This window comes from Vombatus ursinus, unplaced genomic scaffold (genome assembly GCF_900497805.2).
Source record: "Vombatus ursinus unplaced genomic scaffold, bare-nosed wombat genome assembly UNPS02014810.1, whole genome shotgun sequence".
Lineage (NCBI taxonomy): Eukaryota > Metazoa > Chordata > Mammalia > Diprotodontia > Vombatidae > Vombatus > Vombatus ursinus.
Genome location: NW_020954588.1, coordinates 33,427,227 through 33,480,560, shown reverse-complemented (window position 1 = coordinate 33,480,560; position 53,334 = coordinate 33,427,227). Strand labels below are relative to the sequence as shown.

The window sequence follows — 53,334 nt, the reverse complement described above, 5'->3', positions numbered from 1 at the left end:
TATATATATATATATATATATATATATATATATATATATATATATACACACACACACATATATGTATGTATGTATGTATGTATGTACGTATTTGACTGGCTACTAATGTAGATCATGCTATATGCAATCATGCTTCTAGTTGGCCAGATTTTGACACTCAATACCCAGAACATAAACTGGCACATGGTAGGTACTTAAATAAACGATTCTTTAAATAAAATGAATCCTTCAAAAATAATTTCCTATGGGTTTTCATGTTAGTCTATATAGTTGCTTTTTCTGCTAATTATGGTGTTTTTGCCAGTGACCACCAGAATCTTTCTAAAATCCTCCTACTGAGCTAACATTTTACCTCTCCTTTAAATCTTACCCCGATAAACCAGGGAGTATCCTAAGGATGATGACTGAATCTTGAGATCTCGCCATATGGGGATCAGTTGAAAGAAATGAGAATATTTAGGTTGATGAAGATCTTGGGAGACATGTTAGTTGTCTTCAACTGTTTGAAGAATTAAAACATGGGAGAAGAAATTCCTCTTCTTAGAATTAAAACTCACTAAAAATTGGAATGAACCAAATCAAGCAATAGACTCTGCCCTTACCCTCAAGAAGCAATGTAGTAAAGTCAGGAAAAATGGGGTTTTGGAGTCAAGAAGGAAAATCTAGGTTCAGGTTCTACTTCTGTGACTTATTACCTGTATGAAATATGCCAAGTCACTTAAATTATCTGGGCCTCAGTTTCCTCATTTGTAGAATGAGAGGATTGAACCAGACAGCTTTTAAGGTCTTTCCAGCTTTAGATATACGATCCTATAATCTTCAAGTTAACATTGCATGATATACCAAGTATTTTGCAGAGGAAATTCTTGCTCAGGCAGTAACTGGACTAGACAGACATTGGCATTAAATGAGTCCATAAGTTTTTGATCTTCCCATCCTCCACAGCATTAGCAAGGCCTTGAAATAACTGTGATGTTGAAGTCTCAAATCAATCTCACCAGCCCCTTTACTAATTTCCCTGAGACTTTTGCTTATTTATCTCCACCACTCATCTCTGGCAGTCTAATCTTCAAGCCCGGACACTGGGCTTAGAGCCTAGCCCAATTCCAAAGTAGTAGGGTGTGGGTAAATTGCCAACCCAACCTTCGTGTTTCTAGGTGACTTGGGAATGGAATGTGTATTATTTTGGATGGCTGAAAGTATGATTTCTTAGGCTACATACAATGTAATCTATGTGAAACATGACTTCCAGTGTCCTTTTCTTCTTTTTCTAAATTTTTTTGGGGGGGAGGAGGGGGAGAAGGAAGGGGAAAATAGCAGTCTGAAAATGTGATTTCACTTTTGTAGGGAATTCCTTTTGTCAAAGCAGATGGGATCCTATTCTGCAAATTATAACCTCAGAAAGTTGTCTGGGGGCACCAATGGGGTAAGTAATTTTCCCAGGCTCTTAAGCCGATATGTGTCAGAAGATAGTGCTTGAACTCAGGTCTATCTAACTCTTGCTTCCAAAGCACAAAATTTATCCAAAATAAAGTCAATGTCATTTGGGGGGGGTGGAGCACACCAATAATTAGGGAAGGGGTGATCATTTTACTCTCTTTGAACACTGCCAAGACTATGGGTTATTTTTCTTAACTGATTTAATATTCTAGGGAATATGGGAAAAGTATATCTACACACACACACACTCCCATAGTCACTGAAATTTTCCTATGCTGTTCTGAGTTCATAACTCTAATAGCTCAGAGAATAAACTGAGTAGTTCAAAAGGATGTTATATGAGTTGAGAAGTCCTTGTAATCCAAACAATGGTATCAGCCCTCTTGGGCAATGCTCAACCCCTCATGGAAAATTAATGCAAGCTAAAGTTCATGAAATCGATTTTAATTTAAATTAATTTAGCAAGTAACTGGTATCAAATATTTACAATGCATATATTTGTAAAAATGATTGTGAGGCCAAAAGTTTATAATTGTATCTGGAACACATCAGCTGCCTGGAGCACTTTCTATGCCAAATTTAAAAGACCAGAACACACGATCAGCCTAGTGTTCGTTTTTTTTTTGGGGGGGGTTTTTTTTTTTTTGGAAGCTGTAATTTCTTAAGCAGCATTGCCTTCTAGGCTAACACAGATTTAGGAGCTAGGCATTATTATGTCTTTCTCTTTGATAATAACTTGGATAGGTCATTGGGTCTTTGGATTCCTTAGCGCCTCTGTACTCTCATCTGCGATAAGAGTAATGGATTGTAAACTTATCATCCAAATGTCTGAAAGTCTAAGTGGAATTTGAAGCATGAGCAGAAATTCTTCATTTTGTTATGAGACATTTGGATTCAATCAAAGGATCACACTTGAGGACCGAGAGGGCCACATGTGGCCTCGAGGCCACAGGGTTCCCACCCCTGATTGAGGTATTGACCAAAAATAACCATGGAAACAACACATATTTGAAATTGTCTTTAATTTCTCCCCATATATTTTCAAAAAGAGAAAGAACATGTGGCAGTATAGATTTAAACAGAAAGTGAGGTCAATCTTCTCTCACCCTGTCTCTTACACAAAGTCAACAGTGTAATTCTGCCTTCTCTAAATCCCAGAAATATTACTGTAAAGAAAAAGATAGCATACTAGCAGAAATATGTAAACAAAGTGAATGACCCTCCATTTAAGAACAGATGGACAAATTTTGGCATATGAGTGTAATAGAAAACTGTAATACCAAAAGAAATCAGGACATTAGAGAAACCAAGGAAGGCTGATATGAATTCATACAGATTAAAAGGAAGTGGAACCAGAGAGCAACATAGACAGCAAAACCCAAGAAACATGGTATGTTGTTACTAGATCTGGAAGAAGGAAGCTCTGGAGTTCAAATCAATCCTGCTTCAGACAATTTCTAAAGTTACGCAAATGCCCTACAAAAAAAAAAATCTTTGCAAGGCAACTGAACCGTGATTAATAATAATAAACAATCTAAGCTCAGGGGAAAAAGATGCTCAAACACACTTTGCCCTTGCTAGAGAGGGATTGGGGACAACAAGCATGGAATACTCGGCCATTTTGTTGGTTAAATTTATTTAATTTTTTTTTCTTTTGTACAAAAATATGGAATGAAGAAGTTTTAAAAAAACAGCAGTCTTCAATAAAATAAATATATATATATGTACAGAAGTAGCTGTATGTGTGTTTGTGTGTGTGTGTGTGTGTGTGTGTGTGCATATGCAGCTCAATACAGTACATAAGAGAGACACAAATGTTTCTATAAACTCCAATGAGAGAAAGATCAGTTGGCACTATAGGCAATGGATCATGAAAGACTTTGTTAAAGAATTGACATTTGGGCTGGTTGTCTAAGACAGGGGTGGGGAACCTGTGGCCATGAGGCCACATGGGGCCTTGTAGGTCCTTGGGTGTGGCTTTTTGACTGAGTCCAAATTTTATAGAACAAATCTTTTTATTAAGGGGATTTGTGCTGTAAAGTTTGGATTCAGTCGAAGGGCTGCACTTGAGGACCTAGAGGGCCACATGTGGCCTTGAGGCTGCAGATTCTCCACCCTGATCTAGGACTTAAGCAGAGAGGGCAATCTAGGCATAGTGCCTGTGATAGGAAAAGACAGCAGCAGCAGCAGCAGCAGCAGCAGCAGCACTATATTGGGTGGTCTACCTAATTCATAGCTATGCCAAGTGATTTTCTTCTAGGCATTAATGTACAAAGGACTCCTGGAGAGTTTTGATGAAACAACCCTCTCTTAATGTTGTTGGGTGACATGGACTTAAATTCAGAGGATAGAGTTTAGCCCTTTCCCTCAACCCTTGCTTAGGTTCTCCTGACCCAAAACACTTTAGGTGAGAAAACCAAGACACACGTAGGAGAAATGGCTTGTTCAACTCATGCAAGTTGTTAATAGTGGAGCTTGATTTAAGATCAAGTGATCTGACCTCTTTCCACCACCTTCTGCTCCCCCTCCAAGAAGCCTTGTGCCAAGAACAACTGGGTTCAGGTCTTACCTTTAACACATAATGGCAGTGGACAAGATATTTTACCTGTCGGCAACATGATAATCCAATCCAATGCAATAAATATTCATTAAGGAACTTCTATGTGTCAGATACTGTACTAAGTGCCTGGGGATACAATTAATAAAAAAAAAAAAAAGATACCCCATCCTCAAGAAGCTTATAGTCTTAAGTGAGAGACAACACACTAAAAAAAAAAAAAAAAAGACAACAGGAAAAGGAGTGGGGGGGGAGACACCAGGGAGCACTAGGTACTAGTACTAGGTGCTTGGGCATCTTTTTCCTTGGAGTTGAGATCAGGAAGAACAACAGATGAAAAGTATACTGAGAGTCTAGTTTCTGTCCTTTATAGAGGAAGCTGAGGAAGGTGGTTTTAGTCAAGGGCTGGTGATGAGTTTAGAAGTAATGAGATTATCCTGGGGGGTGCATTTTGTTCTGTTGAGATGAAACTAGGCAGAGCTTCAGATGCAAAGTGATGTGAGATAAATTGTCCAGGTCATGACCTCTACTGGTAGAAGGAGCTAATTCCCTCCAGAATTTCATATGTCAATGAAAGCACAAATTTAGTCACTATTCCTGGCCCAGTGTAACCCCCCCAATCTAGTGTTCTTCCCAGCACACTTAACTTCCATCAATTATTTCCCTCTCTATTTTATTTCATTAAATTACATTTTGTTAAAGAAATTTAGCAGAGAACTAGAATTAGAAAATAATTACCCCTCTCTCTTAAAAAAAAATAATTAATTGTCCTCAAAACAATAAATGCCTAGACAAACACAGATTGCAAGGACTTTTTGAATGACCTCAGATAGATTTCTCTTGCCAAGAAATGGGTTTCTCAAACAAAGTAAATTCTAAACTTGGAATAACATTTCACAGTCTAATCTTGGGGAGAGGGGGTGTTCCATACCTACTAATACCAGTTATGAAATTGAAGCTGAGATATAGCAAATTGCTGCTTATGTGACCCTGAGAAAAGAACACCCATTCTCCTTTACTTCATACTTTACATACTTAGAGATTGAAGGGACCTTGGAGGTTCTCTACATTCTTTATTTTGCCTGAGGTGAAATGGAAGCCCAGGGAAGTAAATTGTTTTGTCTAAGGTCATGGAGGTAGCAATACGGAGGCCCAAACCTAGGCTCTCCAACTCCAAATCCACTGTTTTTCTAAGGCCTTAGACTCACACATAGTCAGGAGGACTATAACAGAGGTGAAGAAAACTACCATGATACTTATTTTATCTAATTGCATAGAATTATACATTTAAAATTAAATTAAAAAATACCCAATTGGTAGTGAATTTCTACACATAATAGCAAGGGTAGAAGGGAATAAGTATTTCTAGTGTACCTACTATGTGCCAGGTACTGTACTAAGTGTTTTGTAAATAATTTTTCATTGGATCTTCACAACAGCCCTGTGAGACAGGTGTTGTTATTATCCCCTGGGCTGAAACTGCTGAATAGGGCAGCAGTTGAAACCTCTCTGGCCTAACATAAAGTAGATGAAAAGCTTCCTTTCTTGTTAGACCATACTGTTAAATTGTTAAATTAAATTACATTCAGCAAACACTTATTAAGTGGTTATTCTGCCAGGTACCATGCTAGGTGCTAGGTATATATAACAAAAATGAAAAAGTCTCTCTACCCATGGTGCTTACAATTAATTATCAAACACCCTGTGGACAAATAAGTAAATACAAAATGTATTCAAAGCAATTGTTTGGAGAAAAGGTATAGATTTAATATAAAAAGCAGTTCAGTAACAATAAATCAGACATACCATAGGGCACAATGGAAAAGTAGGAAAGAATGGGATGAGGACATTGGAGGGGTGGGGATGATGTAGACAAAGAAGAGAAATTGAGAAACTATGATTTAATAAGCTTGAGTTTAGGCAGTCCACGAGTCAGAATGTGAATAGAGAGCATATGAGCATGTCCCGCCGAGCGGCAAAGGTAAGGTTTATTTGATTATTAATCTCTGAGAATGCACTGGAAACTTGCGATGGTTGGGTTGGGTGTCCACACGAGGAAGGGCAGATGCCCACATTCCTCTGTCTAGTCCAGCTATGCCCGGCTATCAGAAGCTCCTGGACTCATTCCAGTGTTGAATAAATTAACTGCCCCAGGAGCAGGTAGATGCTCAGAAGGGCTTTTGCTGTCCATTCAAATCAAATCCTTTCCAGTGAGGCATTTGATAACATCAACCAGTTGGGAACTCTTTTACATTGTAATAAGGCAGAAAAAAACTCACTGCATGTTGAGCTGGCTTTCTGGAAGCAACAACAATACAAAAAAAAAAAAAAAAACAAACTTATTTATATGGGAAATATGGAAAATATAGATTAAAAATGTTACCAAATCATTTTAAATACATGTGATTGCTATCATTTCTTTTTGCATTGTATGTATTTCCCATTGTATCACTCCCCTTCCCCTTCTAGAGAACAATCTTTTATAATAACAAATTTTCTAAAGGGCATAAGAAAGTTTATCAAAATTAACCAACATATTGAAAGAAAAATCTGATGTTACATGCAGTATTCCCTAGCCATAGCCCTCCAAAGAAGTGGGGAGGAAGGTTATTTTACTATCCCCTTTTTGAGTCCAATCTGATTCATAATAACTTCATAGCCTTCAGTTTTTGATGTTTTGTGATCGCTATTTAAATTGTTGTATTCATTGCGCATGTTGGTATCAATGTTCTGTTTAGGTTATGTTGCACTGATTTGAGAACATTTGTCTACACTTCTCCATATTTATTATATTCTTCATTTCTTATGAGGAAATCAACCAGTCACATTCAAGTACCAAAATTTATTTGTTCATTCCCTAGTTTGTGAATATCTACTTTCCTTTCAGCTCTTTATCAGTACCAAAAGGTTAGATAGATAGATGATAAAGTTATAATTATAGCTTAGAAAAGGGCCTTTTTTTTTTAAATCATAGACCACCTTGAGATATATACCTAGTAGAAGATACTCTGGATCAAAGGCTGTGTAGACATTGAAGTTACGTGATCTGGTTAATTCCAAATTATTTTCCAAAATGCTTGTATTAATTATTAGCTCCACTCTTTTATTCACAGATATGGATATATACAAACACATATGTGTATTTATATATGTTGTGCTAAAAATGATTTTTCTTGGTAATCTGTGTCTTAGAGACTCAGAGCTCCACCCCTGCCAGGCTTCTGACCAAAGTTCTTCAGAAAGATATCTCTGATAATGAGATTGCATTGAATCTTATTTTGGTCAAACTACAACCCAAGCCTGAATTGATTTTATCCCACTCAGGTTCCGGTGGAGATAGACTTTCAAGACTGAGGGTGGTATTTCTTTTGATTTCGAGTGACATGGCCCAAGTGGACTGTGATCTAAAGCATGTACTCAAGACCCCATTTTAATATAACCTACCTCTTAGTATATGGATCAAAAATGGCTGATTGGCATCCCTTAGGAACACCTACTCTTCAAAGGGCATATAAGGTTGTACCCCAAAATCCCAAACCAAGACAGTTTTGAACTGGACTTCTTAGAGGGTCCCAGTTTTGGGCTGAACTCCCATGCAATTCATGTCAAGCCACCTTGAGAGAAATTAAACCGTAGACACATGTATCTCAATTTTGTTTGTCTCTTAGAGCAGACTGTTTCAAATTGGGGTTTGTGGGGTTCATGGGGTTTGGAGTTCACAGTAGATATACACATGCTTAGATATTCAAGAACCGTAGGTATAATTTCCTTGGTCCAGGAAATGCTCAATTAGGAAAGTCTCTCTACCAATGTGGATCGGAATCTGTAAAATTATTGATAATCTTAGAGAATTGTTAAGGCCCCAGAGAGAAGTGATTTGACCATGGACACATAACTTACTTGAGGCCAGATTCAACACAGATCTCCTTGACTTTAAGTTTGGAAATCTGTCAAGCACAACATGCTTCTGGGTGGTTGAACTCTGTCAAAAAGACCTTAGTTTGCTTTGTACAAACTCAAGCCCTCACGAGCACCTGGGCAAAGGATCTCATGCTTCAACCTCAGTTCCTTATCTATATGTTGTTTAGTTATTTCAGTCCTGTATCTCTATGATGCTATTTAGAGTTTTCTTGGGAAAGATACTAGAGTGGTTTGCCATTTTCTTCTCCAGATCATTTTACAGATAAAGAAACTGAGGGTAATTTGGATAAGTGACTTGTCCAGGGTCACACAGCTAGTAAATGTCTGATACCAGATTTGAACTTTGGTCTTCCTGACACCAGGCCCGGCATTTTATCCACTGGCCCACCTAGCTGTCCCTCCTTACCTGTATAACTGGGTAAATAAATGCACCTATTTCAAAGGGTTGTGGAGAGGATGAGATGAGATTTCATACACTCATAACCATTTACACACATTTCAATGATATATATATATGTATATATATATATACACATATATATATATACACATACACATTTGTAGATTTCTTTTCCTGAGCTAAAGAAATCATCATAAAAACTCCTTTCAATGGAGGAAAATGATAAAATAATAGGATTTCTTATAATGCTTAAACATGTTAATTCATAACTAGAAACTACACAAATTTGAAAGTTGGCATTAAAAGCATTAGAAAAAGAATCTTAAGCTTAGAGAATATTCAAAGGCATTAAACTTATTTCTGAGACTCTGCAGATGATTCAACACTCAGTTGCTAGCTTTTCTGTCTGAAGTAAGCAGATGACTTAGTTTCTGACATGATTCCTAAGAACTAGGAATTGTCAAGTAGTAAATAAGCTGGCGTCAGCCACTAAAGTACAGTGGATAAAGAGCGGGCCATGAGGTGAAGAAGACCTGGGCTCCAGTGTCACCTCTAACTCTTAAAGTTTATGTGACCATGGGGAAGTTAATTAACCTCTCAGTGCCCTTCGACAACTTTTTAAGAAGAGATACTACTTACTAGCTGTGTGACCCTGGGCAAGTCACTTAACCCCAATTGCCTAAAAAAAAAAAAAAAAAGAGAGAGAGAGATACTAATAGGCATATCTTTTCATTAAGAGTTCCCTTCACCAATTAAATCACTGATCTTGTCAAACATGTACAAATCCTATTGTATTAAATCCACACTCAAAGAATCTGTTATTTAGTTAATTAGCCTAAGGAAGTCCTAATGTGAGAACTTTCTCCCTTCCCCCCATTTATTTCTTAATTGATTTGTGTCTGAGACACAAAGAGTTGGTGCCCTGCCCAGTTTCTCAGCCAGTATCAGAAGACAGAATAGTATTTCAACCCAACACTTTATTCACTGCATCTTTTAAATATGTTGCTGTCATTTTTCAGTCATGTCCAGCTTTCCATCACCCCATGGACCACAGCACACCAGGCCCTTCTATCCTCCATTACTTCATGGGGTATTTGTGAGGATATGCAAAAGTAACACATACAAATGAGTCTGCAAAACATAAAACACTCTAGAAACGCTAGCTATTATGTTCTAACTTTTACATTGTGATTTAACTTACAGCCGTACATAGAATACCTCCCTGTCTGATTTCTTACCTAGCCTTATTCACAGAATGAGCATTGCCTCAGTCAAACTGAGACCTGGAAAAGACCTCAGCTTAGAAAGGCCAAGGTCTCCCATAGTATCCGGGGTCTCTCCTCTTGTCCTGACTTAGATCTTGCTACTGAATCTAGATGGATCAACAACAATATTGTGGCTTACAAAGCACTCTCCTCACAGAAACCTCTATGTGGCAGGTGGTGCAAATAGGATTCATCCAATTTCATAGATGAGGAAAACGAAGCCAAGAGAAATGAATTGACTTGGACAGGACTAAACAATAAGCTTTCTCCAACTCTGATGTGTGACTAGACTATTTCTTCCTTTTTCTTTTTTCCCTCTCACTATGCACTTTTCTTCCTTTAAGGATAACATCACTCCCCAAGAGTTTAATTATCACTTCTGTCCAGAAGACTTTGGTAAGTCTGACTCCCTGTTTCCCCTAAATTCTAATACCACAGCTCTAACTTCCTGCATTATACCTTATATATCTGATATCTTTATACTTCTTGCTCTGGACACAAGGATGAAATTTAAAATGCCATTGCTTCTATAAAGGGCCCGACAATTTCTTACCCTGTGGATCCACTCACCGTGGCTGTGAGATCCAGAATAAAATTCCCTTCCAGGGTGAACACTTTATAAAATGTTCTGTTTCTCTCACTTCCTCATCTAGCTAGTCAGTAAGTTGCTTGAAAGTAGGGGCTGCCTCACTTTTGTACTTGTACCCTCATTTCCTAGCATAGTATGACACATAGTAGGTACGTGATAATTTTTTTTCATTCATCTTGTTCATATCTTGCTTAGTGGACCAAAACATCTTGAAAGCAAGAAGGCGAGTTTGCTTGTTTTTTTTTTTGTTTGTTTGTTTTGTTTTGATTTGTTTTTATATATTATTATGCACCTAGAATTTAATATAATGCTTTGCACCTAGTAGACATGTAATGTTTCACAAATTGAGTATTTATTTAAGATATCGGCACCATCCTCAACTCCTTATTTGTACTCATTCCATATATTCAATCTGTTGCAAATATTTTTTTTTCTAACACAATCTATCTCTTATACATTCACTTCTTCCTGCACACTAGCCATGATTTTCCAGGTTCTCATCACCTTAAATCTAGAATACTGCAATTGTTTTCTGCTTGATCTTCCCACCTAAGTCTCTCGCTACTCCAATCTATCCTCCATTCAGCTACCAATGTGATTTTCCTAAAAGGAAATTTTGAAACTTTTCTCTTGCCCTACCTGATCCCCTCACTCAGTAAACATCATGGCTCCCTATTGCCTTCCTCAATCAAAGATAAAAATCATCTGACATTTAAAGCCTTTCACAACCTGGACCTTTCATAAGTTTCCACTCTTCTTACTCTGTATCCCTTTCCATGCATTTTAAGATTCAACTATACTGACCTATTGTTGCCCTCCAACCATACTCCTATGTCCACATTTGTACCTTTCCACAGGCTATGCCCCAAGCCTAGCATTTTATTAGCCCTTCCCAGTGCCCACCCCCCCAATTTTCTCTGGTATCCTTCAAGACTCAACTCAAATATCACCTCTTAAGATAATTCCAGGTTCCCTCCATTGCTAGGGACTTCTCTTTAAGATTTCCTTTCAGTTACACTATGTCTTACATATACCAAATGGGCTATTTTATTTGTTTGTTTTTGCCTTTTGTCTCCCTAGTTATAATTGTAGTTACTTGAAAGAGGGGAATGTGGATTTTTTAGGTACTTAAGCTACCAATCCACTATATGGGGGCTTTAGCCCCTTATCTTCAAAAGAACAGGCTTCGACTAAAAGACCTCTATGATCCTATCCCAGCTCTAATTCTAGTATTATTTAATCTTCTCACTTATAAAGTTCCTTAAACCTTTAAAATTATTTAGTTCTTACTGTTTAAGATTTCATATTTTACAACACTATTCGAAGTACCAATGAGAACACAAAATGTTGGGGAGAAAAAGTCAGACCTCAAGATACTTTTGATCAGGTGTTGACTTTGTTGTTTCAGAGAAGGAAACAGATACTGAGTTTCCTCTAGTAGTTATGGAAATATACTGTGAGTCTGAAAAGAAAACCTAGAACACTGTAAATAACCATAATAGCTGATTTTACAGAACTAATTAGGATTTACAATGCATTTTATAGCTGGAATACACCTAGTATTCCCCTAGAGCAATTCCAATGGCCAAGAGTGATTGAGAAAAATCATGCAAGATATATCACAGAAGGGAGAATATCAAATGCATGAGAAACAATCATGCATATTATTATTGAAAAAAATGAGAAAATATCTATAATTTAAGTCTTCAGTCCACTTTCTATCCTCTACATCACCCATTTCAAAAGTATGATTACTCTAGATCTACAAAAGGTTCAAGAGATGTTCAATAGAAGACCGTGTCTTTACAATGACATCATTAATTGAAAGATATACAGAATAAAAAAAAAACCCATTGTGATTATTTTGATTTTCTTGTTGTTGAAAGTTTTAATATCACCCCTGTAGGTAAATCCCCTGATGGGGAACCTCTTCTAATGTATTCAAGTTTGTACCTTCTCTCCAATTTGTACCCTTAGTGAAGCGTCTAGAGCACCAAATGTTTAAGTCAATTACCCAGATTTAAATGGCAAATCAAAATGGTTTCTTAAAGGCTATCTTCTAACAAGATACTTCCCTTTTTGTCCTATGTCATATGTAAGTATTTGAATTATAATTATACCCATTTTCCAGACAAGGAAACTGAGGATTAGCCATGACTGATATAATTAACCCATTGTAACAGTAATACGATACCAAAGTCATGATTTAAACTCACATCTGATTCCAAGTCCATTGCTGTTTCCACTAGGATGCCTCTCAGTTGTTGTTTTTTTTTGTTTGTTTGTTTTTTTTACCTAAGTTTGACATAGATCTTCCCTTTTATTAGCACTGGGAATTTCTGGACTGAAAATTTGAAAATTTTTCTTGGATTTTCCTATCAAGACATATGTGGTCTGTGCATTTTCTACATATGTTTGACAGAGTTTTGCTGTGCCTGTGATGTGTTACTGTGAATCTTTTAGTTTTTCATGGATACTTTCATCTAATGATAAGACTGTCAATCTATTGCCCATTGTGATTCTACATGGCCAGCCCTTATCCTCCCTATTTATTTATACCTTTGATTAGTAGAAAGAATGATGACAGATAAAGACAGATACATAGATACATAGATACATCAGGTACTATGCCAATAAGCACTGTGAATTAAAATAAAATAAAAAATACAGTATTTAGTTTGATGGAACTTACATTATGATAGCAGAAAACAATACATAGAAAGGAGTTGGGGCTAGGGCGAGGAGAATCTCCAAGGCGAAAAGGATGCTACCACAGAAGTGGAAAAGTCTGGAGAGTCAGGAGTAGAGTTGGAAGAGAAGACAACATGGATGCTCTGAGCCCTCCTTAAAATGGTAGCTCTGGGCAGAAATTCATCAGTTGGAAAAGGAGGGTGGTTAAGTGGGAGAGGTATCTCCAGAGTGAACAGGCTGCTGGAAAATTGATCTAGATTCACAGAAATAACGTTCAAATCTCACTTTGTCTACTTGCTACCTGTGTGGACTTGGGGCAGTTAAATTCTATGAGTCTTAATTTTTATCTTAGTTAAGCTCTTTTTTTGGTTTATTTTATTTTAAAATACATAGAGTTTAACAATGTGTCGAGCTCTGTCTTTAAAATCAAACAAACAAGAACTAAATTAAGTTACTTTCTACTTCCACATGGGTCCTTGATTATTATGTTTTCCTTTGGGTCAATGGCCCTTGATAGAAGAAAAAAAAGTTCATCCATACCTGCACAGAAAAACAAAACAGCAACAAAAAACGGCATTATAACCTTTCACAAGAGCCCCAGTTCCCTTACACATATTGCTTTCTGTAATGCCAAGTATTTTGCTCTTAGGGGAATGAGTTTAACCTTCATTTTTTTACATGCTTTCTGAAAAGAGATAAGTTAACATTACCCTGTGAGAGTGAAAAAAAACAAAAAACAATCTCTACCATTTGCTTTAAAACTTGTGAACCTAACTTTAAAAATCTCTACATTTATGCTACATGAGTAAACATTCTCTGGGAATGGAGATGCAAGAAGTGCTTCCAGTCTGCCACTCACATGCCCAAAGCAAGTGACTTATTAATGATGGGCTGGGAATAGAGAAGAAACCATCCCTCTCAAGGGAATTAGCATTTTCCCCCATGTAAAACATTAGACACAGTCTAGTCTAACTAGAGTTACATAAGGCTGCCAAATTGGGCTGAATTGTAATTCCAGTAGAGAAAGAGGAAGGGAAATAAAAGTTGTGCAGAGAAGACTGATTCTCCTGAAAAAAAATCTAGATCCGAGGACTGGAGGACTGTCAGTCAGTACAGGCCACCTTTGAAACAACCAGTCCACACAGGTGCCTGGGTCAGAAGGTATTTGACTAAATCAGATCCCATGTCTTAATTGGCCTGAGGTCATCTCATTGGACGGATAATGACCCTAACTGCACTGGATTGAAGCAAGGTCAGACAAGAATAGATGATGAAATGTGGGCAGGAAGATGACCCATCTTTTTCCACTAATTTAGCTGAATTTATTTTCTTTTTAGAGTCATGGACACAGGACAATTGGAATTTGAATCCAGTTTTCTGACTCCAAATCCAAGTGAGTATTATGTTCCAGATGGAAAGGTTGTAAAGACGAAAAAGAATAGAGTCTTTGACCTCAAAGAGGTTACATTCTTTTGGGCAGAAACAATATGTGATAAGTAATCACAAACATACACAAAACAAATGTGAAATACCTATTAGGGGAAAGAGGAGACACTAAGTAATGAAGGAAGTGATCAGGATGGCTTTCTGGTAGGAAGTGAGCTGAGTGTTGAAGGAAGGTAGGGATTCTAGGAGAGGGCAATGAGGAGGGAGTACATTCCAGGCACAGGGGACAGTTGGGTAAAGCAATTAAACTTTTTCTTAAATTTTTTCCCCTTGGATGCCTTTTCCATTTCAGCAGTGTTAGTTGGCGTTTCGTGGTCTGAAGGCATGTGCAGTGCAAAGTGCACATGCTTTGTGTTCAGAACCAAGGGCATCAGTGAAGCATGCAACAATGGCAGATGCTGCCAGAAACACCACACATTCATTACATATTTGATTTTTAATTAATTTTTGGTTGTGCATTCAAAAACCTTTTACTGTTGCCAGATTTTTCAGAACCCCACATGGGGTCACAACCCAAGGTTTAAGATGCTCTGATGTAAAGATAGAAAGATAGGAGATGTCTCATCTTTGAAGAGAAATAGCAAATAAGCCTGTTTGGCCATCAAGTGGAAGAAAAAAAGGAGGATGATTGTGAAACAAATCAGAAAACAAGTCTTAAAGGTAGAATGTAAAGGGCTTTAAATAGGAGACAGATGTTTCTATTTGATTCTATAGATAATAGAAAACCAATATCAAAATAGCTCAAGGCCAGGTTTTCTCACAGAAAGAAAAGAATGGATAACTTCTAGGTATTATTTAAAGGACATTTAAAGAGATCCTTCCGCTTTCACCAACATCTTTTTGTCACTGACCCCACTCTGCTGTGATGCCTGAAATGCCAAGGTTAACTCATTGCTTTGGCAGCTAGGTGACACAATAGGTCAAGTATTGGATCTGGAGTTGAAAAGACATGAGTTCCACTCTGACCTCAGACACTTACTAGCCATATGACACTTGGCAAGTCACTTAACCTTTGTCTTCCTCATTTTCCCCATCTGTAAAATGAGGATTAATAATATCACCTACCTCCCAGAGTTGTGAAGACAAAAGGAGATAATATTTGAATGCTTTACAAACTTCGAAGTGCTGTACAACATTTATACAGTATTATATAGTATTATGGCATTGACAGCAACTATCATCAATGCTTTAGAAAGAAGGGGTATATGGACATTCTCTTACAAAAAAATCAGGACTGTGAAGGAACAGAACATGGAATGCATAGGCTTCAATGAGGGGAAAAAAGGAGGTAAATCAAAGATTTGCTAATTGGAAGGGTTTGGTTAATTTCCAACATAGAGCTGGGGGGAGGGGAGGAATAAAAGAGTTTAGAAGAGAAATAGAAAAACTTTCTCTAGATGTTGCCTACAGTCAGCCAATCATGCAGAAAATTAAATATAGGAAATAAAAGATTCCTCCTTTGCTTTGGTTGTAATATGGAGAGAAAATAACTAGTCAATTTAATAATAAAACATTTAAGAATGTTTGCATTTTATCTCCCGCTAATAGAATATAATTTTGAGAGTAGGGACCATTTTGTTTTCTTGTATTTGTATTCCTAATTCCTAGTGTAGTGTCTGACAACAGTGAATACTAAATAAATGCTTTCACTCATAAAAATAACAACAACAACTACATACCTGCTACATACCAGGCCCTTAACTAAGTGCTTTATAATTATTAACTCGTTTGATCTTCACAACAACCCTGGGAGGCAGGTACCATTATTATCATCTCTATTTTACAGGTTAGGAAACTAAGGCAGGCAGAGGTTAAGTGACTTGCCGAGGGTCACATAGCTAATAAATGTCTGGAGTCAAATTTGAACTCAGGTCTTCCTGACTACAGGCCTTGAGCTCTCTTTGCTATGCTGCCAAGCTGCCTATCATATTGAAAACATATTCCTTCCATGAAATTAGAAGATGCTTACTCCTTTGAAGGAAAGCTATAGCAAATCTGTATGGCATACTAGCAGAGACCTCACCTTACCAGCTAAGGTTTCCATATGCAAATCTATGGTTTATTCAGCAGCAATGTATGCCTATAAGAGCTGGACTATAAGGAAAGCCAAACACCACAGAATGCTTTCAATGTGTAGTGTTGGAGGAGACTTTTCAGAGTTCAAGGGACAGCAAGGAGATCAAATTACTTAATAAGTAAAGAAATTATTTCAGGTATTCAATGGAAGGTCAAATACTGAAACTGAAGCTTAAATACTTTCACCACATAATGAGAAGACAGGACTCTTTGGAGAAGACCCTGATGTTGGGAAAGATTGAAGGCAAAAGGAAAAAGAGATGGCAGAGGATAAGATGGATGGATAATGTCATGGAAACAGTGAATGTAAGTTTGGACAGACTTTGGGAAATAGTGGAAGATAGAAGGGCCTGGTATGCTATGGAAGACTTAGACAAGACTGAATGACTGAACAACAATAATAACAACTCCAAAGATTTTTTTCTTTGATTTTGGAAGGTATTTTTCATGGTCTTATATGCATAGTATGTGATAGTAAACTACACTTATCTAATTACAGTAATAGTAGTTACAGACACATAATTATGGTAAACTATACTTATACTAACTAAATTATGCTTAAAGTATCACTTTAACCGTACCCCCCCTCCAATCAAGGGGTCTATGGATAAATCATGGGATCTACTTCCTTGAATGGAAACATATTTTATAACTATTTTCAGTAACCTTTGACTGAAATTTAGCATCTCTTTACTGAAAGCTATTTTTTGGAGAAAGTGTCTCATAGGCTTTTCCCAACTACCAAAGGGGTCCATGAAATCCAAAAGATGAAGATACCCTGCTTTAAATGAGCTCAAGACATGAATTGTTTTTAAAAATGAAATGAAAATGATCATCAGCATATAAAAAAGTAATTTTCCACATTGTCGTAAGAATGTTTGCATTTCAATGAAAAGAATTCTGAACTTCACCTCACACACGTGAAGTTGGCAAAAATGATCCACACCAGAAATAGTCCGTGTTGGAGGGGCTGTAGGAAGACAGACATGCTAATGCACCGTAGGTGTAGCTGGGAAGGAAGACAACTCATCTGGAAAACAATTTGACATTATTCAAAGGAAAAAATAGCACAAAGTGAGTTGTATGCTATGATCCAGTTACATGGCGCATACATACACTCTAGAGGTCAAAAGTAGAAAAAAAGGTCCCATCTCCAACCAAACATTGAAAGCAGCACTTTTCAATAGTAGCAAAAAGCTGGAATCAAACAGGTACTTCTTCTTTGCAGAATGATTGATCAAACTCTGGTCTATGAATGTAATCTATTACTTCCATAAGAAACCAGGAACAGGAAGTAATCCTAAAGGTGTGAGATTATATGAATTGTTGCAAAGCAAAGGAAGAAAAATTCAGAGAATAATCCACATAATGACTACAATAATATAAGTGAATTTAAAAAATAAACATCTATTAAGTATTTACCACATGCCAGGCCCTATGTTAAGTGTTGGGGATGCAAAAACCATCCAAAAGAGAGTCTCTATCCTCAAGAAGCTGACATTATGATAAAAGAAGATATCACATGTAAGAGAGTGATGGTCGGGGAGGTCTCAGATGTCACTGGAATTTTGAATAGATCCATGAGGCAATGGAGGGCCACATGGAAAGAGGATATTCAGCTCAACTTCAACAATCAAAACCGGTTCCTGATGACTGGCAAATAAACTCATTTCCTTCCTCTCTTTGGAGGTGTGGTGGATTGTAAATTATTACGTATGAGATCAGTTGTAGTCGCCAAATTGCTCAGTTTTGTTTAACTGTGAATCTTCTTTTTTGGAGAAAACCGTTGGAAGGGATGCACTGAGAAGGAATTTTGGCACAAAAATTAGAAAAAAATACTAAAATCTCTTTTACAAGATCATATGATAAACTTTATAAAAAATAAAATAAACCTTTAACCTTTTGCAGCAGTGTATTTATTGTCCAGGAAAAGAAACCAAAGACTCAGCAAATAATGTCACTTCTCAGCTTGAACTATAACCTTGATACTATTCTTTGTGAACACAAAGACCAATTTTTAGCAAAAGAAATAGTACATTTGCTAATGGTAATTCAAGAAATCAGTTAGTATCAAGGTCATAGAACAAGAACTCACTGATGATGTTTTTGTTTTTTTCTAATTTCCTCTACCTCCCTATTTTTTAAGCTAATTGCAAAAAAGATGACACAGTTTGACAAGTGATTCTGGTGGTAGTATATTTCTTTTAGGATAGTCCAGAACATTATGGGTATAGAGTGTCAATAAAGATTACCATGGGCATAAATAAGATAATAAATGTAAAGTTAGGAGATGTCATTAGGGGTCATCTATTCCAACCCTCTCATTTTACAGAAAAAGGAAATTGAGTGCCTATTATTTACCAGGTGCTGTGTTAAGCATTTTTTACAAATGTTATCTCATTTGTCTCTCACAACCTCCCTGCAATGTATATGCTATTATTATTACTACCATTTTGCAATTGAGGAAACTAAGACAAACAGAGGCTAAGTGACTTGCCCAGAGTCACATAGCTATTAATTGACTGAGGCTGAATTTGAACTCAGATCTTCCTGACTCCAGGACCAATATTCTATCCACTGTGCCAACAATTTCCTCTAGTCGATACAATAAACCTGGCTTAATTTGCTTCTTTTGACACCTGATCCACTGTATTAGGGCATTCGACCTAATTGAGACCTCATTGACTCAAAGCAAATATTCACAGTGCACTATGGAATATATCCAAAGAATCCAGGCCTACAAAAAGTAGCCTGAAAGATAGGATCCAAGAAGGATTTGATCAGAACTTGAGCAAGAACAAGTCTCTCAGTGAGAGTAAAGGAAGACAGAATCAGTGTGATCCATGCTCAAAAAAAATCTGGAAGACTTGTCCCTCTGATTGGCTGGTTCTGTCCAGTACCTCCATTTTAAGGAGGAAGCCCAGGACAACCCTGTCTTCATTCCTCTCCAGACTGATCTCCTGACTCTCCCAGACTACCTTCACCTCCACTCCACCACCACCTTTTCAACTCCATCTCTTTTTTAAATAATTAATTAATTTATTTATTTTTAGTTTTTAACATTCATTTCTATAAGATTTTGAGTTTTAAATTTTCTCCCCTTCCCTTTTCCTCCCCTCCCAAGACAGCATGCAATCTGATATACTAATACATTTATATATTAATATACCAATACACTTATATTAAGCACTATTAATATATTAATATACTAATAGTTATACTAATACACTTATATTTTCCCATTAGTCCTGATGTAAAGAAGAGTTAGAACTAATGGGAGGAACCATGAGAATGCAGCAATAAACAAAACAATAAAAGAAAAGGAGAGCAAATAGCGTGCTTCCATCTGCATTCAGACACCATAGTTCTATCTCTGGATGTGGATAGCTTTTTCCATTGTGGGTCTTTTGGAGTTGTCTTAGATCCTTGCGTTGCTGAGAAGTCAGTCACAGCACAATGTGTCTGTTACTGTGTGTAACGTTCTTCGGGTTCTGCTCATTTCACTCAGCATCAGTTCATATAAGTCTTTCCAGGTCTTTCTGAAATCCACCTGCTCATCATTTCCTATAGCACAATAGTGTTCCATTAAGTCAACTCCATCTTAATATTGCCCCCCCCCCCATTAGAATGTAAGTCCTTTAAAGACAGGGACTATTTTTCTTTCTACTTATATTTGTGTTCCCAATGTTTAGTATAGTGCTGACCACATAGTAAACGCTTGTTAACTAACTTAAATTGTTACTAGAACTTATCTTTCCTCTGTATACTTATAGGGTGACATGAACATGAACTACATAGATTTGGGAAAGCACAGATGGGTCACAGTCTGGGCCAGTGGAGGAAATACATGCATCCATGGATTCATCCGTGGGGACATAACAGAGTATTGTTCTTATATGTAACCATCCTTTCATCCACTAAATTCATTTAAAGGTAAATTCTGAGTTTACTACTTCATTTCTGCTTTTTTAGTCCCCAGCAGTACCTGGACAGTCGCTTGAACAAATGTTTATTGAATTGATGTTGTGTCTATAATTGAAAAGAGTTGAAAATTAGATACGATGTTCTGGATTCTTATGCTTCAGTTCTAGGATCTGGAATGTACTCATTCCGTTCTTAAAATTCCCCAGCCCTTCTACTAATTGGGAGGTTTAACAAGTTGACCTTTCTGACCAAGAATGGCTAACACTACCTCTGCTGGTGAAATTCCAAACTTAGCTAATGCAATAACTTGCATAGTTACTTGACAATACCTGTCAAGCTCACGCTCAAAGACTCATCAAGTTGGTAGGATGAGTTCATACTCAGCTGGCAGAATCTTCTAGACAATTGCCTATGTCCACTTCTACACCATGTTGAAACATTAGAGTAAGAGTTTATTGGGAGAAAAACTGACATGCTTTAAATGAGAAAACAATGCAATTTCAACTTCACCATTTATGTAATACTTACTATGAGGCTATTTATTGAACTCACAATTGCATTGTTGGGCCAGATGTCCAAACAGTGTTTGACTTTTACTCCCAGGAGCCCCTCCCAGTGAATTCCTCACTAACAATTAGCCAGACATAATTAGTTTCTTTAGCAAGGATATTTACTAAGGTGGAAGGTTTAAGAAAAGATTTTACAAATATATTATCGAACTTTAGGCACACTTTCCAAAAATAATAATAATAATAATAATACACAGAGTCCAGGGAAATAGGACAATTACACTGATATTTCAATTTTAGTGAGGCATGCACATAGCTAGGGGTTAAATCCACAAATCCTGCTTGCTAGAAGTTCTATCTTGAGTCTATATCATTCTTCTTTAGTGCAAGCGTTCACATTCACTGAGCTGCCTACTGACTCAACCAGGGGGAAATCTAAGTGTCTCTGAGCTTACGTTTGTACCCAGGGTTTCTCTCTCTGCTTCTGACTGGATGTTCTACCTACAACTGGTTGAGGCTCTTTAATAGCATATTCATGGAGAGAGGGAAAGGGAGGGAATATTTATTCTAGATTTATTCCAGGCAGCTAGATAGCTCTGTGGACAGAGTGCTAGGCTTGGAGTCAGGAAGACCTTGGTTCAAATATGGCCTCAGACACTTACTAGCTGTGTGACCCTGGCCAAGTCACTTCAGGTCTATTTGCCTTAATCCACTGGAAAAGGAAATGGCAAACTACTCCATATCTCAGCCAAGAAAACCCAGCATAAGAGTATGGTCCATGGGATCACATAGAGTCAACCCCAAATGAACAGCGACAAAATTCACTCCTCCTCCTCCCTGCAAAGTTCTGCCTCAATAAGTCTCTGAGAAGCCCAGGGTCCTTCAGCATTTGATTGCCATGCTACTGAACACAACTTTGCGAAGCAGATTTATTTTAATAATATGGCAAGGTAGGGTTTGACTCGTTCAATGAATCACAAGTTGTTTCCTTTGTGGCATCATTTCCCTTCATTCAACAGTCAATGCAGGATAATCCACTCAAATTGATTAAAGACTTATTTACAACCAGGGCACACTTTTGATTGGTTGACTGATCCGAACTACAAGTCTTGTCTTCTATGATTCATCGGGGTGGCTCTACAACTCCATCCTCAGCACTTCTACAGAGGCTTTCTGGCTCCCTCTATTTGGAAATGGGATGCCCCTGCCCTCAAAGTGTAAATAGCTTTTATACTTATCATATGAGTTCACTCAAAAGAGTATTGCCCCAGCAGCTAGAAAGTCTGGGTTCAGATTCTGCCTTGGCTGCTTAGTAACTGTGTCCTTGGGCAAGTCAGCAATAGCTTCTATTTGCTTAATGAGGACATTGGGCTAGAAGATGTGGCTTCTGAGATTCTTTCCACATCTATGATCTATGTAACATTTTGTATTATGGTTCATCCTCCTACTTGCTATCCCCATGAGCGTAGATAGCAAGCAACAAGTTGATGGATGGGGATTTTGTTTTATCTAAATTCTGAATATATTAGCCAGAGCCTGGGAGAGAGTAGTATACATAACCAATTCTTAATCATCTAATAATTTTAGCATAATTAGTCACAGGAATATAATATTGACACTTCATAGTTTGAGGTCACAAAATGTTAAAGCTGAAAACAGCTTGGTTATGCGACATTTTCACTGGGCACCATTGGAAACTGGGATGAACAACCCTGAGTTTTCCAATCAGGTTCATGGGATGACATATCAGGGAATAAAAGGAGTTCAGGACTTTGAGAATTCCTAAAAATTTCACTATGAATGGTAGAACAGCTTTTGAAACACAGATATGGAAATAAATAGCAAGATTATATTTAAGGATTGTGTAGGGAACTGATAACCCATAATAATCATATGTTGCTTTGTATTACATTAAAAAAAAAAATTCCTCACAGACAACTTGGGGAATACGTGGTGTGACTATCTTCATTCCCGCCCCCCGCCAAGCCAATGAAGTTAAGTGATTTGCTCAGGGTCACACAGCTAGTAAGTATCAAGTGTCTGAGGCTAGATTTGAACTCAGGTCCTCCTGACTCCAGGGCTGGTGCTCTACCCACTGTGCCACCTAGCTGCCCTGACTGTCTCCATTTTATAGATGAGGAAATTGAAGGCTTGAGAAGGCAATTGACATGGCCATGGTCACAAAGCAGGTGATGCGGAAAAGATTCATATTCAGGTCTCCCGATTCCAAGACTTACAGGATGTGCATTTGCTTATGATCCCTTTCATTGAGAAGAAAATGAGATGTATATATTCAAAGAGCATTGGGAATCAAGAGAACTGTTTTAGTCTCAACTTTTCTAGCAAAAAGCTCTCTGTTAGCTTGACTAAGGCCATGGACCTCCCAGATCCTTAGTTGTTTTTTTCTTGGTTTTTAACTGAAGTGACTTGATCTGAAGAAGGTTGAAATTCTTAAGGTAAAAGAAGCAACTTCTCATTGTACCAAGGAAATTGAAACCCAGAAAAGCTAAGTGACTTCTCCAGAGTCCCATGGGAAATAAGATCAGAAGGGGAATTTGGCCTATAAATCTAACACTCTTCCTACTCCGACATAACACCTCTGCCAATTTCATTGAAAACCGAGGACTTTGAGGAATGTGCATGCTATTTCATTTCTTTGCCATTTCTATTTCTGCAATTCATCAAAAGGCTGCCAATTGCATTGTTGTGCATATATACACTATTAAGGCAGAGCATAACAGCTCTGTGACGTAGCAGAAAGCTATGATCTGGAATGGACCCAGAAATATAAGCCACCTGATTATTTCAAGGCTAATTCGTTGATTATGAATCTTTCAGCCCTTAATTATTTATCAAGGACACTAAATTCAGAGAAGGAAAGCATCATAGAGGTCATCGAGTATAATCACTTTGATTTTACAAATGAGGAAACTGAGGCCCAAAAAGTTTTAAGAGACTCACTGAAAGTCATACAAGAAATAAGTAGCAAAACTGTGATTTAAATTCAGATCCTATTCTTCCAAAGCTAGTGCCATTTGAATTGTACTACACTACCAATCTTAGGCCATCTAGATTGCTGTGAAAGACAAACACAAGGTTTCTTGTTGGACCCACTTTCAGTTTAGAAGAATCCCTGCTTTCTTCTAGCATAACCTAAGGGTCATCTCCTTGTCACAATAGGCATTAGAATGGACTTTATTTTATTTACATTTTTATCAGTCAGTTTACACAGGTCTAAAATAAATGGTGGCTGGTAGGAATTGAACCAACTTTTGTATCTGAATTTAGATGTGGTAGGGGTAAAGGGGGGGGTGGAGAAATTGGGGTGAAAAAGACCTAGAAAGCTTCCAACAGTGGGATTCTCAGAAAACCAAACAGAAGAGACAGAATTGGATTTCTTGGGCCATTACAACTCCAGTATTGGTTAAGATTTACTGTCTAATTTTTCTTTCTGGGTTGGCAAGATGCCGAGGCAACAGAAGATGAACATCTTGTTTTTCATTTTTAAAAAACAACTGGCTGTTCAGTGGCAATGGAGAGGGGAGAATAAATCAAGGATCATCCTCCAAAATCATGGGCCTGTGTTTGAAGTAAGGAAAATTATGTTTCTCTTCTTGTAGAGTCTCCTCTTTCTTTGGGACACCCACATACAATCGTCTATACTACTTAATAGAATGAAGAGGGCATGTTACTGGCGCAGCTTGGATTTGTATAGGCTAGGTATTTATATTCACGTTATCAGCTTCTGTCTGTTGGAGGGGGACCTGATACCCAACCCGAGGTCATGGCCATATCTACTGACATCTGTGGGCCTAGAAAAAAAAGACTAGGAATCGCACCCCACCCCCCAACTCCAGGGCCACTATTTCTAGAGTCATACCAGCCCTTGAGTTACTTCTCGAGGGTCCACACTATTTTATTATATTATCTATTACTCTAATTTTAATCTTTAGTTGAAACCACACGAATATCATATCAGTGCAGGATGGTATAGCAAAAAGAAAGAGATTGTTTACCCTCTTAAAAACCTCAGAGGCCAAAAAACTCAAATTCATATTGGTTCTTTTGGCTGTCTTACATGGTTTTAGGTGACAGACAAATTTTAAATCTCTCATCAAAGTAATTCATTAAAAAAAAGCATGCAAACAAACAAACAAACAAAAAACCACTGTCTACAGTTTCTTTCAATTGGGGAAAGTGAGACTCAGAGAGCTTAATTGATTAGCTCAGTGTTAAGCACATATTAAATAACAAAGCTAAGTTCTTTGACTTCAAATCCAATTTTCTTTCCACTGTGACATGATGTTCCACCCAAACTAGCAATGGTTATACATTTTAAGAGAGTAATTAGCATTGCCAATAGACTTAAATGAAAAAAAAAAAAGATTTTTAGTTGCAAAGCTTGTTATTGCTGAAGGATCCTGAAGAGATTATATAATTTTATGCAGATTCTGTTTTTTTTTTTTGATGGCAATATTCCGTTGTTAAGGAAAGACTGGCTACTTTTTGAAGTAAAGTTACAAAATCATACATTAAGTGAGAGGGATCGTTCGTAAGTTAAGAATTATATGCCTTCATTTTCTTAAAAAAAAAATCACATTCTAGACGATCTCTGGACAATAGCTTTTGAGAGAAATCAAGAGCTCACAGTCTAACAAATGTTTGTAAGAGGAATAATAAATGTCCTTCTGAATGGTAGCAAGAAATAGGAAAGGACAGAAAGGACAGAAGATGTAGAAAGATCCTGGAACAATAATAAGGTAACAGACAATAGATGTCCTCTGGACATAAAGAAAAGGAAATATTTATAGTAGTGAATCTTATAACAGTAAAGTGGTAACAAATTACTTAATTCGTACTTAGGTTTTCACATTTTGATACTTATTCTAACTAGAATACAAGGTTGTTTATATATAGAAAGTAAAAGTTGACATAAGTTTCTGTTTTGTTTTGTTTTAATAAAGAATTTCATGTTGGGGGGAGGGGTTAGTGAGGTTTGAAAATATCCTTCCTTAAGTCTTCCTTATTGCTGTAACAACATGCTTTGGGACTGAAAGGACGTGAACAAAAAGCTTCTCCCACTTATAAAGAAATACTGCCATCTAGTGGTAACTATCCAAAGTGTGAGTATGGTGGCTCCATTAGTTAACCCCAGTAGAAGTTTTATCCCTGTGCCTAAGGTTACCCCACCTTACCTCCACCTTCCATGTCCTCTGCCAACCAGTGATTAGGGCATGGGAATAAATATTTAACAATTGGATCGCTGAAAATGTATATATAATCCCATGTTACGTATTATATAACAGACACACATATAACTATTTACATATGTATAAATACACACTCATACATGCATATTCAAACGTCTGTGAATGTATATGTGATATACTTTTAAGTTTAATTGGAGTTATTAGAAATTCCTCCATCACTTTCTTAAGATTAGACAATCAATAAAATATATCAAGCCTTGATTTTTTGCTGATTTCAGAAATGCAAATGCTCACATTAAAAATTTAACAATCAACTCTCCAGAGTAATTTCAAACTGGTTAAGTAGCAACCTTGACTTCCTTCAAATAAGTTCACTAATTTTTTTTTGTAAGGAAATACAATGGAGATCATTCTTTCTCATGTTCAGCTCATTAAGGCAACATTGAGTAAAATAACAAAATTAGTTCCTCTTTAAGTGAATAAAAAATCGGCAGCTATCAATGAGTATACCTTGAGATCAAATTACTATTGATAAAATAATACTGTATTTCCTAGATCTAGGAACTCTCATGTTACTCCCAAGTTTGTTTAGCACTCATTGGAGTCTTTGTGAGAGGACTGATAAACCAAATGAATGTCCTTAATGATGCCACCTTCATTGCCATATGGCTCTTGGGATTGGTGATGATGTTGATTGTGATGGTATTTATAAGAATGACGTTTCTATTTGTTGTTTTTGTTCAGTCATTTCAGTCATATCTGACTCTCTGTGACCCCATTTGGGGTTTTCTTGGCAAAGATAGCACAGTGATTTGCCTCTTCCTTCTCCAGCTCATTTTACGCCAGAGGAAACAGGCATACAGGGTTAAGTGACTCTTCCAGAGTCACACAGCTAGTGTCTGAGGCCAGATTTGAATTCAAGAAGATAAGTCTTCCTGACTGTAGGCTTGGCACTCCATCCACTGTGCCACTTAGCTATTGAAAGTATGCAAAACACTTCACATTGATTTTGTGTGTGTGTGTATGTGTGTGTTGCTGTTATTTTGTCATTTTCAGTCATGTCCAATTCTTTGTGACCCCTTAAACAGGTATTAAGTGACTTGCCCAGGGTCACATAGATAGTAAGTGTCTGTTTTTTGTTTTGTTTATTTACTCCTCGCAATAATCCTCTCGGACAGCTACTGTAGGTATTAGTATTTCCATTTTAGAGATCAGGAAAAGGATATTCAGCAAGATGAAGTAAATTACCCAAGGTCATAAAGCTCACGAGCATTCAAGGCAGAATTCAAACCCCAGTCTTTCTGATTCTACATCTCCCCATGTTTTCCACTATTTTGAATGACTTCCCATGTGAACAGGACGATATACAACTATTGTAAGGCACAGATTCCTACCTATAGTTTAAAACTGAACTGAAACCAAAACTTTAATTCAAATTGTACCTTGGAGATATTCTAATTTTATTCTCTCATCTATATATATAAGGAAAATAAAAGCCAAAATGGGTCACTGACCTAATTAAGGAATATAGCCTTTTTTTTATTATTCCTGGTCCAGTCTTCTTTCCAATAAATAACATTTACTTCATTCCATGTGATCCTTATCCTCAGATAGCTTATCATCATGTAAGGCAAGTCTTGATTACTTTTTCATTCTTTGTAGATTTGTAGTGGAATTGTCCTGTATATCTAAGTCTTCAAGTTTCAGAGGTCTAAAATTTAAAATTCATGTTCCTTAGAAGAAAGGATTATTTCATTTTTTGTACATGCATGTTCAGTACATAGCTTAGTACCTGGCACATAGTAAGTAAATATATATATTATATGCACACACATATATATGTATACATGTATACATATGTATGTATGCATGTACATGTGTATATGATTGCATGTTCATATGTATGCATATATACACACACACGTTGCTTGATGTGTAGGAAAAAACAAACTAGCTATCTAGAGTGAATGAAACAAGATCTTAAGCATAATGATAATTAAGAACTCAAGAAAAACAGAAAACAAAAGGCAGAAGGATTTTCCAAAGATAAAAGATTTAAGTCTCAGTTACCCTGATATCGTATATCAGATTGTGATCTATACATAATTTACAACCTTTGAAAATACCCTGAGGCTCAGAGGGTTCAAGTGACTTGCCTAAGGTCACACAGTTAATAAGAGTAAGGGTCAAGATTTGAAACTAAGTATTTTGGGCTCCAAATCTAGCACTCCATCCTTTGTTCCCCATTGCCTCTTAAACCTTAAAGAGGACTAGTTGAGGGAGGAAGGGAGAAGGGATAAAGGAATGAACTACGTGAGGAAAGAATGATCACTAACAATTTGTAGATATGCTGAATTATGTGCCATTTAATTCCAGTAATCTCTGACTCTCAATCAAGAGCTGTTAATTTTAAAGTTAATAGGATACCAAGTGAAACATTCATAAATGTATTTTTTTGGCTCCAAGGCAAAATCTTTGAAGGTTTTTTTTTATTTTTGATGAATTATAATCAGGTGAAAAATGAAGCTTGGATTTGGTGTAGGTTAACAGAATTGGACTTAAACACCATAGCTATTTCCCTAGGATGTTTCTATAATGAACGCTTTGATGGATTTTTAATAATGTTTATGCAATCACCTCTGTTTAACTTGAGGAAGGGGATATAGTCTTTTTTCAGTTATTATTTAATGAAATTCTAAATGCATTGTAAACATTGCTGACATTTGATGGAAATGGAGACGGATAATAGGAGGTATTTTGACCTAGGACAAAGAAGACTGGGCAGAAGAGTCAGAAGAGTTTTGCACATCAAACCAACAAGCATCAAGCATTTGTCGATGCCTGCAATGTACTAGGAATTGTTATTTATTATCTTTGCTACTATTCAAGTCATATAACTTCTCCGAGACTCAGTTTCCTTATCTATAAAATAAGATGACTGATACACTTGTGAGGAAATACTTTCTAAATTGCAAAACTCCACATAAATGTAAGATATGATTGGTATAGAATTGGTTGCCTGATATTGACTCATTGCCATACTGTCACAACTTGCAAGTATCCAGACTAGAGAATAGAGCCTTTCCTACCTCAAAGGCATGAGGAAGAAAAATAGAGAAATGTGGCAAGCATGATCTTTTATCGTCATCCTCATTCTCTAGGGTTCAGTTAGTCAGACAACTGATATTTCTTAAGTTTCTACCTAGCACCACACCACACTTTGAGGATATAAAGAAAGGCAAAAACAGTCTCTCTGCCTTCAAAGACCTTACATTCTAATGTGATGGACAACATGTGAACATAAAAGATATAGACACACTTAAAGGAAGCTAATTTCAGAGAAAAGTCAGCAGCTGCTGGAAGGACCAGGAAAGGCTTTGAGCAGATGACAAAATCGAAGCTGAGTTTCACAGGACACTAGGGACATATGGGATTGATTAGGTAGAACACTAAGGGACAACATTCATCTTATCTATTCTTTTGACATTCATCAAATAGTTACTATGTGCATAACGTTGGCCCCATGTGACTACTTTCTAATACAATGGGACTTGACTGAAAAATAGATCATGTCATGGGAATCATACCTTACGATTCTCAACATATTTATCTTTACCTTCAGGTAGTGCATGGTTAGGGCCATTGGCTTTTTCTCCGATGTTCCAGTAATTGTATATTGAGACATGCAAAGTGTTTACGCAAAACTTTAAGAGGCATAGTTGTCATTTTTTTAAATCCTCATTTGGAACATTAATAAATATGGTCTCTACCTTCAAGGAGCTGAAAATCTAATTGAAGATATGAGAAAGAAGAGACAAGGCATACAAACGTTTGAAATGTTTAGCATTTGTCAATGACTTGGATAAACACATGGATGGTGTGATCATTGATTTTACAGATGTCACAAACCTGGATGGAATAGCTAACATACTGACTGAGAAAGTCAGCATCCAAAAAGATCTTGACAGTCTAGGGCATGAGACTGAATATAATAAAATGAAATTCAATACAGGTAAGTGCAAAGTCTTGTATTTGGGTACAACACAAGTATTAGAAAGAAAAGGCAAGGTTAAACTGTAGTCATTCTGAAAAAAGATCTGGGAGTTTTAGTATACTGCAAGTTCAATATGAATGAATGAACAGTGCAAAATGGTAGACAAAAAAAAAGGTAATGCATTCTTGGACTGCATTAATAGGGGGCATAGCTAAGAGGAAGAAAAAGGGGGTAAATCCCACTGCTCTATGCCCTCATCAAACCTTATCTGAGTTATTTTGCTCAGTTTGGAGTGGCTCAATTTAAAAATGATATTGTTAAAATGGAGAGTGTCCACTGGAGGGCAACTAGGCTGGTGAAAGGTCTTGAGTTCATGTCATAGGAGAATTGGTTGATGGAACTGGGCATGTTTAGCATGGAAAAGAGATGACCCACGGAAGAATACGGTGGCTATCTTCAAGTAATTATGGAGCTATCATATGAGGGAGGGATCTGAATTATTATCTTCTACCTTAGAGAGCCAAACCAAGAAAATTGGATGGAAATTCCAGAGGCAAATTCAGGCTTGAGATCAGGAAAATCTGCTTGTCTATTGGAGCTGCCCTAAAGTGGAATAGGCTGCTTTTGGAACAGTGGGTTGTCTTTCCTTGGAGATCTCCAAAAATTGCTTGATGCATTTTAATATAGGTTCCCTTTGTGTATAGATTGGAAAAGATAGATATTGAAGTCCCTTCCAACTATCAAATTATTTAATTATGTTTTGATATTTTGCTATCACATAACATTGTATAGTATAATAACTTACTACCTGGGGATGCAAAGACAAAATAAAAAAAAAATCATAGTGCCCTCAGGAAGATTTTATTTTATTTGGATCAACTCTGTTGGAGGGTTGTAGTTCAATTTGTTCTTTTTTGTTACCCTTCCTTCCTTCCTCCCTTTCTTCCTCCCTCTTTATACCCTTTCCTCCTTCCTCCCTTCACCCTTTTTCCCTTTCTTCCTCCCTTCCTACAACCTTCTTTCCTTCCTCCCTTCATTCCTCCCTGATTTCCTTCCTTTCTTCCTAAAAAACTTGTGTTGCCCTCACGACTTCTTTATTGGTATTTGGTATCATTATTCCCATTTTTTTTCATTTCTTATGGCATCCAAATGCAATAAATAGCTTATTTATGCCTCAAGCCTTAAGTTCTTTTTCAAAAAGTGCATTTATTCATCTTGCCTCTGAATTGACTTAATGTGCTCAAAGAGCTCAGTTTTATTTTTTTTAAGTTTCCTTTTGCTTAGCAATGACATACTTATAATATGTTCACCAGTAACAAGAGGTATTGTCAAAATTTAATGTAGGACTATTGTGTGGGAGGAAAAAAAAAACCTTACGTGACTCTCTAAAGGACACACAGGTAATAAACCTTAGAAGTGAGACACTGCCTGACTCCACTATATAACATTACCACTAGGTTTTTTTTTTTTATTTTTTAACAGAAAATAACATTTTAAAATTTTTGAGAATCTAAAATTGAATATTGATACAAGCAACTGAACTTGCTTAGTTAATTATTTACATTTCAATTAATTAATTTCCATGGATGAAATGGAAATTAATTAATTGAAATGTAAATAGTAACTAAGCAAGTCACTCCATGGCCATATCAAATTTCTTTGTACATTTATTCCCATTAATTTTTCCTCTTAGTTTTCTTCCTATTCTTATTAATTCCTATTTGCCCCATTTATTTATTTATCTGCTTGTTTTTATATTTGTTCATATATTTATCTATGTAGCTATTTATTTATTTGTTTGTTTATTTATTGCCTTTCTTTTTCAGAGGCAGTATGGCATAGTGGATTAAGAACCAGCCTCAAAACACAGAAAACATGGTTCAAGTCTTGCCTTTGGCATATAGCAGCTATGTGACCCTGGACAATTCAATTAATTTCTCAGAACTCTAGACAACTCTCTAAGACTAGAAGCGGTAGAAAAGGTGCCTAATGCATGAGTAGGTAGAGTTTGTTGTGCAAATAAAATAACATATAATAATTACATATATATATATATACATGTGATAAAATTACATGTGTGTGTATATATATATATACACACACACATATATATCCATTATTTATGCCTATTATTTCATTGTCTCAGATTACATTTAACTCTAAAACTTTGTCAATCTTAAGTGTATCATAGTATTCTATTACATAAATATTTTGTAATTTATTTAACCATTCCCATCTAGATGGACTTTTACGATATTTGCCACTTTTTTTTACAAGTATTTCAAAATCTTTGCACATATGGGTCTGCTTTTGTTCTTGATAACACAGTAGAGGAATATTTTCAACAATGAAAAAAATTGATTTTAAAGACCCCTCCATGATTTCTTGTGCATTTTTATCTTTCTTTAACTATTCTTACTGTCTGCAGTCAGGGAGTGAAAACAAATTCTTTCTGAGAGGTTAGAGCAATGGTAGGAATAATAATTGTTTACTTTGGGAACTCTGGCACTTTTACTGCTAAGTGATTTGCATTCACATTTGAATACCTACATAAATTATAAGTCCATCTGTACCTCAACTCAGGAATCCATCTGTATTTAGGCTTACCAAAATAACTGTGCTATTTTAAATGTTGACATTTCTTTATTTATACTTTTTTTTCTATTTATTTCTACCCCTACCCCCACTCTATTATTCTAATTGGATTTTTCTACACACTCAGGAAGGAAAATCTTGGGATGAAAAAAATTCAGAGTAAATGTCAGTGATATAGAGGGCCAGGTTCTCTAAACCTGCCACAAATTAAGACAGGTGACCATATAATTAAGGCACAATAATTTTTCAGGAAGTGTTTGAAGGTAGGATGGTTGGATCATTGAACAAATGAATGAATGAACATAAATCCTTTTTCCCCACTAGTGAAACAAAAGGCCTGAAATCAATAATTCCAAAATATTTTTCCTGCTGAGAGCATGGAGTGGAGAGCATCCATTCTTCTCTTTCCTATTCTGTAGATAATTCTATGGAATTCATTCCTATCCAACAAGTGTTTATTAAATACTCTAGTTTATTATAAGAATTGGAGATACAGAGAAAAAGACAAAAGTATTTCTGCCCTTTAAGGAGTTTACAATGCTCTGGGAAGGGAGAGGGGAATAACATGAAAACAGATAAAGTTAGAGACTGGACTTGTTATTTTATTATCTTAAAGAACTCCCAGGTGAAAAACCTCCCTTTGTCAATGCACCTTGGCAACTTCTCTGCAATTTAATGTCCCAGGGATTTGACAGAAACACCAAGGGTTAAAATGAGTTGCCCAGGGTAATTCAACCAAGATGCATCAGAGGCAGACCTTAATTCAGGGTCTTCCCGTTTTTGAGGTTGACTTTCTCTTCAATACGTCAGACAAGTTAACATAAAGCACATATACAGTAAATGCAAAGTAATCTGGAGGGATGTGGAGAAGATGCTAACTGGGATAAGTGACACCAGATTGGAGTCATGAAGTGAATGAACAATTCTAGGACTTGAAAGTCAGGAGAGACAATATTACAAACATGGAAAACAATGGCCTATGTTCTGTAAAAGTACAGAAGTAGAAGCTGCATGTTGTATATTGGGTACCAAAGAGTAAGCCAATTGATATGGAATTTAGAGCTCGTGATGGAATGATGGAGAATCATTCTGAAAAAAAAAAAGTGAAGAGCTATAAATAACAAATAGAAGTTTGGATTTTATCCTAGAGGAAATAAGGAGCCACTGAAGCCTTTTTTCCACATTTATTTATTTCATTTTTAATTTATGGAATAAAACAAGCATTTCCATAACACTATAATGAAAGGATGATTTCAAATGAAACTGCAAATCTATTATGTACAACTTGCTATTCTTTTAAAATATAATAAAGTTATGTATTTTTTTCTTTCCTTCTCCCTACCCTAGAGATGACTACCATTAGGCACAAATAGGTATGTGTATATACATATGTACACATACATAGAATATATATACATATATTCTATGTATGTGTGTGTATATATATATGCACATGTATATATACACCTGCATGCAAACATATATACACACATACACATACACACATATAGGTACTAATGCCTGCCCCCTCCCCATTACTTTGATTTTTTTGCATATATTTTATCTATGCTTCATTATGCTTTATGTAGAATCTCTCCTAATAGAATGTAAGCTCTTTGAGGAGATGCTTTGTTTCATTTCTTTGTATCCCCAGTACTTCTCAGAGGTTATATTACATGCCTGGCACATAGCAGGGCCTTAATAACTACATGTTAATAGACCTTCTTTAAAAGAATCATTCCTGAGTTCCTAGCAAGCAGAGAAAACATAGATACGAGAGTTGCTGAAGTCCATTTGCCTGTATTTATGAAATTTTATGTTGTTTTAAAGTAAATAAATTAATCAGATGTCTAGGTAGATGGGGTGGGGTTGGTTGGAATCACAGACTCAGGCTATCCCTAAAGTTTTCTCGCACCACAAAGCTGTTCTGAAATTTAGAGTCCTGTGATACTGAAGATGACATCAACAACTTAAAAATTCTCTCTCCAAGTTGCTTTTGCAAATTACTCCTCTTAGTAGAAAAGAAGCAGGCATTGAGGAAGTACAGAGATTCCCTTCGGCTTTCTTGTTTAAAACTACCAATTGAAATAAATTTCTGTTGGCCAAGAGGAAATATTCTTTACATTTCACAAAATCCTTAAAGGTATATTGGGATATTTTAAAAGATATCCAATAAATGTGAATCGATAATACTACAAAGGGGGGAAGAGACAGCTTTGAAATAATGTATAAAAAGAGAAATTGGGGGAAAAATCTCAAGACGTTTCTATGTTTAGAATAACCTAGTTTTGTGGGACAATGGAGGTCTTAAAATGTTTATGTGATGCAATTTTTGCCATTCAGCCATTTTGGTCATGTCCAACTCTTCTCAACCCCATTTGGGGTTTTCATGGCTACAATACTGAAGCGGTTTGTCATTTCCTTCTCTAGCTCATTTTATAGATGTGGAGGCAAACAGGTTTAAGTGACCTGCCCAGGGTCACACAGATAGTAAGTGTCTGAGGACGAATTTGAACTCAGATCTTCCTGATTCCAGGCCAGGCGCTCCATATAGTGTGCCACCTCTCTGTCCTATACAATTCACAAATTGATAGAACTATGTCATTTTAATTAGATAATTTCCTAGTTGGAACTATTGGAATGCGATTCTGCCTTTGTATCCTAATCAACTAGCTGAGTGCCTGGCATAGATTAGATATTTAATAAATGCTTGGTAATTGATGGGCCAGTAGAGCTATCATTTGATCTGTGTGGGCAGTTTTTATTAGTAGAGATGTCAACTTCTGATCCTATGTAACTTTTATCCCTATCATCCAATAAATGTTCTGTACTGGATCTACCCAACACTCTTGAGTCCTCCTTGAAGGAATTTAAAATGTTGTAGACACCTGTGCAAAAGCAGAGTCACTGATTTCACTTTCCTTTCATGACTTGATCATATTCTTTTCTTGTCATACACATCATTTAAGATGTCTGACACAGTTGTTTCATGTGAGCCTTTCATAGAATTTGCTGCGTCTTGCTCACACTCACCTTGCTTTTTACCATTGCCTTTTAGACGACTTGAAATTTTTATTTATCAGAGACTTCAATGTTCATTATTTGTAGTCATATAGCATTACCAGGAAAATGTTAGTGCAAAGAAATAGACTTTCATAGCAGGGAGTAGCTTGAGACCATTCTGGGTAAATTGCTTAACCCAGTTCACCTCAGTTTCCTCTTCTATAAAATGACCCAGAGAAGGAAACAGCAAACCACTCCAATATCTTTACCAAAAAACTAGACAAAACAAAACAAACAAAAAAACCCCCAAAAAACAAACAAACAAAAAAACCCAAATGGGGTCAGGAACAGTCAGACACAACTGGAATGATGGAACAGCGACAACAAAAACAGTTTCCCATGCTTGATCAAGCCTATTTTCTAACACAATACTGAGACCAACTCATTATTCACTTGCATTTCTTGTCTCTAATATAAGTGCTGATTGATTAGCTCAGTGTATGGACCACCTTACTGCTCATTATAATCTGTACAAGTAGGTAAGGAGTATCTAACAAGTATTGTTAATTTTCCAAAGGTGCCAGAGTGGAAGTCACACAGACTTTGAAGTCATAAGACTGGTTTCAAATATCACCTTTGTCAATTTTCCTCGTATGACCTTGGGCAAGTCCCTTAAATTCCCCAGAATGTGTATATATATATATATATACACACATATATATATATATGTGTGTGTGTGTGTGTGTGTGTGTGTGTATACATATACATGTATATATGTGTGTATATATATACACACATATATACATATATATTATATATATACACACACACATATACATATATATACATATATATAGGCAGCTACTTAGCACCATGGATAGAGTAGAATCAGGAAGACTCAACTTCCTGACTTCAAATTTGGTCTTAGATACTTACTAGCTGTGTGACCCTGGACGAGTCATCCAACTCTGTTTGCCTCATTTCCTCTTCTATAAAATGAGCTAGAGAAGGAAATGGTAAACCACTCTAGTATCTTTGCCAAGAAATTCCAAATGGGTTCACAAAGAATCAGACATGACTCAACAACAACATATGTATATAGATGTGCATGTATGTACAGATTCATATGTACATGCATACACATATGCATGTATACACAAACATGCTGTGTTGCACATGTGTTGAGTAGGTTGTATGCCTGCATGTATGTAACATGTATGTATATGTATGTATACACACACCATACTATAGTGTAATCTAATCTAACAACATAAAACATGTGAGCAAATTGGGGAAAATTGCATCTGAGTTCCATTCCAAATTTCCGTCTATGACCCTATTCTCATGGTATCTTCAGACATTCAAAAATAATACTAATATAGTGAAGTCATGCAGTTGAGACTAAGTGGCATGTGATATATGCATCTGCAGAGGAATGCCCACAATGGGACTCAGGTAGGAGAGAAGCAGTGAACCAGCTCCCCACTATGTACAGGGCTACAGCCATTGTCACAAGAAGCAAAGCTGATGTATGACCAATATGACCTCATTTTTAGTCTTGCCATTGTTTCCTGCAGAATAGATGAGGGAGATAAGACAAATCTTTTATAGAGCAGTCTTGCTTTAAGGAAACTGAACTGAACACTGGGATAAACAAGTGTGTCATGTTGCCCCCAAAGTAAACACATGTATATTTGATTATAATAATAATTGTCATTTATATAGCTTTCTAAGTGTTGTACTTTTTTGACACATGTGGCCTTACTACGCTTCACAACAACCATGTGAGTAATAAACTAAAATATTATTATTTAATTTTTTACATATAGAAAAAACTAAGGCTCGTATTGATTTAGTTTCCTGCTGTTGACACACAACTAAATGTCAGAAGCAGGATTAAAACCCAGGTGAGACTCCAAGTCTATCTTCTGGCTATTCTTCTAGGGATACTTGGGATATTTGGTAATATCCCAAATAGACTCAGACTTTCAGAGGAATAACCAGTCAAACCACCATATTTAAAAGCCACATGAATATCTACCTCAAGGGCACTAATTAAGGCCTTAAATTCCCAATTTGCCTCACTGGCTTATTTTCACATGTTTTAATGAGGCAATTGGATGTGACCAGGAGATTATTCCCATGGGGTTTTACAAAAACCTAAGATGCTCTTTGAGAAGTGGGTATTTCCTCCTGTTCTAGAATCTGTTTGGCTTTGTCATTCCTTTGATGTTCACTAGGGCTTCGGATCTTTTGTGTCACACTGTCTATACACAGAGAGAACAACTAGACACTTTTTCATCTGTTAATGCTATTTCCCAGTATAGGAAATAGTTAGTTAAAATCCAACCTAGCAGGGACTAAAGTTGTATCAGATGGAAAAGTCACATAGCTGGAGGGTATGGCAGTGAGAATAGGAAGAATGACCAAGAAAGCCTTATTAAATAGGCCTCCAGTGATTCAGACATACAACTGTATTTCTATGACCTAAGGACAAGGAAAATACACTACATTTTGGATGTCATACACAATCCTTCAGATGGGAAGCATTAACTGGAGATGTAAGAAATGGCATTGGTAAGTGAGAATCATCTCCCACCCCATGTCCCAGAAGTTTATAGTATTGGGATTTAGAAAGAAAAAGGTGGGGGGAGAAACAGGGAGGGAGAGAGAGAGAGAGAGAGAGAGAGAGAGAGAGAGAGAGAGAGAGAGAGAGAGAGAGAGAGAGAGAGATCCTAAATACTTTAGGTTATTATAAATCATGACCTCAATATTTACAAATTGATGTAGAAATTCATGTTATTTTTCTACGTATCTATTTCACCATATGTTCATTGAGTGCCTATTATGTGCAAAGCACTGTAACAGGTTGGGGATACAAAGACAAAAATGGAGCCATCTCCATTTTCAGGTCATACAAGCAGGTATGTCCTTGCTATTCTGTGTCAGTTTACTTCAAGCACTAATTTAATGGGAAAAGTCAGGTCAAGCATTCATTCTGCACCTACTTCGGGCCAGACACTGTGTTGTTAACCACTGGGAAAACAAAGGAAGGCCAAAAAACAAATCCCTGATCTTCAAGTGTTCACAATGTAAAGTGTGTATGCATGGGAGGGTGGAGGGGGATTGAATGTAAACAACCGTAGGATAAATTATATATAATCACAGAAGGAAGTCATTAGCATTAAGCAGGATCAGGAAAGGCTTCTCATAGTATGTGGGACTCTTCCTGGGACTTGAAGGAAGACAGGTAAGCGAAGAGGCAGAAATGAGGAGAGAGAAAATCCACTGCTAGGCCATAGTGGCAAAGCACATATTCATGAGCTGTAGTGTTGTGTTCAAGGAGCAGCTAGGATACCAGGGTCATTGAGCCATCGAGTATATGGAAAGGAATGAGGAATAAGAACAGTGGAAAGGTAGAAAAGGTTATGAAGACCTTAAAAAGCCAAACTGATGATTTTCTATTTGATTCTGGAACTGACAGGGAGCCACTGGAATTGATTGAGCAGAGAGTTAAGACTGCAGGGGTGCAAAATTAAAAGGCCGCACTTGAGGACCTAGAGGGCCACATGTGGCCTCGAGGCCACAGATTGCCCACCTTTGGTTGAGCAGGTCAAACAGAAGCTTTAGAAAGACCAGGTTGACTGCTGAGTAGAAGATGGACTAGGGTGGAGAGAGGCTTAAGGCAAGGAGATTAAGATGGAAGGGCAGGGGTAAGAGCTTTGCTATATCATACATGAATTATATGGAAGACATTCAGTTTGAGATTTTGGATTATAGAAAAGTCAACAAGCATTTAGTAAACACTTCTTAGGTGTCCCACCCTGTGCCTAATGCTGAGGATGCAAAGAAAAACAAATATCCACTGCCTCCAAGGAGCTAACATTCTAATATGGAGACTACATATATAAGAATCATGGAAAGAATTAGAAGAAGACAATCTTACGCTTGATGAAAGGAAGAGTTTCCAAACAATCTGAGCCATTTCAGAGTGAAAGAGGCGACTTTGGCACTTATATGGATACTTGGTGACTATGTTGAATTTGGATTTTTTTTTTTGACTCCCGTGGATTAGACTCCATATTCTCCAAGGCTTCCTTCTAGTCTGTGACTTAGTGATTCTTTTGGTTTCTTTCTGAGGGGTTCTCTTGGTGTGGGAGGGGCCAGGGCTGAGAGCCACGAGGTCTTCTGAGCTTGGGTCCGAGACAGGACACGTTTAACTCTTCTGGGCAGCCTGAGTCCTTTTGCTCTAAGCTGATTGGAGCAGGTCCCCTGCCACTGCTGCCCTCTACAACCATGTCCAAGCCCTCAAAGAAGCTGGTGGAGGAAAGCTGGGAGAAGAACCAGCCCCAGATGGCCGTGCATGACTGCAGCATTTCCAACATGCTGGATGCCCATGGTTTTCTTTTTTTACTTTAATCCACATTACACAACTGATTCTCAGCCACGACAAGTTAACAACGGTGCTACCAAATGTGGCAGAACCAAAGAATCTGGAAGTGCTGACCTCTTCTTAATCACTAGATTGAAGAGCTGCCCAAGCAGTTCAACAGCCTCCACAAACTTAAACACCTGAACCTTGGTATAAACAGGCTAACTACTTTGCCTTAAGGACCTGGCTCTTTCCCAACCCTAGAGATCCTTGATTTGAATTAGAACAACTTGAATGAAAATTCTCTTCCTGGAAACTTCTTTTCCCTTAGCACTCTGAGTTCACCTTATCAAAGTGATAACAATATTGAAATCCTACTGCTAAATACTGGGAAACACCCAAAGCCACAGATATTCAGCCTCAGAGATGATAACCTTATATCATTGCCAAAAGAAATTGGGGGATGTATGCGATTGAAGGAACTACACATCCAGGTGCACTAACTGACTGTCCTTCCCCCTGAGCTCAGACACTTGGATTTAACTGGTCAGAAGCAGGTCTTCAAAGTGGAGAATAATCCCTGGGTTACCCCAGTTGCTGACCAGTTCCAGCATGGAGTGTCTCAGGTCTTTGACTATATCCATGCTGAAACATACAAGGACCTCTATGGCAGAAACGTGCAGGCAAACCTAGAGCCTCTGAAGAATAAAATGACAAATCAAAGATCAGCTCTAAACCTCTGACAACCAAGAACAAATAAGGATTTGGCATAGCCCGAAGTGCTCTCTCTCTCTCTCTCTCTCTCTCTCTCTCTCTCTCTCTCTCTCACACATACACACACACAAACACACACACACACTCCATGCTTTCTGTTTCTAGTTGTCTCAATTCTAACCCTTATTTCCTTGGCTTTTTAGTCATTTAGGACAATGCTGGATTTTTGTAGATACCTGTTTTTATGGGTCTTATTAAAGGTGTCAAATAAAGTGAAGATTTATTTTTGATTACAAATTCCAGAAAAAGTCTCACTTTTTAAAATCTTGAATAAGAATCGTGAAGTTCCATATTATCAAGAAAAAAACTATAGCCATATAATCCTTTACTATAGCTTAACACTGCTCAGTCAGCTATTTATGTGTACACTAACATATAAATGTCTTTTATTCTAGTAAGTCATACATATATAACCCCTTGGGCTTTCATCTGTGCTCTTGTACCACCAAGATATGTTCATTTTCCTTATAAATAATTTAAATAAAATACTTCATTCATTAAAAAAATTCTTCCTGACATCCCAGTCCAGATCTTACCCCTTTATCCTCATTCCCAATGAATTCATCTTGTTCCATTTTTGATTGCCCTCTGCAAATGGATGGTCCCCATCCTTGATTGTCCAGTATGTTTGACCATATATGTTAATCTTTTCTCTTGAAATTGATGTTTGAAGTAACTTACCACAAAGTAGCAGGACAATCATGGCCATCCACCTTCATGTTTAAAAGCCTGAGATAAGGTGAGAATTCCAATCATATTGTTTTGTCCCCTCCTCACACCTTTCAGATCAGTGTCATCTATCCTTTAAATTTCAGTCTAGTTCAGCATTGTGAAACCTTGTCCTAGGCATGATGTGATCTATTCCTGTTGAACTTACCTGTGATTTCATTGGTACAGAGAACTCCTATTATCAACACAGGTCTGTATATTCTCTATAACTTATAGTCATAGAGAGATGTCTAGAGCACTGAGAATGTAAACAACTTGTCCAGAGTTTGGCCAGTCATATCTGACTCTTCATGACTCCATATGGGGTTTTCTTGGCAAAGATGCCGGAGTGCTTTACCATTTCCTTCTCCAGTAGATTAGGGCAAACAGAGATTATGTGACTTGCCCAGGGTCACACAGCTAGAGAGTATCTGAGGCCAGATTTGAACTCAGGTCTTCCTGACTCCAGACCCACCACTCTATCCACTGAGACCTAGCCCTCTCTAGTTACATGGCCAGTATGTGTCAGAAGCATTACTGAACCCAGTTTTCCTCTCTTTGAGGCTGGCTTTCTACCGAATACCATGCTTTATCTTCTGAGTATATTAGTTCTAATATAAAGCATCGCTGAGTACCACCAATACTCCTTAAATAAAATCTCATTAAAAGAAAAATAAATAAATAATGAAGTAACTTGAATCAGATTGAAAGGCAGGGCTTTGGTTTGAAGGCTGACTCTCCCATGTAATGGCCAGTTTTAAATTACACAAGTTACTACTCCTTTATAAGGCTCATTTTCTTCATATGTAATGTGAGTGGATTAGATGAAATCGTCTCAGGTCTTCCCAGCTCTAATTGTATCAACCTGTACTTCGAGGCTACACTGTGACTTTATATGAGTGAGATGTAGTTGGGGAAGTGTGCCTGAATTTCAACCAATAAAATATATGTTTTTCATTACCCTAAAGCAATGGAAAATTTCTGACCACAAACAAAAGTTGTCAGAGGTCAACTCAACAGACCTGACAAATGTCTGGGAGCCAACATCATACTACAAACACCATAGTTCTGCCCCACCCCATCTCCTCCCTTCAGTGTGTGCCCCTGGTCAGTATTTATGTAGTACTGACTTTACTTCCTGTTCTATCTCAAGTATCTAGTTCATAATCAAGGCCCAGATCACTTGCTTCATGTACCATTACAATCCTATTCTGCATGCTTCCCAATTTCCAAAATTGCTATTCAACTTGAAAACTTCTTTTTCATAGCCATTTCTTCCATTCATTGTTCTGACCATATTAACCACCTCTTAAGTTTATAGTTATTTGTAAACACAATACACAACCATGACTATCTTCCTTCACATGATTGATTTCTAAGATCCTTCATATTTGGTTAAAATAGTCATCACCTGAGCTACTATTTAGCACTTGCCTGTGGAGAATCCAAATTGAATGAAGAATGGTACTTGGTAGAGATACCAGAGTTCTGTTTTTGACATCCAAGAAATTTGGGTTCAGATACCATTTGTACTTCTTTCCAGTTGTGATACTCACTTCATCTCTGTGTTTCCTCATAGATAAACTGGGGGTATTTGAGCTAGGTGGCCTCTAAGTAACCAAGATCCATGGTTAGTTCAGGAGGCAGATAATTTACTCGGAAATTTGAGCAAGTAACAAAATTTCTGTCAGCAATTATGGGCATGCTAAGTGCTAGGGACAAAACATCGCCCACCTCAAAGAATTTCATTCTAATCCAGAAAGGCTATATATAAAGGAGAATTGAAAAAGGAGGGGAGAGAAAAGCCCTGGGAAAGAGTTATGGTGGAAAGTGAGGAGGTGAAATCTAAAGAATGAGTTTATCTAAAAGTGGAATGAGTCTAACTGGAACCATTCCTAAAATGGCGATCTAGGAGAGAGAGTCACCATTTAGAAGACAGTAGGCCTTGGAGTAGAGGTAGTTACGTGGTGGGAAAGTGGCTAGCAAAGAAGTAAGGAAGACCAGAGGTAGGTACAATATCTGGTGATCTATATACACTCTAGTTTCACCATAAGTAAAAGATTCTCTATCATGCTTGTGCCTGATTTCCCAGTTGGGAGTATATTTGTGTGTGACCATTGCAGTGGGGTGGAGTTATTCCTAATCTTTCAAATGCTTAGAATCACTTTGATTTACAAACATCTTTCTAATGGATGTAATTTGGATTTTACCAAATCAGGATTCTGACTGAACTCTGCCTTGGTAATTCTTTGAGGCAGGTCAGTATAAGCTCAAAGACAGCAAGAAAGAGGAGGAGATAGAAAGCCCAGCCCCACCGAATCTTTGCCTATAGGCATTTTTCTTTACAAGGACAAGGTAAAATCCATGATTTCTTAAGCAATGTGATTATTTTCTTACCAAAGGAAACCTTTTAGAAGGGTCCATTGGGTACAGCAAAGAAATTTCTCAATTAATATTCTGACAGAGATAAGAAGAAGATCAAAGGTCTGAACACAGAATCAGAAAATATGGGCCCTGTGGATAAATCGGCAACCCAAGTACTGGGAGGGCAATCTGTTTTAGTTATGCTTTCGAGCACACTTTCAATCTAATTTTAGTGCATAATAGAAAAACGAATGTGCAGGTTTCTAAATGCCCTGCATCTGCTGAGCCATGGTTTAGACACCAGCTGTTTCTGTCCTCTGCTAATAAGCAGCACATGAGACAGCCAAACTAAACTGATGTGTTGGACGTGACCTTGGGCCTCTCCGGACGGGGCCCTCACGACGTTCATGAGTTTCATGACGGCATCTTCACCGTCCTTCGGGTTGCTTTTTGTGAAATCTACATGGTCAATAACTGCAGCCCCAAATGGAGCCAGTATATGGAGTTTGACAGCACCTGATGATACAAGCCTGCCTTGAGAAACACCTTAAAGCCAGAATAACTTTGTTATGTATTTACTTGTTATCTATCAATTGATTAATTGTGGGATAGAAACAATATGTAGAGTCACAGGAAACTATCTTAACTATCTTTAATATGTTATTGTATATGACTACACATGTATATCCTATATCAATTGCTTGCCTTTTCAATGAGGGTGGGTGGGGAGGGAGGAAGAGAGAGAATTTGGAACTCAAAGTTTTAAAAAAGAATGTTAAAAAATTGTTCTTGCATGCAACTGGGAAATAAGATATACAGGCAATGGGGTATAGAAATCTATCCTGCCCTAAAGGAAAATAGAAGGGGAAGGGGATAAAGAAGTGGGGGGTGATAGAAGGGAGGGTAGATTTTGGGGAGGGGCATTCAGAATGCATGCCATCTTGGGGTGGGGGAAGGGGAGAGATGGGAAGAAAATTTGGAACTCAAAATCTTGTGGAAGTGAATGTTGAAAACTAAAAATAATTAATAAAAAAATTCAAAAATGTTATTGTATAAACTATTCTCTTGGTTATCTTCATTTTACTCTGTATCAGTTCATATAAATCTTGCCAGATGTTGTCAAAATCATTGCTTTCATCATCTTCCCTGAAGGTAGCTATTGGCACATTGGAGAGAAACTCCAGCCTTGTAGTCAGGAAGACCTGAATTTAAATCTGTCCTCAGACACTTACAAACTGTATGACCCTGGGCAAGTTACTTATCCTTTGTTTGCCTCAGTTTCCTCAAACATAAAATGAGGATAGTAACAACACCTACCTGACAGAGTTGTTATGAGGATAGAATAATATAACATTTGTAAAACAATTTAGCACAGTGCCTAGAAGACAATAGGTACTATATAAATGCTTATTGCTTATTAGCTCTTAATACATAGTAATGTTCATATATGTTTGTATATAAATGCACACAAATTCATGAATGCATATATGTATACATATATACAAGTGGATCTACACACATACATATGAATACATATGTAGAGATGTGTGTATACATATGTACTTGTTCACCCCATCTCCTTCATTTCTAGTTATTTATCACTACAAAAAATGGCACTATAAATATTTTTGTACATTGTTGTCTCTTTCCACTTTCTTTGTTTTCTTTCAGGTATAGGTTTAGCAGTCTTGTCAATGAACCTTAGACCTTTAAAATTAATGATTTGAGGACCCACATAAGTACAGCTTGTTTTTCATGTTAATTGGACAGACTCAAAGCCATTATTTCACTGATGTATCTTTTTTTTCCTGTAACCTTTCAAAATTGTCATTTTACTTTTGTTAATCTGATTGTTGTGAGGTAGAACCTCAGTTGTTTTATTTTGAATTTCATTAATTATTAATCATTTGGACTGTTTTGACATATGGCTCTTGATAGCTTGCATTTCTTTCTTTGAAAACTACAATTTATGTATTGAGGAACAGTTCTTATACCTATACATTTGAATATGTTTGTTATATATCTTGAAAATGAGACCTTGATTGGAAATTTACTGCAAAGGTTTATCCTTATTTAATTGTTCCATTACTGTTTTTAACTCCACATATATCATTTGTAGAAAAAATAATATATATATATGTATATACATTTAATTTTAGTTAATATAAGTTGTTCATTTTATCTTCTATGATACTTTGCTTATTCAATTGTGTATTCTTTCTCTATCCATACTAGCAAAGGACATTTTCTTCCTTGATCTTTTAATTTGATTCTGATCTGACTTTTTCATAAATTCCATTTATCACTATGGAGCTTATCTCAGTATATGGTGGTTGTGGTGATGATGGTGATGGTAATGATGATGATGATGATGATGATGATGACTTCACCAATAATGATGATGACCCTGGATAACATTTAAATAGAATTTTAAGGTTTTTAAAATGCTTTACAAATATTATGTCATTTTATCCTCTCAATAAACCTGTGAGGCAAATACTATTGACACCTCCATTTTATAGATAATAAAAGTGGTGCAGAGGCTAGGTGATACCCAGGGTCACACAGCCAGTGGCTGACTCTGGATTTGAATTCAGGTCTTTCTGACTCCTGGCCCAGTCCTAAATTCACTATTGAATTTGTCTATGCCAAATTTCAGTGAGACTACTTTTTAATTTTCCCAACTTTTTTTTTTTGGTCAAATAGTGAACCCTTGCACAGGAGGTAGGATCTTTGGGTTACTAGGATATTATCTGTTCTTTTGCTTCTATATGTCATATATTAAATCTATTCCATTATTCCTCTCACTGCATTCTCCTTACCTCTGACTCAAAGGCTCTCTCAATTTTAAGATAGAGCTCAGGCACTAGCTTTTGGTATGAAGACCTTCCTAATCCCCGCTACCTGCTCTTATCTTCCCACAATATACTTAGTTCCTATGTGTGTATGTACATATTATCTTCATATTTATGCTGTATTTATTTACATATGTAATTGTAACTTCTCCCTTCTAAGTTCCTTCTGAGTAGGAATCACTTCATTCTTTTATATGTTTACCCTCCATATCTAGCAAAAGGTCCATCATAAACAGTAGGTGCTTAATAAATACTTTTTGGCTGAGTGATTGCTATATTTTATTGAGTATCAAATGACTTTGATGATTGTTGCTTTGAAATACAATTTCAGATCTGGTGAAACTAGGTCCCCTTCTTTCCCCCTTTTATCATTCATTATTTAGTTTTCTTTTTAAATTTTCATTATTTTATTTTTCATATTCAAAAGGACCATATAATAATACTAGCGCAAACAGTATATGGATGATACAGGTCCATAAACCTAGATCACAGACGTCATGGGATCTAGTCTTCTAATTTTACAAACAAATAAGGGAGATAATTAGAGAAATTAAAGACTTTACCAACTAGTAAACCTAAGTGCTAGAATTCAAACCTAGACCTAATGAATCTAAGTCTAGTACTCGGGATCAGAGAGCTTTTCTGATATAGCAAGAGAATGTGATGTGGAATATAGAATTTAACCCCCAGTGTAAGTGGCTTTTCATGTAACAAGACAGATAATGCTGTCTCACAGTGTTCTTCACTCAGCTCAAATATCTTCTTTGAGATTATAATAATTGATGTGTATATAACATTTTGCATAAAGTACCTCTTTTGAGCCATATAACAATCCAGTGAGATAAGGGCTGCAAATACCAGTCCCAGTTAATGTCTGAAAAAATTAAGGGTTGAAGAAATAACTGGACTTATCCCTATTAACACAACAAATGGGAATCAGAGGCACGTTTTGCACCCAGATTCTCCTACCTCCAGGTCAAGTATTCTCTTCACTACTCTGTTCTGTCTTTTGAGTAATTATTCCCCACTATTAGCTTGAGCATTGCTCGCTGAAAGGAGCAATGAATTTGCAATCTGAGGATTTTAGTTTAAATCCTATTTCTGCTATTTTCCCCCCATATGACATTGGGCAAGCACTTATTCTCTTTAGGCCTCAGTTTCCTCTTTTCTAACAATGAGGGATTTGGAGTATCTGACCCCTAGTGTCCTTTCTAGCTCTCAAGCTAGCTCCTATAATCATAAGTAATTTCTGAAAACTGCTGCAGACTTCCATTTCCTATACCTGATCATTTTTTTTTCTGACTATGTCTCATGCCTGGTGTGTCGTCTCTTTCCTCCTCCACCACCTAGAACCCTTTTCTCTCTTCAAACGCCACCTCCATCAAGGGACCAAGACTTCAAGTTATTAATGTCCCACCCTAATCACCACTATTTGTGTGTGTGTGTGTGTGTGTGTGTGTGTGTACTTATCTGTGAGTATGTTGTCTTTTAATAAGTTGAGAACAGGAATTATGTCACTTCTTAGCTGTATAAAATTGTGACCTGGCTCAGTTCTTAGTTCTTGTTCCCACTGAGTTAAAATCCAGAAACAGATTTTGAAACCAAGTTCTTCTGGAAGGTAGCTCTCTGCTGAATGGGTCCTTGTTGGATCTTGTACTGGCATGGATCCAGAAGGTATCACTGAAAATCATTGGTACCAGGCTGGCTATAACACTCATCCTAGGCTTCGACTCCAAGATTTCTATGGCTTGTTCTGATTTTTCAGAACTTCTATGTTTAAAGATTCCACTACTTCACCAAACACCATGATCAAAGAAGTCACTAAGATCCCCCAGAAGTAAATGTGTCATAAAGACAATACTGAAGCTGACAGGTCCTTATGAAGGCTACAAACTATTTTGACTTGTGGTTAAGCCGCTGGAACTAGTTACAAAATATCTACCAAAGGTCTCATTTCTCCAAGGCACTTCCCTTACTTATCATTACAATTTTCCCATAAACAGGCTTCCCAAACTCTCCTTGTGGAGAGATGCTATTCCAGGAATTCTCCACATGTGCCAGACTCCCATTAATGAGCATTAAGCTGAAAAGACTGAAAATATTTATGCTTAATGAGAGAAGAATTAAGATAGATGCACTATCTTTAGGTATTTAAAAGGCTTATGCATAGCCAAAACAACATAAACATTATAAACAGTTAAATGTATGGGCAGAAAAGTAGATGGGCTGGTCACCTAACAAGCATGAGGGATAATCATGGGGTAGACTGCAAGCTCTACTGACATACATACAATGTCAAGAGATTCAGTGTGATGACTTTAGCCCACTGAGAAAACTTCCCATGAAGAACATGTTCAAGAGGCCCTCTGGATAAGACTGTCTGAATGCATGCTGATCCTTAATCCTCGAAGGTGTACGCTTATCAATGAGATCATGAATGCACAGAAACATCTTTGAGTTATAAAAGTATGAGAGAGGACAAGGAAAAGACGAATAAGTTTTGTTCTGTTTGGCTTTACGGAGCACAAGAAAGAGCAGTGGTCAAAATTGGGGATAGAGTAATAGATTGTGACTTGCTGCAAGAAAAAATATAACTTCCTAACAATTGTAACTGTCAAAATATTGGATAGATTGCTTTAGGAAATAATGGGTTCCCTCCCACTGAAGGTCTTTAATTAAAGACGAGGTAGCCACATCCACCCATATTGTACAAGGGGATTCTCATTCTAGCAAGAGTCGGACTACATGGCATCTGAGATCCCATTAAAACCCACCATTCTCAGAGCCTCGAAATGTATGGCGGACATGGCTGACCTAGCATAGACTATTTGCTCACCAAAAGGTTCGGAGGATTTTTGTTTTTCATGGAGTCACTCGGTTTATAACTTAAGGGAACACCATTGTCTTGAATGTATTTTGATTTCAGCAAAATGTGTCAGAGTCAGGATTTGAACCCAGTTTTTTTTCTCTTCTTTCTCAAAATTTATCATCTTTCTACATTGGTTTAAACATTGTAAGCTCCCAATAGAAGGTAAGTTCGATGGGGGGAGAAACTGTGTGTGCGTATGTGTGTATGTGGTTCCATATATTTGTAACTGCAGTATCCATCATATTCCTTTATACAGAGAATACACTTAGTGCATTCTTGTAGAGTTATTGTTTTTCTATCTCTTTGGGTTAGATTCCCAAGAAGCAGAATCCAAATTTGTTCTTTTGTGATCACAACACTTTTCTACTATTTCTTAAAAAGCTTTATACTCAGGCATTTGTTCATTTTCAAGTCCCTAAAATTGAAACACATTATTTTGCTGGTGCACTGATATCAAAAATAAAAAGCAAAAAACAAAAAAGGTAAAGAAGCAAATAAATATTTTTAAAGATATTTAATTTTTAAAAAAAATTATTTTTCTTGCCTTTATTCAGACAACACTACTTCCTACAGTATAGGTTTTTTTTAAATTTTCCTTAAGTGATCTGTGGCCTTTTTAAAACAAGGCTAATCTTCCTAGAGGATGGACTACAGGCAAATAACCAGTTTCAGAAATACAGTACCTGAGTTTCAGTTCTCTATTCAGTACTAGTAAAGGACGTTAATTTCATTGCAAGTCTATTCCCCATAAACATTTTTCTTCAAACAATTAATCTGGGAGAATAAGATGTCGATTGGAAAATAAGAACTCCAGGAAAAAATAACTCTATTATTCTTATCCCAAGGCAATGAATGTTCCTACTGGTTTCCTCACTATTTTTCAATTTGACTGGCCAACAGACATTCTTAAAAAATAATTAAAGAAGAATTTTAGATTTACCTCATCTCTGGTTAGAAAGAAAGCAGAAATATAGTCATTTTATAGATGTTTTAAAAGAGAGTGGTTGTCTTACATTTGTATTAGAGAGAATAACAGGTACATTGGCTGTGTCTGTGTAGAGCTAATGAGGCCTGCTATGGTGTAGCCTAGCTGTCCATTTGAACTATAAACTGCATTCATCAAATGTAAAGATAAAATCATCATAGATAATTCTGTCTATCACAGTGCTTTAACAATTTGACTATTCCAACTACCCAACAAGAATTTTGCTTTGAAGATTTCTCTGTTGTACTTATCATATCATGTCAACCAGAAAGATGGATCATAAGAAATGACACAGTTGTACTACTGACCATAGCAATATTTCAGAATTTACCATAGAGTCCAAATGAGAAGGATGCTTATCAAACATAATTCAAATTACTTGAATATAGAAGGAACTAAACATAGAAGCTGTTACTTGATTAAGGGAAAATAGGAAATGCGAAAAGAGAAACTTTTGAATGTGGAAGCAGGAAACAATCATTCAGTCAAAGTATCATTTAATAAGTGCATATCATGTGCAGGCACTGTGTAAAACAGTAAAGAAAGACAAAAAGCAATCTTTACTCTCAAGAAACTCACAGTAACTATAATGAGTTAGCAATGGCAAGTAAAATACTTAAAGAAACTTGTCAGCATGTTTGAAAGAGTGATTGGAGGCAGATGGAAAGACTATATGTCTCTTTTGTCACCAAAGCATTTAAAGTTGCTCAGTTATAGGTCTACTGATACAGCCCTCCCAAGGCTGTTTGCTCCAGTTAACATGTATTGATGCATGAAAATGAGACAACAGTTTTGTGATGTAAATATGAAGACATGTCATAGGCATAGACATGTCTCAGACAGGTTTGTCTGAGATAGAGATAAATATAATTTGCCGTTTTTGCTTTTTTAAGGAAAAAAAAACCCTTCTCAATTAAGACAGATGCTATCATATAGTAAAAAAAAGTCATTTTACTGTTAAAGATTCTTTTAAAATACATTTATTGACATATTTGTTGTTTTATCATCACTTTAATTACTGCTATTACTTCTCCTCCCTGACAGTTATGCTTAATAACAGCTTTAAAAATAGAGGAAATAAGAGGAAAAAAAATTAAGCAAAACCTCTTAACACAGAAAAAAAAAGGGATATCATAGGCACTCAGGTTTCACACCTGAGTACCTCTCTGCATTCATAAAGAATTTGGTTTGGGGTATCATCATGGTATTTCTTTGAGGCTGACTTATTCATTTCTAATTTTGCAACATTTATTTTCAATTATTTTGGAGTTGTTCCTTCCATTTAGATTGCTGCAGGGTATTGTTTATATTATATTCTTGACTGTTTACTTCACTCTCCAGGTTTTCATCTAGGTCTTTCATGTTTCTCTGTATATTCATCACCTTCATTAGTATTTACAGCACAATAGTATTCCATTACATAAATGTTCTAGAATTTGTTAGCCATTCACCAATCAATTTACAGCTGCTTTCTTTCAAGTTCTTTCCTATCACAAATAGTACTGCTATAAATATTTTAGTGCGTATGTTTATATAAACTATATGTGTGTGTGCATGTAATGTATAACTATATGGAAAGAAAAGAGAGAGGAAAGAGAGGCAGGAAGAAAAACAGAGAAACAGTTAAAGAAAAACAGACAAAAGAGGGAAGAGAAAGAGAAAGAGAGAGAGAGAGAGAGAGAGAAAGCATTTTTTTTCAATGACCTTCTTGTAGTATATGCCTAGCAGTACTAACTCTGGGTCAAATTATTTGAGAATTTTAGTCACTTTACAGAATTGCAAATGGATGTCCAGAATGATTAAACTTATACTGTGAAAGTTTCTTTTAAAAATGGGCACTTAGGTAAAATTTGTTATCTGTCACTAAACCTTTCCTATTAGTGAAGGAGAAGGAAAAGAAGGGAAAGGAGATTTATACTATGGTTGGATACATCAATATAAAATGTTGATAAGGGCAATTTTGTCTCCATTCAACCACAATGCAAGTGAGCTGCTGAGTTGTGGTAGGCGATAATAATAATAATCTTGCTTAATATGAAATCCAACAGGGGTAAATGTAAAGGTTTGCACTTTAGCACAAAAAGTCAACTCCACAAACATAAAATGGAGAAGTATGGATAGAAAGTAGCTATTTTGAAAAGGACATGAGGTTTTTACTGCACTGAAAACTCACTATGATTCAGCAGTATGATGTGGCTGAGAACAATGCCAACGCAATTTTGTGGGGCATTAGAAAAGGAATGCCTTCCAGGTATAGGGAAGTGAGAAAATCGGTTTATGCTACTGTTGTCAGAACTCATCTGTGGTATTGCATTCAATTCTGGGTGCCCTAGAGGGACACTAATAAACTGGAGAGGGTCCAAAGAAGAGCATAATGAACTGCCTCAAGCTGCAGAAATATGAAGTTTGGTTGAAAGGAGCTTTGATGCAAATTCAGTCCAATTTCCTCATTTTACAGAGAAGCAAACTGAGGCTCATAAAGGTTTTGATTTACCCAGTTCAGACAAGATGTAATTGATACAGCCAGGATTTGAACTCAGGTATTTTGACTCCAAATCTGCTTCTCTTTTCAAAGTAGCTACTCCTGTTCATTTCAATTTTCATTTCATATCTACCTAACTTCAGGCCCTTATTCCAAATCTAATCTTATAGACAGACTGTGGTTATAGGGAAGAAAAACAACCAAATTCACTCTAAAGTCTTTGTTAGAAAGCCAAACCTTTCTGGATTCTCATGTCTCCTCTCTCTCTCTCTCTCTCTCTCTCTCTCTCTCTCTCTCTCTCTCTC

General features: G+C 36.7%; 1 pseudogene; it reads left to right on the top strand.

The window, feature by feature from the left end:
- The first annotated feature begins 39,916 nt into the window (after positions 1–39,916).
- Positions 39,917–40,752, top strand: LOC114052927 (annotated as a pseudogene).
- Positions 40,753–53,334: the final 12,582 nt, after the last annotated feature.